Source organism: Manacus vitellinus, unplaced genomic scaffold (genome assembly GCF_001715985.3).
Source record: "Manacus vitellinus isolate BGI_N305 unplaced genomic scaffold, ASM171598v3 scaffold_7_pilon, whole genome shotgun sequence".
In the NCBI taxonomy this organism is placed as follows: domain Eukaryota; kingdom Metazoa; phylum Chordata; class Aves; order Passeriformes; family Pipridae; genus Manacus; species Manacus vitellinus.
In genome coordinates, this window is record NW_021940813.1 from 25,185,427 (window position 1) to 25,257,515 (window position 72,089).

Sequence of the window (72,089 nt, forward strand, 5' to 3'; positions counted from 1 at the left end):
TGCAACACTTGCCTCTTGGGAAACACTAGGGGATTTGATGTATTTCACTGAACCTGAGGGGGATTTTTGGTAGGTTCCTTTACACACAAATAAATAGGTGCACACACCGTTTTACCTGTGTGCTTCTGAATAGATTATGGTATGAATGTTACTATCTCAAATCTAGAGCTGTCATCATTATAATTGTAGTGAACCCTATGGAATCCTTTTGTAAATGTTAACCTACTCAATGATTAAGCGCTGCTAAGTTGCTTTTGCAACCTTATCTTTGCATCCATATCCTTTGCACCCTTACCCCTTTTGCATTCCTGGCTTCCATGTAAATCATTCCAAATTTCTTCCAGCTTTGATCTTCCTTTGGATGCTTTAAGTTGTGTAGTAAGTAATAGATTAAACCATGCCATCAAACTCTTCTAAGTCATATTTTCACAAAATCATATTAAACCCTGCTTTTGCCAATACCTCTGACTTTAATACCTTAAGTGGCCAAATCACTCATTTGTGACAAACATTTACCACAGTAAACTCAAACAGGCCCAGAGGAGGATTTCAAGCGAGGTTTTCCACAGCTTTTCAATGAGTTTGTTGCTGATTTCTGAGCTGCTCAGAGATCATAACCAGCACCAGCTGCCCCCAAGAGGGACCTGTCTCCCGTCCCTGCACCAACACTTCCAAGGAACCTGGCCAGGACCAGACCCTGGCCGCTGGCCAGCTCCATGGCCATGGGGTTTGTTGGGTGACTTCCACAATGGTCTGCTGGAGGAAAGGAAGCCTGTCTGTGTACATAACTACATATACCTGCACAGGACATTTGAAAAGAATTTTGCACCTGGCTTGGGACATTCCTGCCAGTCCTCAAATCAAAAAAGTTGCTCTTAAAAAAGGTGGGTTTCAACTTTTGCACTTAAATGTCCACTATATATTTTATCAAAATATGTTCATATATAATATAATATATAATATATATTGGCATGTTCAACACATATGTATGATTTTGTATTCTCTTTTATATGTATATATACACATATGCACCTATATGTAACTATATAATGATCAATATGTAACTATATAATTATAATTCTTAATGACTGATTCCTACAGGGCAGCAAAATAGGCATTATGTGTTGTCTCATATCATTGTAACAAAGTTCTTCCAGATTTGGGGAGGGGAGAGAGTGGTGAGAGGAGAGGGAAGAAGAGAGAAACTGCGTGTGAACATTTTTGTTCGAGGGGATTGAAGGCATTTAAGGGACCTTTACAAAAATCACATTTAAGAGACCTCTCGTTCATCTTGCAAATAGTAGAAGAGCTTGCAGGAAATGATAATTATCTCCTACTACCACTTGCTGGTACACTATAAAATATTCTTTTAAAATATCTAATGCGTTGAGGTGTGTCAAGTAGCTTTTTCACCACATGATGTGTGATAAACAGGATATCTCTCGTAATCAGAAATCTAAAGCATGCGGGATGTAAAGATTAAAAGAGCAGTGTTTTTCCTTAAATGAATGTAATCAATGTGCTTATTAGTTTGCTGCAGCAGAAGGAGGGAGTGGGTGGGTGTTTCAGAGTTGGCACATGTCTATTTGGCAACAGTGAATAGCCTGAGTGTTTATAGAGAGAGCTCTGTGGAATCCCTAGATTCTGCAGATTTTCTTACCAATTTTGTCTCAGATAATTAAGGATTTTAAATAATAAAAGAAAAAGTTAAAGAGGAAGTATGAGCTCCAGCTGGATCAAATAAAAAATAATAAAAAAGAAAGAAGGGTTTTTAAATACTCAGTATTGCCTTAAAACTAAAAATCAGCACTAAGGCACAATTTGGCTCTTAAAAGTAACTATGGAAAACTGGCACCTGCTTCCTCAACAGATCTACTCTGTGGATGTATCCAGAGATATATCTTCTTAAACTAGTGATTAAAAAAAGTTTCTACAGCTGTTTGACCTGCAAGATACAACCCATAAATGGGACAGGACTGAGCTGGAGACTTTCTGGTCCAGATGTGGCCAAACTGCATCACTGTATTGATACTGCAAGCAACAACCCCAACATCTAGAAATCCCATGCTCTTCTGCAAGTAAGGATAAAATGTTACAGCAAGCCTAAAATGAAAAACATATGCAAGCTTTCACAAATGCAGATGAGTTGCCCTTTGGTTATGCCTGGGAATAAATGTGGCAGATGTCTAGTTGGGACAAAGCTTCCTTTACCCGCCTGGTGAGCAGGTCAACTGAGGCTTAGGCACAGCAAGTGCATCATCTATGGAAGGAAACTTCTTGCTGCAACAAACTGGCAACAGCAGTATTATTGCCTCTTTCACACACATACACAAGAGCCAGCTCAGCCACTGCTGCTGCCATCACAGAGGAGGTGAAGACACAGAGAAAGGATATAATTCAGTTTTGAGGAGTGATACGCTGCCACCTCAAAGCAATGGTCATTCATGGTACCTCTCCAGCACTGCTAGTGGCAGCAGAAACAAAAGGTCTGATGCACCCTCCTGCCTCTCCTTTCCTCCTTTCTGTACCCAGCTTCACATCCTAGAAACACAATTCTGCTTCATCTACAGCTCCAAAAAGCCATAGGCCAGTTTTGAACACCAGATAAAAATTGTGCAGCCATATTAGGTTCAAAAAGTCCCAATAGCCTGTTGAACTGAGCCCTTGGGGGTCTGGTGGCCAACCTGGAGCATGTAAAGAGGTAGCACTGTTCTTCTCTGAGAGCAGCATCTCTGGTGCCATCAGACACAACTTGACTCAGGACACAGCACAGGGGCTGCAGCATGAGCTGCAAGCTGCTGAGGACGGACAGACAGGATCAGGGCAACTGGCATTAGCATGCTCTTATTTGGATTCTCTGCTCAAAGCTTGGACTCCTTCATGAGCCAAACAGATCTCCAGTGCCATTCCCAGTGTTCAAGTATTACCAAATTCCTGCAGCCCATGGTCAGGTAGTAAGAAATTTCTCTGTAGTCCCATACAAACTCTGTAAAGGAGCAGGAGCTGAACTATGTGCTAGCCCAGCACCATAACAGCTCCTTAACTGCAATTTTATTCTGAATTGTTCTAGTCTTTATAGCTATATGGCTTCCCTAGGCCATAACTATAGCATAGTTATCAAATTAGCTCATGGAATACTTTTTTTTTCTTTGATCAGAAGGAATAAACTCTCTTCCCTAGTTCTAATACATATAATATATGTGTATAATACCTAGATGTATATGAGAGTGTGTGTGTATGTACATGCATATAATACGCTGATCAAATACTATTTTATAATGAAGTGTTAATGTCTGGTTGACCACAATCTGTGTCCTACTTGTACGATCACTAAAAGAGACTGAAACTCTAGGGCAATGTATTATTTTGCCAGTTTTATGAAATTAAAAGCTAAGTAACACTAGCAGCTATTTAGAATAGGGAAAAATCTGTATATTGTAGAGATATATCTTGTTTTGCCCAGTCAGTGACTAAATGAATTAGATGATATTCAATTATAAAAACCTAAAATGCACCTACTAGGTGCACTTTACCCTTTTTTCTTTTTAAATTTAATATTCAAAAGTTACACTGAGCCACTAAACCATATAACACCATGCATTATGTGCAGTCATAATTCCCACATCACAGCTCTATCAGACCCCCATTGAGGAGGCTCCTTCTCTCCTGTGAGGCCAGCTCCTCCTCAGACACTGGCAGCCTCCTCCTTTCCCCCCCAAAATAAAGATGATGTGCTTTTATACTCTCTCCAGGAGCCACTTCCGTGCACTGATATCACACCCAACACCACTTTTAAGTAATCTTTGCTTTAAGGCCATTGCACTGAGGCACCTCCCCACTTGGAGGCATCCTCCCATTTGGGGAAACACCAGCAGGGATCCAACAAGGAACACCTAAAAGGCCTGGCAAAGCTTACAGCTCTTTCACAGTGTTCAGCATTTAGTGCTGCATTGAAATGGGTATTTACAACTCTAGAGACTTTGCCAGCTTTTGGCCTCACCAGACCTGTCTGGTTAACAGCTGCAGAGAGTGGAGGAGCTTCTTGGCTTAGGACAATTCTATTCGGTAGGAGAGGGAGAAAGGACAAACCTCCACCCCATTTGCTCTCCAGTGAACTGGGAAATCTGAAGAAGCTATGGCAGGAGTGCAACCCATAAACTGCATTGTGCCATGTGCATTGATGGGAGGATAAAGATTGGATCTTAAATCCTTAAAAACATAAGGGCCTGATGTAAGGGGCCATGAAGTCCATAAGGTTTCCACTGACTTTGGATCAGGTCCTGAGTGTAGCACACAGCAGGATAGTATCCTTAGGCAAGACCAGAACAAATGCCATCTGGAAGAGTCAGGCTGAGGAAAGAGGTGTTTGCTCATCCTGAGCTGTGAGGTACATCCTGGATCCTTCCTCCATACATATAGGGTCTGGATAGAACATTTAAAATTGAATCCTTCAAAGCACTTTCCCAACTGTTCAGCTTTGGCAGTGACCATTTTCCATGACATGTTGATTACACCTACCATTTCCATGACCATCTATTATAAATAATGGCCATGTACAGAACTGTGTAGGTGAAGCACATTAATGTTGACACTGTTCTGTGATGGGGGCATGTGAAGCTGCTTCTATGGGAAGGTCCCTCCTCCTCTGCTACTTTGATTTTTCTGCTCCTATACTTGATGACTAGCAATAAAAATGGATAAACAGAGATCCAAGGGAAATGAAAATACATCTGCAGAACACTCAGAGCCAAAATACACAAGGTGGATAATTTGCATGCTGCATGTAAAAAGTAGTTACGCAGCTTTCTTCCTACTCTTTACATCTCCATAAAACATAATAATGGATTTCTAATTATACATCCAAATAATAGGCAAGCTGCAAGATGCTGGGAGAAAATTGGAAAGGGGGAAAGAAACTAACCAAAGGTACAGATGTAACGAGGGTAGTGACATTTCTATAGAGACGCTTTAATGGTTGTTAAGTAGTAATTTTGAAACAGACATTTTTTAAGTGTCCTAATAGGAGTTTTCATTTTCAGACAATTTGCTACACAGTTAAGTGATGTCAGACTACAAGCTGCAATCTACTACAATGACCAAAGAGGAGCTGTTTTCACACCCATCACAATATATAATTGATTCCTAAAGTGGCTTTCTACAAAAGAAACCAATCAGATTTATGCCAAATTCAGGCAGTGGATGAAGTCTCGACTTTTGATGCTAAATATCTGATAAACTTTATGCTAATGTAAAGTGCTCTATTTGTAAATTTTAAGTTCCTTAAGGTAAAAACAAACTCACGGTGGATGATGAAACACAGCCAGGGTCCCCCTTTTATTGGTAAATAAAATCAACTGCATTGCTGTAGGAAAGGTCACATCTTCTGCCCATGCACAATGAGAGTTCTGGCCAGTGGTTCCTCCTTCCCACAGTGAAGCCCTTCCCAAACTTTGTCCTACCAACCTGAGGGTAGCCCAGCTGCCTGCCTCCTACTCACCTGCTGCCAGGTGTGTTGGTGGGGGAGATTTGGAACCCCATCCCTCATGAATGAAGGGTGACATCCCAAATGGTTGAAACACTAGACACAATCACTGCACCCCTTGCTGCCACAGTTTCCACACTGAACAGCAATTCACCACCTGAGCTGGCTCCTCTCCCAGGGCTTTCCCCAGCCTTCAGCAGACAGCAGGGTTGGCTTGGTGCTCTTGGAAGTTCAGTTGCCCTTGACTCTCTGCTGCTGCTCTGAGCTCTTCTACCTCCTGTCTGGTTTTTGTTTTGTACCTTGGGATATCTTCAGGGGGCAGACGCTCTCCGCATTCCTGGTCTGAGGCGTGAGTATTCCAAAGGGTAATGTGTATGCTTTGCATACTCAGCCTGTCAATATCAGATCCATCAGCATACCTGATGCAAACAGCTATCCCTGATGAGTTAAGGCAGAGATTACCCAGAAATCTGGTTGTTAAAGAAACAAAGAAGAAATGCTTTTCTAATGAAATTTTCTAAATATTGTTTTCCTTTCTCATTTTGCTTTAGTCAAATAAAATCGTTAAGGATTTTTTGCAACTTAGGTACAAATAAGTCCTTCAGCCTTGGAAGCATGGACTTAGAGAAGAAAATAATCTGCCTGTTTGCTTAACCTCTGAAATTAAATGGAGTTCAGAGGTAATTTTGGGGGGATTTAGAATAGATCTCAAAAGTGACTTTCTCACAGGGAAAGAAACTGTGAGGGAAGCTGACTGTTAAACCTGTATGTCTCATCAGCTCTCCTAGCAGAAGCAATAGTCACCAGAGAGCTGTCTCAGGTGAAAGAGGTGGGAGGGACCCCAATGTCCTTGGCTCAAAAACATCCAAGAGGTGTCAGCACTCATGTCAAGGTCTCACTAAACATGTTTTTAATTCCTAAGAATTTAACTGCAGCTGAGAGAGCAGGAAACCAAATCCCTCTCTACCTTGCAGGTGACACAATCCAGGGGTGAACTTTTGCTAAATAACAGATCCTAGATGTCTATTACGAGCAGGGGCAGCCCTTGCTTCAGCAGTGCTGGGGTCCCTCCCCATCAGAAGGCAACAGCCTCAATGAAATCTTTCTGAGTCTCACTTCCCTCTCGCAGCAAACACTCCAGCACCAAGCCTGGTACTACAATGCACCACAGCAGCAGTTGCCTGGGAGGTTTCCTTAGTTGCGCCCAAGTTGCTTAGTGAGATGGGAATGTCTAACCCGGGTTGAGCATCAAAGGTGACACCCAGAGAAAGGCAGAAGATCCCAACAGCCCAGCTGCCCTATGATTTTGTCGGTGAGCTGAGTCAGGAGGATGCTGTGCAACTCTCTGCTTCCATTCTCCTTTTGCAATGAGGTTGAAGGAAGCAGAAGTTTTGTCTCATGGTACTGTCACTATTCACATCACAGCCTTCTCAGGCATTGCTGTTCCTGCCCAAGAGCCCTCAGTGGGGATTTTGCTGGCTAACCTCACACCTGCAGAGATGGGCATGTGGTGCTCAGACCAAGTGTAAAAAGGGGTTTGTAAGACAGGGACACAAGGTGCTTTACAAATCACTGTCGTCTTCTTTCTCTGTTATGCAGTCTGTAACAATATTCTTACAATTTCATTATTAACAATTGATGATATATAATCACTCTTGCTTTGTAAAGTATTTTCTTCTAAAGCTTCTATCACATTATATGAACACAGCAAACAAAAAAATCCTGTTGATATCTCCACCAGCTCAAAAGCATTATAGCTGCTACTCCCCCTATATGATCCAACTCTCAAGGAATAAGGTATATACAGTCAAAGTTTTAGAGGCAGCACCATCCCAAATCCTAGAGGGCTGCTCTGGGACTTGAAATAAGGACTGTCCCAAACATGTTGGAATTTTTTTTTAATAATCTCTGCCCTGGTATCACTAGTGCAATCACTTTAATCTTAACACTCCTGTGTCTTAGGAGACAGAGCAGTTACTAAGGTAAAAGGTAAGCAGGCAAGCAGGAAGGTATTGGGACCACTCCTGGAACCAAGGAGAATTTGCTTTTGTTGATTTCAGAGAGAAACCAGCACTTTCAGAAGAAAGTGTCAGTGCTACTATCCTGCTAATCATCTGTCAGTCTGAAATTGCTTCTGTGATGTACTAGTCTGCTCAGGACTTGTGGCAAGCACACACCACTCTGCTTACATTATTTATTATGTCAGTATGATCAGCATCTGAATATGACATTTATTGACATGATGAAGAAATAGTCAGGACACATCTTGAATGCTTTAAAGATTCAGGGTGTTGAAATACAGACCTCCCCTGTGGAGCACTCAAGGCTTTTTTCCTTCAAAATGCACAAGTTCCAACAGAGCAGAGGAGTATCCATTACTGCTAATGTGGTTGGTAACTAGAAGAGAAATGGCAAGTGGACTGGAGTTGCCCACCAGCAAGACTACAACATTCAGTTATTTAATACTGAAAACTAAAAGTGAAGGTGATTTCTGACACAGTGGTTGACAGTGGGTGCTAAGCACTATGAAATCTAAAGCCATTACTGCCCATTTGTTCGCGCATTTTGTTCTGCTCCCACACTGCTTTGTTTATGTGGGCAGGTACACGGGCAGTAATTTATATTTACATGCTTGTCTGGAATGTAGTAACCTACTGAAACGTCTATCCACTGGGCACTAGCACAGCATAAAAATACATTTGCTTCCAATTCTGGCCCACAAATTTTTATCTGTACAAAGTAGCACAAAATACTGGAAAAATTAATTTCAATATTTACAAGGATTTTATGAACCTGTCCAGATAAAATGCAGTTTTAATAACAAATCACCCTCCCCATAGCCAAAACTGATTTCTGGCATTTTATCTAAATAATTATATTTATTATGTATGTATATATTTAGTATGAGATTGGTAAGGGTGGGTTTAGGTTGGACATAAGGCAGAAATTCTTTATAGTGCAGGTGGTGAGACACTGGAGCAAGTTGCCCCAAAAAGCTGTGGCTGCCTCATACCTAGAAGCGTTCAAGGCCAGGCTGGAGAGGGCTTTCAGCAATCTGGTCTAGCGGAAGGTGTCCCTGTCCATTGCAGGGGGAGTGGAACTAGATGATCTTTGAAGGTCCCTTCCAACACAAACCATTCTGTGATTCTGCAATTTTTGATGACTGGCACTATGCTACAGTAGCATTTCCAAGTTTCAAACATCAGCTGACATTTCTTAGCATCACATTGTAATATTAATTTGAAAGTATTACTTATACACTGAAATTAGATAGCTGAAAACTATTATTAACTGACATTTATTATTTCTCACAAAAACTTCTTTCCCTTATCAGGAGAAAAAAAAATCCTGGAAAGACAATCTGATTCTACCTTTTTGAAACCAATTACATTTATTTTCAGGTGAATCTGTTGTTATCAAATCACTATTTATACGGAAGATTCGTCATAGTCTCTTTTCCAAGCATCCACATCCCACTTCTGGCAACGGCTCCCTGCATTCGGTTGCGAACTGCGCCATCTTGTGGCAACTTTAACACACACCAGGGACACGCTTGAGCTTCACCTCCTCACTCACTGGGCTCCACACCAAAGAAATGGGACCAAAAGCACCAGAAATAGATGGCATAGATACACTCCATTTATCTTAGAGGGATTGTTGTATCTTAACTCAAAGAAGAAACATCAAAGTGGTGGAAGAAAAAAAAAGAAAAACAAAGAAGAGCCTGGATGAATCACAACATACGTTGCCAAGAAAGCATGGAAGACTTAGTTCTTTTTGACTGCATTCAGAAAACATTTTCATGTTTAGGGTGTAAGCACCTGTCACATTCAGGACACTAAATTCTGAAATCTTTCTGGCAAGGTAAGTTGGTCCACACTGTTCAAGTGTTCAAAACTGAGACCTGAGAAGCCTGGCTCCAACACAGAAGGCAGGTGTTCAGGACTGCTTCTCTCAATAACCTTGAGAATGCAAAGGAGTGAGAGCAATAGGAAGTTAAAACACATTATTCAAACTGATGAACGGATTCTATTACTGTGTTGTTGTCACAAACAACTAACAACCCCACTACATTTCCTTATTTGGCTCTCCCATACAATTCTTTTCTGATGAATCTGTAAAAACCAGTGAAAAAAATGGTAGTCTCACCTTTTTATCAGCTTTAACACTACAGAAATAGTCCTTCTTAAAAAAACTATTTCATTTCCTATCTCCTAAATGTTGACATATATTGCAGATGATTGAGAGGAATTTCATACAAATGAAAATTAAAAAAAAAAACCAAACCCAACATACAATTCTGTTTTGGTGTTTTGTTTTTTGTTTTGTTTTGTTTTTTTTTTCCTTTTAAAATGTTTTTCTCTTTTGACTCAGTTTCAGAATTAGTTGGAAGTCTGACTAAGTGACCTGGCTGCATAGCATTAACTAGTATTTCTGGGGAATTTCCTAAAATGTTGTGATAAATTCTGAAATTTTGTCTCAATTTTTTTGCTGAGTCCAAACATCAAAGACTATGCCCATTCTTTTTTGGAAGGTAAAACATTAATAATTCCTTTAAAACGTGATAAAAGACTTGGCATGTTGTAAGTGCAGATCTGCTGTTGCACTTGTAGCTTTTTGTCTAATAATGAGGTAGGAAAATTAATTGATCAATTCTCATTTGAGAAGATATTAAGATAAAAATTCTACTATTTAATCTCTGCCAGAACCTTCTTTAGCTAGCATCTCCAAGTCCGTGTTCTTATGTATATTTTATTACTGAGCATGTCAAAAGAATCCTTAGGTACCTGCCCCAGAATGGATAAGTGTTTTTATTACAAGTCACAACTTCTACTAATACAGAATTATTTTGCTACACATAAGCAAATCATATTTAAATTAACAGAAATGCTAATTAAGCCATTCTGTATTTGCTTTAGTGTAAAAAAATGTCTCATGCAACACTCATTTGTTTTTCAAAGGGACAGGTGAAATGCCTCAGCTGTTGAATTCAATTTAACAAGTCAGAGAATCTTTTGGGTTGGAAGATTCTAAAATCGGAGTCCAGCCATTAACCCAGCACTGCCAAGTCCGGCACTAAACCATGTCCCCAAATGCCACATCGACATGTCTTATAAATACCTCCAGAGATGGAGACCCCACCCTTCTCTGGGCAGCCTGTTCCACTGCTTGACAATCCTTTCGGTGAAGAAATTTTTCCTAATATCCAATTTAAACCTTGCCTGGCACAACCCTTTGGCCATTTCCTCTCATCCTATCACTTGCTACTTTGGAAAAGAGACCGACACCCACCTTGCTACAGCATTCTTTCAGGTAATTTGAGAGTCATGTATTTTGATTGAGATGAACTACCTTAGCAATGAGAAATCTTGTCCAAGTTTACAGAGTATTCTCATGAAACAGGAGTTAAAAAGAAGCACAGAGTGGCTTTGGAGAGTAAGGAATCACAAACACATCAGTCAAGGATGCATACTCAGTTTCTGACCTTCTCTGTCTTAGCTCATGAGGTCTATTTACTTGCTGCACCCTCCTGAATGCTGTTTGGGAAAATAACAACCCATACAGATCACTCAGAGTTGCTTATCAGCTGCAGTGATGTGCTGGCACCTTTTGTGACCTCTGAGGTTTTAAGTTTTTGGTATGATCTACAGCAAATAAGCAGCAGAAGTAGTACTCTAGCACTTAAAAAAATCTGGCTGGGGAGGAAGAATTCAAAGCACTGAAGTCTTCTAAATTAAAAGTAAGTTTGAAGGTGTCGTGTTGTTAAAACTACCGAATTCAATTTTTTTTTTCTGCTTCCTCCTGATGAGATGAATTTTATCCTTTTTTTTCTGTAGCCCAGTTCCTACAGGACAGATGAAGGATGTGCTCTTTCTTGAAAGTATTTGACTGCTGTCCCAGGAAGGAACTTGGCAATAAACCAAAACCTTAAGCTTTTGGATGAGTGCTGTAACCACTAATCTATTTTGGAAGGCTACAATTATAGACAGGAGGTGGGCAGCACTGTCATCACCTCCTGCTTCTGATTTTAAAAAAGAAAAGTTATGACTGTATTTGGCAAAGAGTCCAATGCTATCTTTGTGCACTAGCCATATTCGGAACACGCATCCTTGATCAGGCCCCTTGAGATTTAAGGGGTGGAGAAGAGTATTCTAAAAGATTAACTTCAGCCTAATCCCTCCAGCTCTTTCTGCATTTGGGGGAAGAACCGAAAAAATTACTCCTCCAGAGGGTGATTCAGAGCAACTAAATTTAGGCACTTGCTCTGAATCACTCCCTACTTAACCTAGTGAAGCATCCTAGAGACAACTGATTCCACAGGCAAAGGTTATCCTCTGTGACTGTTCCTCTCTCAACGTCCCCTCAATTGTCAGTACCATTCTCACTAGCTTCTCAACTCCAGCATAATTTAGGTGGGAAGTTGTCACTTATCCTCAGATACCTGTGAGGCAGAGAGAGAGGCACGTCAAAGATGTCCAAATACCTGGTTAGGAACTGCCTAATGTCAGAATTTAGATTGGTAAGTCATTAAACAAATACACTGATTTTTAGAAGTTGTAATTCACCAACAGTTCCATAAATTGTTACCGACTTCAGTGAAGCTAAGATGCAAAGTTGGCACTCAAGCTGCTATTTTAGATTTAGCATTCTGGCAAATCACACCATGATTTTCCACAATTTTAAATAAATTTAAAGAAAGCTGTTTGTTGCTTTTCAAACAGAAAAAACATAGTGATTATAATGGGGGAAAAAAAAGTCTTTATTACTAAATATATTTATACAACAGTTTTAAATGATAAATCAGTATGTTTTGAAGTTTTGGTAGCACTTGTCATTCTTTAAATAGCCAGACTTATCGCTTTTTCCAGGTGAATTTCCGTCTGGCTCCCTCTTGACCAGGCTTTTTTCGTTCCTTCACACGTGGGTCAACTGTTAATAATCCAGCTACAAAGCACAGAAAAGCACTCGTTTATTTACTGTTACTAGTTAATATTACAGGTATACTTCATGTGATGCAGTAGATTCAAGGCAGCCCATAACTGACTTTCACTAACAATATGAATTGTAACATCTAGAAGGATAAAGGTACAGTATAAAAACACACTGAAAACACTGTCATCATATCTTCTAACATTTTAACTTTTCTTTAGTAACCAAGCTTTCTTCACATTTTTCTTTACAAACCATTAAAAGAAATAAATCTATAAAACACTGTTTTATATCTATTCATATTGCTAGATCCTTTAGAGCAGTGGTCTCCAAACTTTTTGATCATTTAGTCCTATCAGTAAAATATTTTTGAACATGTACTTCCAATACATGTATATTTATTAATTTGTAAATTATATCCCTTACAAAGTCTAAAATTTTTTTACTGAATCCCCATGGATCACGTAGGGTGCACATACTCCATTTCAGAGATCACTGCTTTGGTGCTTCCAAAAGCATATTTGGCAATGTCCAAAACATGTTCAGAATCATGCTGATCTCAGTGCAGATACCAAACTCATTACGATGTCTTTGGTTCCATGGATGACAACAGAGTTAAAAAATATCACAGCTGTTTTGCCAGTAACACAGGCAGGTATTCCTGCTACTAGTCCAGAAAAAGCGTAGTTAAAAGCTCACTGTTAATAACTCCATATTTGCTGAAACAGCATGGCATCTTATCACAGAGAAGCATCAAATACTGCAGGTTATCTAAATAAATTCTATGTTATTCTACATAACTTGTAAACACTAAATAATGCAAGAGTGGAAAGAAGCTCCCTCAGTCTGGCTAGTTGCATGCAATGTGTTTATGCTCATTACTCTCTCTTCAAAACTAACCCTCCAGCATTTACATTCAACAAGAAAACTTTTTAAACATGAACAAGATGCAACTAGCCAAGTAAAACAAAACACAGTCTTAGTACCTTACAGCTCACTAATGCCTGATCCAGATTTATTTACTACTGAATACACATTTGTGTTTTGTGATTCTATGTTGAGGCAATATGAGCTGGTTAATAGACCTAAAAGAGGTCATGAACAGATGGAAAGACTTGAGAAGTCATCCAAAATGTACACAAAGGGTGCTAGGAAACAAGTGAAAACAATCTAAAAATAAATGCAGATCCCTTTTATACAATATACAAGGTTTCATTGGGATTATTTACTCAAATCTGATCCTTAATGATCCTTGTATTAATTCTGTTAATTACCAGAAACGCATTAAGAAACACTGAAATAATTTCAATTCCTACCTTGCCTCATGAATTCCACCTCCTTTTCTGTCACAAAACTCCTTAAGGCTTTTGCACAGGCTAAACGTATTGCTCCAGCCTGTGCAGATCTTCCTCCACCAGAGACTGTGCAAACTGCATCATGTTTTCCAATTCTGCCAAGAAACTGGAAAGGGAACAACAACTGTTCCCTAAAAAAAAAAAAAGGAAGAACAAAAATAAATAAATGCAATATATTCACATGCATAAAGTTACATGCTAGGCACATATCTTATCATAGGATATACAAAAAAAGTTAACTTTCAGGCAGAGATCCAAAAAGACATTCATATCTCATTCAAATCAATAAGAAATCAGCAGTTAGGAGCATATTCTTACTGCCAATGGCAAGTATTTTAGTTCCACTACTTATCTATAGATGCCAAGATCTGTCCACTCTGGATATTGAAACTGAACTACCTCTCCCCTCTATCCTTGAGCTTAAAAACTACAATATAAAATAAAAATCAAAATCACATAAAGGATAGAAACCTTACGTCAGCCTTATGACAAGTCTTTTCTATATCAGACTGTGCACATCCTCCAAAATCTGAAGCTTTACATGAAGTGTCTCCCCTTGTCTGCTTCCACTATGTTACTGTATGCCAGAGCAATTACACATGCATACAATTTGCAAATCTCTACATTTAAAGGTATTATTTATTATTTATTTTTAAAATAAACTGCAAGCTCTTTCTAGAGGGACTAAAATTTGAACTATTCAAACAGCCTGTGCTCTTGGTTTTTGCATCTCTTCAGAAAGTGAGAGACAACAAACACAGAGCAAGGCTTACCTATCAGTTCTTAAACTCCTGAAAATTAGAAGAAAAATGCAAGACACCTTTTCATAAAACAGATAGTTACACAGAAACAAGAACAGAGAATCAACTTCATGGAACACAACACCAGCATGGCATTACTTTTGCTGGAATTAAGTACAGTAAGAATACAGCATTTCATAGTGTTCTCACCTGTCCTGCAGCACTGGGAAGTAATGCAAAATGTCTTTTCCATTCACTGTCATTTTTCCGGTCCCATTGTCATAAACTACTGCAGTAGCTCTTGCAGTTTTTCTTCTACCTTAAAGGAATTAAATCCAGACTATTATGAGGCTTCAATATTCTACAGAACTTCAACTGATTAAGCAGTTAGCAAACCACAACACTTTCATACAGTGTCAGCTGTTTGTTTTTGTAGGCTGAGGTAAGAAAAAAAAGCAAACAAAGAACAACTGTCTTTCAATATATTTTAACCAATGTTTGTTAAGTGGGGGAGAAGTGTGTGTTGGGAGGAAGTAGAGGTAATGCTCTACCTCCCGTAACTTCAGTGGTTCAGGACACTTTCTTGACCTGGTGATGCCACGGTAGATGAAAATACAGAGTTTGTTGAACTACTACATTTACCATTAAGTGCAATTTCTAGTAATATTAAAATACTTTATAAAATCATAAAAATGTACAGAAGTTCAAGAATATTCACTTGGTAAAGATTAACACTAATTACACTGGTATAAGCAATAATATGCAGCATTAATACAGCTCCTCAGAAATTGCTACTTACTGTTACTTCTCTTTAAGTGCAATAGTTTCAAGCTAAAACATGACAAACTCTCTGTGTTGAAGTCTGAGACCAAATTCCTTTAGCTCGCAGGAAGCAATCATTCTGATAAACGAATTATGAAACAAACGACATTTTTCTTCATGTTGGGGCTTATGGGATACAAACGACTGGTTTTGAACTTATTACACCTGGTGGCTTTTCTTAAATAACATGGATCGCATGCTTATCAAATTTCAGTTACTGTTCTGAAGATACTACTGAACACCAGTGTGAGTTAAACCACAGTTTGGTGATCTCATCTCTTTGTTGTCATGTAATCTTGAAGACAAGCCAGCTAGAGCAAAGCTCTCTTGCCATTTTGCTCCTCAATTCTCTGTGACCTTTGTTCTTAGTATCATCTGCTGCCTGTTGCTTAAGAATACGTGTCATCTCTAAGATTCCTCTTAAATGTACAGCATAAAGTGTGTGTGCACACATGCTTTGCCCAGAAAGTCATCAGTCTTTCCTATACATGCTGTTGCTATATAATTTTTCTGTGCAATCACTCATATATCACATCCTTCTTCAACTATATGTCCCTCCACTGAAAGCATAAGCAGACTGTGTTTAGAAGACATGGAGGTCTTCATGGCTTTTCTCTAACATCCCCTCCATCTCAGTACCAATGACCAACATCCATCTCTGTCCCACAATGTTTAGGAATTCCCTCTTTGCCTTTTCCTATGCTGTTTGTAAATATTCAAATGACTTGTAATTCATTCTTTGCATCTTCAAAATTCTCCGTTCAGTGGTCCAAGCACGCCATTTTTACACTAAGCAACAACACTGCTATATCCATGGAATTTTTCGTATGTGTTTGTGCTCCCTCAGTCCTCCGCCCTCTATGTTCAACAGTCAACTCCTGCCAAAAATGTAAGTCTTTTTGTATCCTACAGCACGTATCACAACAGAGTCCTCTCTACACAGCTACCACTGTACAGAAATAGTGGTAAAACCAGTTGATAGAATCTGGGTTAAAAAGTTCTACTTTGTTACTAGACCATGTCATAACATGGTGTGCCATAACATCATTAACAACTATACATGCAGTATACACATAACCATATAAAATGAAGTAGTGACTCTCTCAGCAATATTGTACATACTAGAAAAAAAGTAACATGAAGAGGAAAAGAATTCTGCATTGTTACCAGTAAACTTGAAATTATTACCTTCACCGGTGCTGAAGGCCACGCCTTGCTCATCATACTGCAAGGGCTCAATAACTACCTTTTGCATCTGCACAGGAAGTTCTTTGGAAAACTTCTGTATATACTTCTCCTCGATGTCACTACACGGCAAATCCGTCAATTTTTGTAAGAGTTGAATAAATCTCGAATACTGTAGGACAACAAGACTTCATTAAAGGATGCAAATGTAATTGCATTTGCTAAAACTTTCTATTTTTATATAATGGATCTTTCCTACTTCACTTTTATTGATGATTTCTGACAAGATGACACTTTTGCACCTACATACTGATTTAAGAACAGCATGCAGTTGCATCATTTTCTGTGTAACTAAAGACACCTAGCTCTTTCTTCAGGTAAAAGTGAAACTTTAATTGAAAGTATAACCAACACCTCTGTAATAAAGGATTTTGTATTAGAATGAAGTTCATCTGACTTTTAAAAAGAAAACATTGGGGGAGTCAATTATTTTATTATTGTTTTATTAAAATGGTAAAATGAAAAGATCTTCACCTGATTTTCAGTAAGTCAGCATATTCACTGACTTGGAAATAATTTTATTTCACTAAACTGAACCTCATAAATGATTATATTTCATAACATATATAGAAAATGCCTATCTATCTATCTATCTTTGGCTGCTCAAGTTGAGTTACTGTAATGTTTATGATTTCCTTTAAAACTGAACAATCAAGCTATTTAAAAATTCAAGAGATACTTGACTTAAAGGGCAACCTCTTGAAATAAATTATCTTTTGCTACTGTGTGGTTCTTCTTCCCCCTTACACCTCCCTCCAAAGTTCTTCAACATGTGATTAAAAGAGTACACACCTCTGTGTTAACCCATTTGTGCTAAAAGCTGGGATGTCCTGTTATGAAGTGTTACTGGCAGGAGCACCAGACAGCTGTCAGTGGATATAAAGGTATGATACCATCTAAAATGGATTTTTCATATAGATATCATAACCTGATTTTTGAACGTTTTTCTACTTACAAGTGATTATTAAAAGTATTTTTTCTTCCTCTGTTACCAGAGTCTCCTGCACAAAATTACTACTTTTCTTGTAACTTAACAATAGGTCTTGGAACTCTGACATCTCTTGAAAACTACTTCTGTCTAACTATATAATACAGATGTGGTAAAGTCTTTGGAGAGTGAAAAGGGAAAAAAAAATCAATAGCTCTGATTTTCATAATGCAAACACCACAGAAAATTTCAATGCAGTGGCAAAATATACGAATTTGAGCAGGTAAGACTGGCAACTTATACTGAGACCTTTCAAATACATTTAAGCAATCTTTGTTCCAATTGCCTGAGGCTTTGTGGTTTTACATATGAGAGGCCAGTATGTAAAAAGGTTTGATACTGGGTTTTGGTTGGTTGGTTGAGTTTTTTTTAAGTTAACTGCAATCTACTTTTACAGATGTAGAATGTACTAAAAGCAAGCAACAAAGAACACCAAACTGTTTAGTTGTACAACTAGACCTGGTACTCTGAGAGGAAAAACAGCCAGGAGCTATTGAAAACAATGAAGTCATAATGGCTTCTACTGTGAGCAAGATAGAGAAAGTCTCCTGGGTATTACCAGGATGGATAATTTACAACAGCTACTTCAAACTTATGCTTATGGACCACAATCTGCTTGAGACCTTTTCACATCCCCCAAAGGCAAGGAAGCCAACACATGCTACTGTTCCAGATGACAAGTGAGCAAAGGGCTCGTTTGCTGCTGTTATGCTATTTTTGCAATGAAGCTGTCCACAGGACAGAAGAGACTGAGGAACAGTACTTCTAGGTGAGAAGACACTTTGGATGTTCACACAAATAGAGTTATATTCTCTGGTACTGTCATATTCCAAAAGAAAACTAAGCTGGCCACACAGACTGAACCTGCTGTTACAAAATCTGACGCCCTTCAAGGGACTGTAGGGAAAAGCTCTGAATGAGAAAAAGGTGTATGACTATTAGGATGAATAGTCTTATTTACAGAGATAGATGTAAAAAAGGACTCCAAACTTAGAGAATGATAGAGTTTGCAGGGGAAGCTGCAAAACCCTCCTTTCTCCCACCATATTCACAACAATGAAGAGATATCTATATCAAACCACAGATCTATTCGTATCTTGTTCCTGATTTGATTCTGTAGCCAATCACTAAGAAAAAGGACTTCCCATCTTGAATAATTACCCCTTCTCTACAATAAGTGACAGAAGCTCTAGCCCTGTCCATTTTTCATCTGTAACTACAATAAATGACTAATTATTTCTACTAAAGTGTCACTATACCCCATTCCTGACTAAATAATTAGATGACAAGGAACAGGTGCTTTAGGCCTCACAGTGTTACCACCAGGAGAAAAACTAAATTATGTTAGTAACAATGGAAAGCTCTTAATAGTTCTGTACTGTGCTGGATAAAAAAACAACCAACACAGGTCACTTTAGGCCAACCTGAATGTGACAGTGCTATGAACACATGCAGAGTTTATCAGAATTCAGCAAAGTCTTTTGAAGCGCACCTGCTTCTACATGGTACCTTTTCAGTATCCAAAAATGCACCCAGAGTCCGTATTTTTAAGACACAAGCCTCCTTAAGATTAGAAAGATTAATTACTTACATCATCATCTGACAGTTTTTCTAACAACATTTCTTCCAATTCAATCTTAGTCAGCCATCTGCTGCCAGCCAGGTTTCTGTTTAAAATACCACATATATATGCTCCCTTTAATTAACCATGCAATTAGAGTTACATCACAAAAGACCACACATACAGTCAGTCTTCGTTCAGAAATACATTTTCCATTACAAATGATTATGGCTCACATTCCTATAGTAAACATGAGAAGGCCTACGTTGATTTTAAAAGATCTGCCTTTTGAAAGGGATGGTAACTTCATCTATTGAATTAACGACATGAACATTATGAGTATCAGTTATGCATTATTCATATGATTGAAGTCTGAGAATGAGCTAGAGTAATATTGTAACAGTAAGTGATCTTCCCCACAACTCAGTACTTACTTTTAAAAGCCTGCTGCCAGGAAAAATTTGGTTTACCAGCAGCAAAGAACAAAATCAAAGGTAGAATGTTAAAATCAAATTCTTTTGCCTCTGGTCTTTACTTTTCTGATCAATACAAAGAACTGCACTAGCAGTAAGCACAGTCAAAGTACTAATGCAGCAATGACACTCTTTATTCTATCTACTGTGCAATCTTGAGCTGCTCAGCACAGAAACTGCACTGATGATAACAAAAGCAGAAACTACTCAGAAAACAGCCTCATACAGAAATGCTAACAAAACAAAACAATACTTGAAATAAATCTTTGAAATATATATGATATGAAGTGACCAGCTACACAGAATGCCACCTCAAATATACACACCAACATTATCAGAGAGATTTAAGGCAAAGATGTAACCAGTTTCTTACCTCTTCACATAAGAAACATTTTTAGAAACAATGTTTTCAGTAGCATTAAGGAAGCTATGATTCAGTAAAACACTCCTTCTGAGGGGATTTTAAGTAGTACTACTTCTTAAGCATGTATTTTAATGCTTTTCTGAGTCAGGACATGAGAGATGTTTATTTAGAAACAATGTTGATTTTAACAGTAATTTTAAAAACTTTCCAATCCTGACCGACTCAAGTATATACTTACATTTATATATTGCTACTTGCTACTTCCAATGAAGTCAATGAAATACTCATGTGAAAAACTATAAACCTGAAATAGTTCAAGATTAGGTCCTAACCCTACAGTTAATATTACAAAATACATCTAAAACAGATTATTTTCTGAGGAAAAACCAAAGCAAAACCAACAACAATAAAAAAAAAATAAAAATAAAAAAACCAGCCCTTCCCACTGACCCTCTACCTACACTTACTAATCTCAGAGGAAAAACCATATCCAATGTGTAAGATAAGTCTCAAAAATCCTTTAAATTCTCTGAGGTTTTAAAAACCTAACACGGAAAAAACCTTTCATCTCTGACTAGCTTTAGGTCATTTTTCACATCAGTAAATCCACTGGCTGAGCTCTGTAAGGAGTCAGGTTATTTTTCAGCAGCACACACCAAGAAACTACATTCATTTGTTCTCTTGTCTGCTCAGAAGCTAACATGAATCTCTGATTTTGTGGGTCACAGGACACTATTTACATCATGAAGAAACATGAACTTCTGTTATTTAAGAAATTGAAATTATCTCAGCAAATTAATCCTTTCTCTTCCTAACATAAATAACAAATGGCTGAAATTAAGAAGTGACAAACCAACATGATGTGCAACTGGAGCTGTGCATAAATCTAGTTAGAAAAACCATAGCAAGAACAGATAAAAACAACTTGGGACAGTGAAAAAAGTAACTATACAGAAAAGCAGTAAATGCCAAAATCAAAACTTACTTGCTGTATTTATGTCTTTTAAAGACTTGTTTAATTTACCATTCTAGTATAAAATCCTTGCAAGAAATCTCAAAATAGAAAATCAAGAATACAGTCTAAGAGGAAAAACAGTTCTTAAAGCATATACTCATTTCAAAGACAATCCTGACTGTATGTACTAAGAAACTAACACCTCTAGACCTCCCCTAGCTTGCTCTGGTTGAGTTGGATCTTTTCTGTCCAGTGGCTAACTAGCTGAAGAGCTTGTTGTGCATACCAGAGAAGTTACACAGACAAAAAGAAACAAAACTAAATTCAATTACTAATACTGGTGATAATTAAATAAATCCAACAAAATAAGCTTTTCTGAAATTACTAGTTTTTGATGACTTATCTTTTCAAAGCCATTAGAAGAAAAACTGTGACATTAAGTATTTTGATACTCTTCAACTTAAATATTGCTAAGTTGAAATATTCAAGAAATGTAATTAAAGACTATTGAAGAGCTCAGTTTTAGGCCTTAGGATTTTTTCATCAGAAAAAACTTATTTGGCATTTTAAAAGCCCTTGTTTTCTCATAAAAACTTTAGCTCCTTTTTCAAAATCCTTAGAAATAATTTGAAAAAAAATTGCATACAGAAGCAGAATTCTGGATATTTTCAAATCACATTTCAGAAACTTTATAAAGGGAAGAATACTGAAAAGAGCAGGGAGAGATTAAAGAATAAGAGAAATAGGTTGGGTTTCCCTACTCTAGCAATGAGAAGTGAGTGCTCCACACATACCTGGTAAGACTTTTCAAGCCGAAATTACCACACAAAATATTACACAGAGCTAAAGTCCGAAAATGGGTTTGTGGAATAAAAGGCAGGTAAGTTGGGGAAACTACAAGAAATGCTAATACAACATATTAAAGCACATTAAGATAACTACTATCAATATTCATTCTAACTGGAGGATTACCTTTTTTCCTTCTGAAGAGGAAGGTCTTGAGCTATCAGCTGGTCTTGGTGTTTCTCAACATTCAGCAATTTTTCATATGTTTCCTTAAGTGTATATGGAAAAAGTATTTAAATGTAATTTTTCCACTTAATACTAAAATTTTGTTATTTAAAACACATGTTTATGTGGTTTTACTCTCCAAACACTTCAAATACAGAGGTCAGAAAACAAGCAGAGCTCTGACCAAAACAGAAAAAAGGAAAATATGCAGTTCAAAGTAATTAATTTTGAATTTTGCAAGAGTGTTTTTTGCCTTCTTACATATGCTTGCAAGAAAAGAAATAAAAAAAGGTTCTCAACTGTATACAGAAAGGCAACTACATTTGTATAACAGATGCAACTCCAAAACATACTGCACAATAATTTCATCAGTGCATCCACATTTTAGTATGACTTACTCAAAATACTGACAAGGTTTAAGACCTTAATTAATTTAAGATTTTTGTACATTTAGAGTGTCCGCTTTACTGGTGGTCCGTATTAGTCAAAGCTCCTGGCATCCCTGGCATGTCCATAGGGACACAAAGTTGTACATTTATCACAGAATTTATCATAGAATTTCTGTTCTTTCAAATGTTCAGATATACTTATCCTGAATTTTCAGTATTTTTAAGCAGTTTGCGCAAGATTCTTAGCTATGTTATTATTTTCAAACAATACTGTGACAGTAATTTATAACTTCAGGGGAAAAAAAAAAAAACAAAACCAAAACAAAACAAAGAAAATATCCCAAAAAGTCACAGTAAAAGGATTACAGAAGAAACATGTTTTACATAAAGTATTTTCAGGGTTTTTTTTTTCAGTATAACATCTAAAACTCTGAATTACAACAATGATTCAAATCCCAAGTTAAATAGAAGTACTTGGAGAAATAATTATAAATTATACTGAAGCAATAAGGTGGTTGTACTACAATTGAGTACTTATATACCAAATAATTTACTTCATTTTATAAGTGAAAATAGAAAGCTTATAGTTGCTTTCCTATACTGCATTAATATGAGTCTTAGCAAATACCAGAGAGAAACTAGTGTAAGAATTGGTGGGGACAAGGAACAATGGTTGGGTTTTTTTTTCTTTGTATTATTTAGAACAAAACAGTAAAAGAAGAAATGTGAGACAGCTCTGTATTGTCAGGAATTAACTAGCAAGATACTAATTCTTAACATAATACTGGGATTTGCAACAGGATGCAGTGAAATTTCTGCAGCAGCTTAAAAAAAAACCCACTCAAAATAGAAGCCCCTTGCTTAGCTATAAATTTCTATTGTTCAAGCTGATTTGTTACTATAAAATACACCTGCACATACACTAAAAATATTTGTACTTAAAGTGTATGAACAAATAACAGATTGTTATCTGAGCTGCACTGAAAGCACTTAAATAGAGACAATTCACTGAAGTTTTTGATGCAGGTCACTGGTGACATTTTTAATGACAAGTATTTTTTAAATAATTCCACGGTCAGAAATCTTGAAGTACAAAATCCACTTTTGAAACAGCATGAGAACTCATATAGTAGTATGTCTTTCAGAAACCTTTTATTTTCCATGAGATAATATCAGATAGGAAAAATTTTCAACTTTAAAAAAGTCTTCTTATCCTCAAATGCAGGAAACACCACATAAAAGAGTACAAATCATATTTTCAATACTTCCAAACCTCACAAATATAACTAGTTCTCGAAGATAACAAGATATGGTATCACTACTGTGGGCAAGATTTATGTCACTAACAACCAGAGCTGACTATTAGGTTGCAAAAATTATTGCCTACACATGGCACAGACATGGTTTGTGTTAGAGGGCATGAGGTGTGTCTGCATCAAGCAATTTTTAGGCATCTGTAGTTGAGATATGGAAAAGAATGAGTATGGAACTTCTGCTTGGGACTGTAAAGGGAGGGAAGAAAAGGGGAAGGACAGCTGTGTCTGCCCCTCAGCTATCTGGGGAGAGCTCAGCTGGAACAGTCTTAGAGATTCATTCCTGTGAGCTCCATGCATTTCCACATTTGGAAGAAGTCAAACCAGGCATGAAGATGACATTTTGGTGTCAGAAGAGGTACTGGGGTACTAGGTCTTACAAATGTGTAAGGAGGTTCTTCACTTTACTGTTAGCCTCTTGGCTTACCTCTTACCCTCTATAAGGCAAAGGGTGTCACCATCCTACCTGGCACAAGCAGTTTCCTGTCTGCCTCCTCACAAACACTCATCTCCAACACATTCTGGCATATAGATTGATGTACTGGAATTATCAGCAAAAAACTAAAACGCGATTACATCACAGTCCTTTAAAAGAGGACACAGGGAGGTAATCACAGTTACCATCTTAGGACAGACTAACTACAGTCAGAATTGCTTCCAAACAGCAAGTGAAGTACTTTCAGGTAACATGACTCAAGTTAAAGAAGACTTAAAGATTTTGTCATATTTGGAAACTACTGATAAACACAGGCAAATAAAACGAGATATGGGTTGCCAGCAACTACTTTTTAGCCACAGAAATTCATAGTTACAATGACAAATAAACCTTTACAACAGCTGGAACAGTAAGATTTTCCTGAAGACCCTCCCTAGGTTCCCAAAGAACACTGACACTCCATAGCGCATTTAAGTTCTTAAGAATGTGCAATTTTAAGAATTAAAATGATCTCTTTAAACTGTTCTGGTTAAATTACAGCAATCATGTCTATTCAGACAAAGAACCCTTTACACAGGAGATGAAGTCAAACAACATTAAAAAGCAGCATTTTAAAATAATTCCAAGTGTAAGAGAAACACTAAATATAATTTCCTACATATTTCTGGCAATGAAAGTGGACTTGCATCTCTTATGAAATAAAATTTTGGTCTGAAGTACTAAAAAAAAAAAAAATTAATGCATGTATCTAATCTCTGTATAGAGATGAAGCCAATAGACTGAAAGAACCACTCACGTGTGAAGTAAAGTATGTGGATGAGCCTTTGCAAAATCAGGAATCACATGTAATGCCCAATAATTTATCTGACAAATCTTCACTCCCCAACATCTAAAGAAAGCTTCTGAAGACACACTTGCTTTTTCAAAGCTGGCAGGTGAAGATTTTACTAATCACTTGAGGATTCAATAGTCCAATTCATGACTGTACACATCTGTGTGTCTTGTAAACTCAGCTATTACACAATCAAAATAGCTGATTTTACAAGATTGGCTATGTTCTGAAATGCTTCCCTTTCTAATAGAGAGATCAAATTTCAGATCTCTTCAAGGACACTCTCTTGTTAAATAATAAACAATTATTTTATTCTGCATAAAAAATTAGGGAAGAAATTAGCAAATGAAACCTTGGAGGGAGAGATTTTTATGGGGAAAAGGATTATATTAATATTTGGATTAAAATATGCTGCAAAGCCCATGTTTTACCTCAGTTTGCACTTTTGTTTCTTCTGTTTTTAAGTTCATCACATACTTTAACAGCTTTTAGGTTTTGGTTTACTTAAGAGTTAAAATGCTCAATTTTTAAGCATTTATTTCAATCTACAACCACTGATGTCTCAAAAAGTACAAAAAGCATGATTACATGGAATTACTATTTTGCTATACACAATTGTATGAAAAGACCATTTTGTCTTTTTCTGCACATTACAAAAACATATTACTCTAAAAAACTTTTAAGTTAAATGATGATCAAGTATACTATCAAATGTTTGTGAAATGGTGTTTCATCCAACAAACATTCTTCTGTGTATTAGAAGAAAAATAAATTGTTCTTTTCCCCACAGTTTAATTTTGTTCAACAAGTGGAACAAAGACAATAATGCATATAACAAATATCCCGTATGAAAGTTCATTTCCTATTGAAGGCATAACAACATGTATATTGGCACTTATAATACAAACAAATACATAGTTTATTTTCAGTAAAGTGGATAGTATTTTTATTAGCATTAACTAAACAATAATACTATGACTAATAATTAATAAAATTCAAGTTTCAAGGGGGTGTATGTAGTAATTAATGGCATACAAGTTTAAGCTAAGTATTACATTCATCTGGTTTATTAGATTTAATATAACAATTTAAAGGACATCCTCCAATGGGACTGATTACTTACACTAGGCTGTATTAACATACAACTCTTTTTCCTAGCCAAATTAATTAGCTCTGAGACTTAAAAATACATTTTGTTAAATACACATTATTCTAATAATGTTGGGAATTTCATGCAGATTTTGGCTTTTGTTTGGCCAACTAAAAAAACCCTGTTAAACCTCACTTAATGGATTTAGGTTTATAGAAGTCTATTTAATGAAAATATTCTGAAACAGTTGAAGAACATTCAAGTATCGTATACTAATGAAAAATGCATTTGTCAAGCTCATTTGTTTGAAGGTGGTTGCCACACTCTTAGAAACGAAATGCAAACTATACTTCCAGAGACTTCCAAGGCAAGCTTACATACTCTTTCTAACTGCTAGGAAGAGCTAAAAATAAACTTGTGCTCCTTGTAAAATTTGTAATTTCTTCATTATGATGGAATGCAACAAACATCTTGCCCTTGGGTTGCTCTGTTTCAGCCAAAACAAATGCAAATGGCTTGTCAGATGACAGCTGTTTGATAAGGCTCCTCTACAAGACCTGCATGCTTTACTTTTTTCCGTGAAACTTGGGATGAAAGGCAGAAGGCAGGAAGAGAATTAATGTAGCATACAGTCTAAAGGCAATGCTACAACCGTGATTAAGTAGAAAAGTTAAAAGGCACAGATTTTCCACAGCCTTGCTGCGTGCAACCCATCCGTGTAACAAGTTGACAGGCCTAGCGCGTCAGCTCCATCATCCTCTCCGACAGCTAAAACGCAGCATTGCATCCCTTTTCAGAGAAAATTTGCGTCTGCACCATGAAGCGTTGTACATTATTTCTTAGCACTGCAGGGGGCTCAAGTCCATATGGAACCTTCACAAATATTACCACAGATCAAACCAGCGGCGTTTCGAGGCAGATTTGACATACCTATTTAAATGAACAGCAGGGGTCCTCGGGCTGCCTCGGGCTGTGCAGGAGAAAACCTCTGTGGAAAGCCTATGCTGCAGCTCCATTACTCAGCAAAGACACACTCTACATTTATCATTCATTTCATTTCTGCCAGGGCAAGAAGCTCATTTGCCCAAGGTCAACAACAAAAAAAAAAAAAAGGAAAAAAAAAAAAAGAGGGGGAAGTGTTTTTTATTTTTTATTCTCCCAAAGAAACAAATGTACCTGACAAGTGGGGATTTTGTCCTTCGAGTACACAGAACGCAAATAAGTATCAGATAATTCTAATAAAAGCACTACACTCAGTAAAGCTGTGCACCTAATATGAGAACAGGAAGTTTGTTTTTTTGACAACTGACTAACCACAGAACTAACTTTTTAAGACTATCTAACAAGGAAACAGAATCTGACATGAATTTCCAATTAAATATATCTGCATACATTATTAATGCTTTTGTCTTCCGTAAGTATGTGTAAGAAACATGAATGTCTTTCTATAAACTCTCCTAAAGACGCAGATAATGCTTGTGCCACTGATGGTCACAGATATGAAACAATTGTTCATAACCCATGTTAAGACTCAGGGTCTAGTGATGTTCTATTAGATACAGTTTTTTTCATAAAGGTAAAAGATGCAGATCCTTTACTCCTGGAACCATGCTAATCAGAAAAAGCCTTAAGTTTGCATGAATGAAACCACCTTAGAAAAATCAATTAAGCAGTTTAAATGCAAATTTTCTTCACACTAAATGTCAGCACAAATAACATTTCCTATAGTTTTGCCCTTCAAGGAAAGAAAATCCTATTTTTTATTCTACAATGAACTTTGCTAGAACTAGCCATTTTTATTGTGTATACATTCTTCACTACTAAGCTTATGCTACCAACCAGATAGAGCCTACAAGAAAGTGTTCAGACTATTCAAACCCAGTCCATCGCCAAAACTGTAAAATAAACCAAAAATTAAAGCAAGAACTATTATGCAGTGTGTTCTCTTAAATGTGACATAAAAATGCTCATAATAATGGATATTGTGACACAAAAATATACATTGCATTTAACTTCAGTGGTGATATTATGACCTACTGTGAAAACATAACTAAACTCAGGAGCTCCTGACAGGCATCTCTAGAATAACATATACTTGACTGGGAACTGACATTATTTATTACAGATAACATACTTACATGCATTAATGAATAATATGACTGCTTGCCAGTATAAAAGAGAAAGTGAAATGGTCGGCCATCTTCTCCCCACTGTATTTCTAATGGAAAGCAAGATTAGACAAGGAAGCAATACACAACCACTTAAAAAAAATCCCTTATATTTAACTGCAGTTATAAACCTCTCTCATAATACTGATTACCTTTTTAAATATCAGAGAACAAAGACATTTTACGGGTTTTCAATCTGTCTGAAAATCTAATGATTTAGTCAAGCTAATCTCCATCTGTAATTATAACCAAATATTTAACGTAACATTTCTAAATATCGTTTTACACAAGGGAATATCTCATGTACAGCTTAAACTTTCAAAGACTGTATAGGTGGTATTACAGATGGAAGTATACATTTTAGAGTAGAAAGAAGTACACAGGAGAGATAACTGAAATCTACATAATAATTGTGAAAGATGAAAGATTAGCAGCTCTGAAAAAGAGCAAGTTTTTTATTAGCATAATATGTCTAAGCTAAACTAAGTATAATCGTCTTTTGTGGGCAACCACCATATGCAGAACTCGGGTGATTTTAGAACTTGCTCATGTTATTTGGGATATTTATATTTGGGATATTTAAATACAAACACCTATCCTATAGTTTACCTAATTAGTTCAGCAAGAAAACAAGCATTCCATATAATTCAGCACATCCACTTGCATTCATTACAAACTGTTATTTAAGGACAAATAAATTTCAACTTTGGAGGAAAAAAAAAAATCAGACTTACATTACATGACAAAGATCTCTTCCAAATAAAGAAAAACGACAAAAATAAAACCTTTTTACAAATTGAACTGTAGAGAAACTCCCAGTCATTTTATCCAGTGAAGTTCAAATGAAGCCAGCTATAAGCTACAGGCAAAGGTAAGACTCTAAGAACCTGTCTGATAAGCCCGATATGTATTGGATTGGAACGTTAAGATATAATACAGCAGAAGTTGAATGTAAAGATGCTAAACTTACTAGAACAGAAGGAATACAGGGAACTTTTACCCACATATACTGCTAGTGAACTGTGTGAATTTCCATGTATGCAACTGTGAAAGCATATTTTGTTGAAATTATTGTTCAGGGAACATTTTGAAGTATAAATTTCAGTTTATAGCTCGGTGAATATAGAATTTCCTACCTGTGCTACTAGTTATTACTAAATGCTAAAAGTGGACAACAGGTTTTGACATTATCTTTTAAATGTTTTATGTAAAAATAATTTGTCAATTTTAGTGAACTGACCAACATACTGGCATATCACTGACAACTGGTACTTCATACAGTGTCTCAGGAGCAAGACCAAAGACTGTATGGACAGAAATGCAGAGTTAGGACTTTCAGGTCAAGGGCCTGATTGGGAGTTTCCACTCTCCCTGTTCTCTCAACTAGCAATTTCAAAGCTGCATTTCTAATCTTTTAGAGCAACAAAGTTACTAGGAAAACTTTTAGTTTAAAATAGTATTAATGAATATTTTATGGATGTGATAGACAGCTCTGACAAAAAGCTACTGAATCCAAGAAAAGGTTTTCCCATGACTTCAGCATCATCCTAGTTATTGTTTATTTTTAAACAATGAAACCCATTTATCTTAGTCAGTTAACACGATTTCTGAGAAGACCACTGGTATTCCAGAATCCAGCAATAATTTTTATCCTAAAACACAGAATATTAGATTAGACTTTTACTGCTCTTGTCTTGGCAGTCATCAGAAAACAGGGAAAAGAATAAATCCATAAAAATAAGAAATTATATATATAGAACAATTCTAATACTTAGAAATAATAAAAAAAATATCTAGGAACACTTACTTCTCTGCTCTGGAAAAATTTCCCTAGGATGCTGTCAATAAATAAATAAATAAACAAATATCAGCAAAAGTAAAACATTACTCAAAATATCATGCTACTGTTATTCAGAAAAGCAACAAAGAAATCCTACCTTCATCATGGGTCTGGCATGTCCATCGAATAAGCCAGAAGGAAAGAGATAGGCAATAGCTCTCTGAAAATAAGAAGAGAGATCTTCTATGTGATTTTTTTTCTCCACAAAATCATCATCAAAACATTTCTTAGGTACTTTCTTATGAAGAAAAAATAGCGTTAACTTTGTACAGTTAAAGCTAAAGGTAACCCAATCAGTAAGAAATAATGCCACATATGTGCTGTGCTGAATAGAAAAGCAGATAATTTCCTCTGGAACCCTCATAAATGTAAAACCTCGTTCTAAAGGCTGTACTCGACTGCATCAGAATGAGTAAACTTTCTTCTGCATTTATCATAACTTATCAGCACTACTCAAATGCAAAGACCACCTTTATACACAGTTATTTTCCTCTAAAATATCAAATGTTGTGACTCCTAGAGGAAGTTGCAACATTTATCTATTTATCTTTCTGAAAATATCAGTGCTTGTTAACAGTGCCTACTGACAGACCAAGCATAGAAGTTTTATTTAAAGCAAGAGGAAAAAGCCAAATTTTACACATTTAAAATCCCAGTTTCTACAGTTTCCAGACATGCTTTCCTTAAGTCTAAAAAGCTGCGTTTGCTGTGGCAGTAGAAGATATTTCACATAGCCTAAATAAGCATTTCATTGATCACTGCATTTGGAAACAACTGTGAATCACTTTCTTTTCCTTAGATACCTAAAGGTTTGCTAAAATAATTTAGAAAAATGTATGACATTCATTACATGCTCATTGTTTACCATTGTTTTTGCTATGTACAAGGTATATACTTTGCCTTTACTAAACCAACATTTACCACTATTTATGTGATGTATAAAATGAACGTTATTTGCCTCCAGCAAATAAAGTTAGCATACCAATAATACAAATCATTCTTGCAAAATGTAGGGTGAAGCACCTTACAAGGTTAAGCCCAATGACACACATTTCTGTTCAACATAATCTTACTCTCCCTCTTCAATATAACTAAACCAGAATTTAATAACGCAAAAATATGCACTTCTGAGAGCTGTTTATTTTCATTTGTTTTTAAAAACTAGAAAAAACTAGCCATCAAAAAACCCCAGATGTAGGGGTATGGCAAGTGTAGCCAACTTCAGACAGTGGGTAGTAGAGCCTCAGATAGAAATCTTGTGCTTGTTCAGTAAAATGGACTAACCAAATAAACCCCTCTGGCAGTGGTCTCATTTATATTTCCATTAAACAGTACAGAAAAGTAGAATTACAATAAAATCTGAGTTTAAAATCTTCTCTCAAGAAGAATGGCTCTTTGTTAGTTAGGCTACCTTAGGGCTATTACTTCCTGACAATTTTTTCCATTGACTTGGAGTGGTTTGCCAGTGCTTCAACTGATTTAATATGCATGGAGTGTAAAAAGACCTAACCTATTACTTTCATTAATCCCCTACTGGCATTCTGAACAGAAATTTTGAGAATTCTGAAGCAAACAAAAGGCTTAACTTGATTTTATAAAATGGTGATTTTGTTTCTCTTCGTGACTACTGTATTCCCATTTGTTAGTCAATGGGCATTTTATGTATACACACCGTAGGTGAACACCTATTTACGAACAAATGGGGATTAATTATGATGACAATAGAGAAATCTGCTGTGAGCCAAATGATGTTAAACAAACACCTTATATAATATATTAAAAGAAATTATTACAGGATACTGAGACTGACTGTGTGTGTGTACTTAAGACACAATCTTTATATAAGCATTTCCAGAATCTCAGTCAAAACAGTTACTGTAAGTATGACACCTCAATAAATGCCAAATATAACGATTTGACATCTATAATGAAGAAAGTGGCTGCCATCTGAGACCTTCTACTTCTAGAAAGTTTATTTTATATTTGTTTTATTTTATCTACTTTGTATTATCTACTTTATATATATATATATATATATATATAATATTTATTTTATTTTATCTAATTCTGGAAAGTTTATTTTATTATTTTATTTTATTATTTTAGATGTATATACTCATGTCTTTCACACTAGAGGCATAAGCACACCCTGCATTAAGAAATCCTAACATCTACTTTCAGCTCTACACAAAATAATTAACCAAAGAATAATAGTTCATTTTATAAATTTGCTTTTTGTTTTTCCAAAATGGAAAGAAATAGAGTCTTCCTGCCTTTTCCCTTTTATGGAAATGTAATCAAGGATCCTGGGATGCAACAGACTCCAATTCCACTTTAATCAGAAGTTTCTTCTCAATTTTACATAGCTGGCTCCTCAGACTGTATTTTTAGCACCTACATAGCAAGTCAGGCTGCCTCTTGGGAACTTTATCTACAGAAGCTGATTTTATCTATGTAAATGTTTCAGTTTTGTAGAAAAGTATTAAAAAACCCCCCTGTAATTCTTAACACCCATGTGTACTAGCAATAAAAAAAGATGGTGGATCAGTCTTAGGAATTACATTAGAATTAGTCTCTCCAAACTGCAGCTGAAGCATATAACCATGAAATTATTTCCCTGAAATCTTTTGACAGTGTCTTCAGATTTGGAACTCAGGTTTCCTTCCAAGGAATCTTCATGTCACAAACCAAAATTCCGCAGAGAATTAGCCATACATTCTGCATTTTCCTAAAACAAAAAGCAGGTGAATGTCCCTCTTAAAACTTTATAATCAAAGAGTAAATATTAGCAGTAAAGGTCCCAAGAAACCTTTTAGATTTAACTGCAGTTTTCCATTCCAGAAGTGGTTTTCAGCTTAAGGGTCCTGGCCCATATCCTTCTTTCTAGGGTTTATATAGACTTGAACTCTAGATTAAAGAAACTCTTGTGCTGAATATGATGACCAAGAACCACTTTCTTCAGGGCATCATGTCAGCTATATAAGACACATTCACCCCATGGGTTCTGGGCTGTTATTTCACAGCTAAATAAACCAGAGTTTTCTAAAAATGAAACATCCATAATTATTTTCAGCAGAATCACAATTCAAAATCCTGGTACCTAGTGACATAATGTTGTTTCCAAAAATAATTACATAAATTACTTGAAAAAGGTGGAATGGGTACAGTCTGCTGCTGCTATGAGTTACTAAAAAATGTTAGCCATCTCCTTTTAGGATTTGAAAGCCTTTGTTTTTAAACTTTACTGTTAATTCACACAAAGAAAAAGAAAATGTCCAGCAGTCACACCTTTAAAAAAGCAGATCATAATGAATATATGTTAGTAACAAGATAGTTTACATCAGACATTTCTTAAACTGCATTGGTAAACTTAACATTCCTGTAGCAAATTAAAAGGAATTCTGTTGTATTATCAGTGGTTGAGGGACCAGATGAGCCAATATACTGCCCACAGCATCAAAATGTCTTTCACTTGCAATAATGAGAACAATCTTCCATTCCCATTAAAAAAGAAAAACAAAACAAAAAGCATATCTGGCAGTCCTTCAAACATGCAAACCATTTTATTAAGTAATCTGTCTAGCACTGCATGTGGCATGTTGTGCAAATTCAGTGTAACTGCCACACCTTCACCTTCCCTCTTCCCTGTGCTTGTTGCACATGCTGATGCCTGATCCTCCTTCTCCTCCTACCAATCTACAAGCCAAGAAATTTTGTTCACTCACTTTCTCAAATGTCAGAGACTAACTCTGAATCAAACAAGTTCAGCTAGGTAAGAGTTACTGTTCCCTTTTTTGATAATGTCTTGAGAAATTAAAAATTCAACAGAGTTGACTGAGTCAAAGAGAATTGACTGTGTCATACTGGGTTAGAGAAAACAGACTGCAGTTCAGTTCTTAAATTGATCTTGCCCAGGGGTCTTTCCACACTTTTGTTGAAGCTACAACACAAATCATCCCCCAATTCTCACTGCTCAAGTCATGTGCAAAGATAGTCATCTAAATAACACCCATTGAGGAAAAGTATTTTATAGAAAACAAAGAAAGAATAAGGGGGGGGAAATTTTTTTTAAAAAAACGAAAAAAATAAAAACCTCCCCCTGGGGCTCCTTTGCAGCAGCATCCTTTTTGGCAGAGGGCTCAAGAATTCAGCTCATTCCTTTTTAAATACATACAAAACTTTAATCATCAAAACACTGAAGAGAGAAGTGACACTTTATGCCGTAACATTTTAATGAAACACCTGAGCAAAAGCTGTTTCAGCTTCTTCTACTCCTCAACTTGATCATGAGAGCCACTTCCCTTCTTAAACCGTGCCTCTTGAATCACATCATTTAGTCACTGTACTTCATCATTTCTCAGACCAAGATATTTTCTGGAACAGCTGTTTTCCTTCAAACCACGCTAGCAGTATTCTTCAACAGTTTTCAGCATCCAAAATTCAGAATATTTGGGGTAAACCCAAATGAAACAATAATGGGACACAAAATGCTACCTCTGATATAGGGAGTGTTTTATTTAACAAGACAGCAAAGGTTAACAACAACAACAACAAAAGAATCTATTAAAATTTATTGAAACCAACCTAATCATTGTCACTTTATCTAAAGCTGAATTTTAGCTTGGACAGAAAGAAGTTTCAAGTTCAAAGTGATATACCATTTTAGCTGCATCTTTTGGGGGAAAAAAAAAAAGAAACAAACAAAGCAATCCACTAGCCTTATATGAAAAACCCACCTTCTTTTAATATTACATTATTTTTATATGATCTAATAATTTTCAAAACAAAATTGTCTTGTCTAGTTTGCAGAGCAAAAAAAAAAAAAAAAGCCAAAAGCCTGCTGAAAGAAACAGACATTATTTCCATCTTCATTTCAACTTTTCAAAACACAGAACATTATTACAAAGAATTTTAAAAAAAAAGTACAGCAGTCATCATCTCAGATTGATGCAGAAGTAAGAAAATACTGATGCAGAGTTTGGTTCCACTGGGGGAAAAAATCAAAAAAGAGTTGAAAAAAGCATGCTATCTTCAACTATTTAAAAAACAATACAAAATAAATTATTTCTTGTAAGGACAATAATGCTGGACAAGATACTCTTCTTGCAGACAACAGGAAGTTCAGAAATGCATTTTGTTCTGAATAACATTTCTGACATTTCACATATGCCAATATTGACTCATTTCTAGCATTCTGCATTACTAAAATTTGAACATTATTTAGAAATGAGATGTGCTGAGCCACTTGTAAAAGCAATTGAACTTATTTTTCATTAAAGAAGTCTTAATGTTTTGAAAGAAACTACACCTTATGAGGAATTAAGTCTTTCCATATTTAACATTGTCATAGTTAACAATCTTACTGGTACTTTTCCAACAGTATATATGCTAGTGGAGAAAACCTTTATTTTATATTCAAATTATTCCATCTGCTTGACAACAATCTATTAGGTCATAAGACAACAAGAGAAAATGAACATAGATCTTTAGCTTTTGAGTTTTACTAACTCTTATGGGGAAAGAGTATTGCTTTATGATGAGCTCATATCTGGGAGAGTATTTAGTGACTGCATAAAAATGAATAATAAAAATACTGGCATATAAATAGGTCATGAAGCTTAAGATGCTCTTCTTGTATTAATCTTACTTAGATTTCTGGGCTTTAAAGTGGAATATCACAGAACTGACAGCAGAAAATGACTGTGGGCTGTTTACTACAACTGTAAGTTAAAGTTAAATCACAAAATAAAAGGATTACAGACTCAAACAGGGAAAAGCACTAGGTCAGGACTGCAATCTCTATTAATTAGGTATCCCAGCTGGACAGTGGGTATGCAGCTGTTAACTTGATCAATGACTTACCTAAATGTCATCTCTACTGATTCGCTTATAAATTACCAGCAAGTGAGACTAATGTACAGGTGCTAATTTATTTAAACTGTTCTCTGCAGTTCTACATAGCTTTATAAACTGCATCTGGCACCTAATGTTAGCTGTCAGTTGTACTTAGACATGCCTGTCCTAACGACTCTGTTCATTAGAAATGAGCACAAATTATGAAATATTGTGAAAAATGATACATCAAATGGAATGGGCAAAGCAAATCAATTAGAAAAACTTCATAGCACATATTCACACATAGGAGAATAAAACATCCTAGCTTCAGAGTGAGGTCTATAATACCAATTAAAAAGCAATTGGTAGACTTGTGCAGAGTTATATATCAATTTGCTGGATTTTTTTTTTCTCCTCCAGAAATACTGTTGTAATACACAGCTTAACTTTTCATTCCTAAATAAAAGCATCAGTAAGAGGCAATTCTGCTTCCACAACATCCAGAGGATTAGCGAGTAAGTCAACTTATTTTCCCATTTAAAACTTTCACAATACCTAAAACTCCAGTGAAGGACAGAATCCTATGATGTCTACTTTTGAAATACACTGCAAAGACTGATTAACAGAAGACATGGAGGTATATAAGCACTCATCAGAAAGAATTATGGCTGCTCAAAATGTAAAGCTTGATAATTCTCCTGCCAGTGCTTAAGGAGCTTTTATATTTTTATAACAGAAATTTAATTATGCATAGCAGACACTATTACACACTAATTATTTCCCAACACCTGACAGAATATGGAGAAATCAAACATGTAGGGCAGACACTTGGTATCACCAAACAAAACAATACTCTTTTGGCTCCACTTCTCCATCTTTTCATTAACAGAGTCTGCAAAGCAGTCCTATATTTGTCACCTTCACTGCATTTGTAAAATCTAATTTCCAGAGTGAGTCTGCTTTTATTAATGGTGGAGTTCAGTTACTTTTGTGCAAATGATCATATTGCTATGGACTCACAAAGAAGAAACCACTATTTAGACATGGTCATTTGGCATTTTTTGCAGTCTTGCTTTCTACAAGCCTTCTCCCTAGACCCTATCAAGGAAGGATGCCAGACTACAGACTAATGCATTCTCCTACCATTAACCTTTCAGACAAACTGAATTATCAGCATCATCACTGTACTGTATTAACATGGGAGGTATTCTGGTGATAGGTCTGGGCATGCTTACTTTATAAGAAAGTAACTCAAAAAGACAAAGGTCGTTAAAGGTAAGAAAAAACTTCTGAAAAATACATGAGAAGAAAATTCTATAGTTTGTACAGAAATAAAAAACCCAGTGAAGGAAACATCCTGCTATTACTGCTGACCTCGATGAATATTTTGACTGTTGACCTTATCCACTCTGCACTGAGACTGGCAGGGTCTCTGCCCTGCACTTGTTTGTAGAAGAGCAGAACAATACCTACAACTCTGAACGAAAGTAGACACAGTATCAGTGCATAGCTTTGTACTCCTTAAGCTTAATTTCCTAGGGATTTGTGACTTGAAATCAAGCTTCCCTTATGGATTTTCAGACACCTGATAAAACTCAAGTCTCTTTTCAGTCTTTTTCTCAACAAGCCACTAACTCTGTGTCTCTCTGCCTTGCTGCCTATTTTCAGAGTAGTTTTCAGAACTTAGTGTTGAAGCCACTCAAACATGTTTGAAATCAGCCTGTCTCACCATGTACAGATGTAGTTCTTTCTTGGAGTAAGTACACTGTCAAGACCTTTTACATGGACACAGCTGTGGAGATAGATTTTTGCCACTGAGAGAGATAACAAACGGCCTCCTCACCCTAAAAAAAACTAAACCATGGACACCTCTCTCTTTGCACTTGCCACAATACTACACCTGTCCTAAGGGCCCTGCTGATACACTGAGCTGCCATGGCTAATAGTAGTAGTATTGTTGCTGTGCAAAGAAAACTTCAGCCACAAGACTTCATGCAGCTTCACCGAAGAGTGAATGTCACCAAATTACATTTCTCTTCCCTACCTCTGATGTGTGATAAGACAGAAATGACAGAAGTGAAGACCAGGTAGGACATAAAAGAAAAAGATCTATGCCACAAAACATTTTTCTGAGTGATAGGGAGCATATCTTTACATGCAGCTAAATGACAGAGAGAAAGAGGAGGCCACCCATCTGCCAGTCATGAGAGGGAATGACAATAAAATAGTATGTTTGTAGATACCGATATGAGCTTAAATTCATGTCTATATTCAAAACCTTAAGCTTAAACAGTGTGTTGGTTGTGAAATACCCTATAAAACTTAATTTACATTACCAGCACCCACCATATCACACAAGAAAACTCTAAATATACACAGCAGGTCAAATTGTGGGTAAATGTTTTGAAATGCTACATAAACCTCTACAGTGCCTCTTATAACCTCAGATCAAAGGGATTATCCATTAGTACTTTTAAAAAGAACCTCATGTGCTTTAGCAAGATATAGCATACAGTTCTATACTGTGATGTCTGACCTCACATGGTAGTAGCGGTAGAATTTCTATTCACAGTCACAGTTGCAATGTATAGCAGCATTCTTCCTTATTCTGACAGTTTGATTAAAATTCACGGAGAGCTGAGGGGCTCATGCTGGAGTGAAGTGCTTTCAATATCTGAAACTCTACAGTAAATTACTTCTCCAACAGAGCATCTGTACTTACATCAATATCCTCTTGGGTAAAAGTTTCTGGATCTTCTCCCATCATGTTGGCTAAATGTCTCTTTCCTAGGTTGAACTCTTCAATCTGTTTTTTAATAAATGCCTCCGTGTACTTTTCAGGTCCTGAGGCTCCTACATTTTTTCTCTGCACTGCTGTAGTGGTATAGATCAGTCTTAACATCTGAAAAAATAAATAAAACAACAGTGAGACTTATTTTACATTTCTGGCATAGTGAGCTCTAAATAAAATGAATAAATGAATATAACAAGCTATTCATACCTATAACAAGATTGAACACATTACAGTAATAAGTGAGGAAAAGCAGCGTTACTCATTAAACCATTTTCTTCCAACAGTTTAATGTCCATAAACAGATAAAAATATTCTAAAAATTGCACATTTTCACACATTACAATTAGTTCAGATTTTTCTGATGGAAACAAATGTAGTATCCAATGTCAGGAACATTCGCAAAAGCAAAGCACAGCACTGATCAACAGATCCAGTCTTAAAAGAAAACAAAAATCCATCAGCAAATATGCAGGTTTTGCTTTCACCTAAAGGCCTCCCACAACAAAGTATGAAAAGAATATGTGGGGCAGCTCCCTAGTGGTATTTCAGAAGCCACTGACCAAATACTGCTAAAGGCTCTGGAAAGGCCATGGAGTGTTCCTTTCCTACTGGCAATGCCAGAATGGTTCTTAAACTACTTCACTGTCTCAAGTAGAATAATTAGAAAAACTAGTAGGGCAGTTCTTTCCAGCACATACTACCGAGCACTCTACCAGCTCAGAAGCCAAAACTCAGGGGACAGTTATCTTCAGATCTTCGCAGGATGCAGGTTTGGTCTTACTTCTTCCAAGACAATCAGTAGTTAAGATGACTAATTTCAATCGAGCTCTCTGTCAGAAAACAGGAGCTTCACTGACAGAGCTGTAATGTCCCAATTCTGGCCAAGTGCCAATATTATGCACTATTTTGGCTCGCCAACATTAGTATTAAAGTCCTCTACAGCTTAATTATTTCACAAACTGAATGAGAACTGATTATTTGTGTGGTCTTCTGTGGGCGGGGGAGGGAGGGAATCACAAGAAAGAAGGCAGTGTGGGACAGAAAAGCAGAGACAGAAAAAGAATCACTTCTGATTCAGAAAAATGCCCAGTTCTGTTCATCAGATAGTACCCTGAAATGCTTCACTCCCGCCCTTTCAAAATCTGCTTTGTGAGCAGACAGTACAGTTTCACAAGGCAGAGAGAGCCCATCTTACAGTCCACCCCTGCCAGCATTCTTTCCTCCACTCTCTTCACTTGCCCTGTGCGAGCTCTGGCACTTGGACTCCTCTGCAAGCCAGTTCAGCTCCCTACATGTGGCAGAACACTAACTTCTGCTTCATCCCAAGAAGTGGGCAGCTCTCAGCTGAGCTGGTAAGTCTGAGCAGTTCAGAGAGGGCTCTGAGAACTGACAAAGCTGGCACAAGAAGGTGGCTGAAACACACAACTGAGAGCAAGAAAGTAGAGGGGAGCCCTCTCTTTACCTTAATTTCTTTGAGTAAATTATTCAACTGCCCCTGCTGCTCCTGGAGCTGCCACCTCAGTCTACTTGCCAAGTGCCTTGAGAGGAAGCCGTATGAGGAGCGGCTGAGGACACTTGGTCTGTTCAGTCTGGAGAAAAGGAGACTGAGGGGAGACCTCATTGCAGTCTACAACTTCCTTGTGAGGTGAAGAAGAGGGGCAGGCACTGATCTCTCTTCTGTGGTGACCAGTGACAGGACCTGAGGGAATGGCCTGAAGCTGTGTCAGGGGAGGTTTAGGTTGGATATTAGAAAGAAGTTTTTCCACCCAGAGGGTGGTTGGGTACTGGAACAGGTTCTCCAGGGAAGTGGTCACAGTACATAGGCTGAGAGAGTTCAAGGAGCATTTGGATGATACTCTCAGACACATGGTGTTACTCTTGAGGATGGTCCTGTGCGGGGCCAGGAGTTGGACTTGATAATCCTTGTGGGTCTCTTCCAATTTGGCATATTCTGTGATTCCATGATACCTTCAGCCAAACATTAAAACCCAAACACACACAGCAAAGTGAACTAGTTAGGGTTCTGATTACAGGGAATAAAATAAATGTAGTATTTGAAATTATTAAATGTCCTCCAAGTCATGAGAATTGTCTTCTCCAGATCACAATTTAGACATGCTGAGCATTTTGATGGATTTCACCATTCTGAGTTAAGCTAATAAGAATAGAATAAAATACTTGCTACCTTCCTGTAACTAACACAAATATGACAGTAATCTCAAAACCCACTTATAACCACAAGTCTCATCAAAACAAGATTACATGGATATATTTGCAAGACAAACACAAAAGCAGATCAAACTTCCACCTTCTGTTAGTAATGCAGTCAGGTTACAGGAACTTTTCCTGTGACAAGAAGCTTTTGGTGTTCTGCATTACATGGTCAAGTCCTACATGAACAGGAAATGAAACACAGCTCTTCTCTGTACTTTCACAGAGCCCAGTTGGTATTTTGAACATCTGGCAACCCAGGATGGACTGATCCAACTAATCCAATTTGCTGCACATATGTAAAGCTATTCATGATTAATTTACCCATCTATGACTGTCTCAGTCTTCAATAAACAAAATCTAACAACCCCACTTGAAATTTCAATTTGAAATTAAGACTACAATATCCTGCCTTAAACCTGTATATAACACATGCCTGGGCCGCAGGATGGGTCCTATAAATTCAATCAGGTTTGATACAGAAGGTAAACTAATCTTTGAATAAGGTCACATAAGTCAGAAAGAACTGACCCTCTATGCTTTTATAATCTGACAGAGATAAAGATTTGTCCCCCAAGGTATGCACCTCAGGAAACTAACCGAAACTTCTGCCACAAAAGATTTAAGAACAGGTCCAAGGCAGAATTTGATGCTGAAGAGCCTGCTGCTGCTTCATTATCTCCACAGTTTATATATATATATATATATATATATATATATATCATATGTAATGCTAATCCTAGTTTGTCCCTTTTTCTTTTCTTTTTAATATTCATGTTTTCTGTGAGGTTACACTGACATATTCAGAATTAAAAGAAAAATAATCAAAATTTTAAAAATACACATTTTCCACAGGCAAGGCTCTGATGATTTCCTTATAAAGCAATAAAAAAAAGCAGAGGTATCTACACATATTCCCTATTCTTCTCTCCTCGTCACTCCTCAGGAAAGAATTCAATTCATCTTCTGTCTTACTTGTCTAAATAGTAACTAATTATTTGTAATTCTTGTTAATGAACATATGATTCCTTATTACTTGGTCCAAAATAGCTTTCTTGGCATGCTTTAAACAGAATACTTTAAAAAAGATTGTGTTCATCTTATTCCTGTCAATTTCTATTGTAATTTTCTCATTTTTGTCCTCCTTCCCTCAAGCTATTCATATTCTTCACTAGTTTCAATTCGTCACTAATCGAAAATCCCTGGACACACAAACTGTTCATAATTAGAAAACAGCCTCTTTATGCAAATTAATATCTATTGTATTGGGTACCTCTTCTGGGATAAGAGCACTATTTCATGGGTGGCACAGGCAGGAACTGCAAAGCACAGCTAAATGCTTCTGGCATTTCAGTCATATAAGAAAGCGTGCTCCTCTACTTTGTAGAGGAAATCACAGAGGTTTGCATTCACTTCTTACACATTTCATAAAGCATTACTGCAGACAGCAGCCTCACCATTTTTAAAATAATAATAATGATAATGCTTATTAACAGTACTCCTGAAATAATACGCTCTTCCACCAAAAACAGGCTCTGTCTGTTTATTCATTCTGTTCATTTTGCTTCACCAGAGCTATATGGATATAAAACCCATACATATCACTAATAGAGGAAACAAGCTTCCCGTACTTTAAGAATGAGAAGTGAATCAAAGTCAGGAGATTTAAATTCAAGAGCCAAAGTTGTCTGTTTTACAACAAGACACAGTTACAGAGATAGAAGACAACGCTACGTGATGTGGCAGACACATGGTCACACCATTTTCATGATTCTTCCATGCTCTAAGCTGGCAGACTTCAACCACCTCCTTTTCCAAAACCACACAGTGCACAAACAAATTCACACTAAAAAGCTATCTCCAGGATAGGACTTCAGTAAGAGATGTGGAGCTGTATAACCACATCAGCACGCAGGACTAAAGTTGTTCCAATTGGTCTAAAGCTGTCCAATGTTCCAATTACTGGCACAGCCAGTGTTACTGAACTCAGTAGACATGCAAGACACCAACAACAGTCCTCTGATCACTTGTACAAGAAAAACGTATTATGTAGCAATCATACAGAATATAAATGCTCAGAGCCATCCATCCCAGTTTCTAAAAAATTGCTTTTTGCTCAATAGGCAAGTGTTGCATTTTTAGTGTGCTGTTTCACAAAAATGTGTTTTAATTGCTTTACTTAAAAAAACATTTATATAATCTCAGATTTCAGTTGGCCTACAAACTAATTATTTGGACCAGTATCAAGTTTATGTTTCAGAAGCATTTTGCAAAACACATTAGAAAGTATCACAAGTATGCACATATGCATAAGTGATTTTATATTCCTTTTTATATCAAATTTCACAAAGTGTTTCATCAGAAGAAACTTTTTTTTTCAAAATTAAGTCCTTTGACAGGCAACTATAAAACTGTATCTCACCCCTCCAGAAGACTTACTTTATGTGCGTGTTAGACCAAACCCACATATTAAGTTTTCTGGTACACTGGTGAAACAAAATAGCTCTAAATATATAGATATATGGCAAGTATCGGATGTGCATAATGGGGAAGAGAATTTATATCTGACTGTTTTGAGGCACAAGTTTTCAAGTAGTAATAGGCTTTTCAACTCTAGCTTGGTTAACAACTGCAAAAAAGGCTTCTCCATTTCAAGCATGCAGTTCTGAAAGACTGCCATCAAAGAAATATCTCTTTCTGATATCAGCATATATACCATCTACAGTGATTTAGATAAAGTACTCAACCTAATCAAATTCAACAGGATGTATGGCACTCTGAACCCTTCTGCTGACAACAAATATTAAATTACTTCAGAATCGACTGATAGTAACTAAGCTAGATACTTTTTTCTTTATAAATTGTACTAAATCTCTGCAGTTTGCTTATTGGAAGAGTAGAAAACTAAACCCCTTGCTCAGTCAAGGCTAAGGGAACTGGAATTATAAAGTTTCCCTTCCATTTCTTCTCTCAGTGCAAGACACTTTAAAATAAAAAAAAAAAAACCAAAACCAAGAAATTAAAATTTCCTCCCCCATTAAGAGAGACAAGAAGTAATGAACTAAAACTACTGTGAGGGATTTTCAGGGCAAGCACCCCAAAAAAGTTTCTGAACAGTAAGGACAGATAAGTTTTTGATGTAAGAAATTCTTACAGAAGGTCAGAACAGGGATACATCAACTTACTACCCTGTCCTCCACAGTAGTCTGTATCAGAGCACAAAGACAGGATAAACAGGCAGTGATAATTTTCCCAAGGCACTTGCCTAGTTTCCAGCAATCTGCAGTTCAGACATGCTGATATCTTGTTTTTAATGATCCTCAGTGGAATCTTCTTCTGAGTTTCTCAACTTGCTTTTTGTATTCACACAAATGCTTAGTATCCTGAATATCTTCACCAAACAGTTTCACAAGTTAACTACACCCACTGGAAAGAAGAGTGTCTAAGTTTTCTGGGCCCTGTCTCCCATTAGTTCCCTTCATATCCTTTGGTTCACAGACAGCTAGAAAATCTGTATATAGCTATAGGCTATCCTGTACTGATCCCATCTCTGGTGGCAAGAGGAGCAGACAAATGATCCCTCAAGGCCCCTTCCAGCCCTACCTTCTACAGTGACTCGTCCTTTGAGATCATTTCCTCATTTACAATACAAATCGTTTTCAGCTCAAACTCAGGCATGTGCCTGGCCAGAAAAACCAAGTTACTGTCATAATCATACCTTTGATATAGGATAACTAAAGCAACACAAACTATTCAAACTGAGAATGAAATTGAGCATTAGAGTATTTTCAGTCTTATTCTCTTTGTCCTTCCCTCCACACCTTAAGCACATGTACTCCTGACTGCTGCATAAAGAACTACCCACACGGGCACCAGGCCTTCACCCCTAATGGATAAAGTTAATCTAGAAGTAACCAATATAAACAGTTCAAATTGCTCCTTCCGGTATTACCTTTCATTTCCTTACTGCATCTATCTTCTGTTACTGCATAGTTTGGTTTAGTTCAGTCACGAACAGTTCTTCAGCCCTTATTATCCTAAATTACTTTGTAACTTGAAAGTGTTACCAGCAGGCCTTTTTATCTACTTGCTGGTCACCGATTAAATATATATACAGGTGTATCAAATACCCCTGCACAAACAATACCGACAGCAGCTAAGCTTTTTAATTAAATGGCAATCAGCTGAACACCGGTCCCTCTCAACACAAAGTGATCCTGTTTAATCAGGAGTTACTGCACTTGTGGAGCACATTTGTCTCTCCACTGCAGATATTCAGAGACGTGCCCTGAGCAACCTGGTCTAACGGGAGATGTCTCTGTCCATGCCAGGGGGGTTGGAACTAGATGGTCTTTAAGGTCCCTTCCAACCCAAACCTTTATGTGGTTCTATGATTCATTACCTACTCACATGCTGCCCGAACATCATTCACAGAATAGTTAGGATTGGAAGGGACCTATGGATATCATCTGGTCCAACTTCCCTGCCAAAGCAGGGTCACCTGAAGCAGGTGACACAGGAATGCATCCAGGTGGGTTTGGAATGTCTCCAGGGAGGGAGATTCCACGACCTCCTGGGCAGCCTATTCCAGTGCCACTCTGCCACTCTCAAGGCAAAAAAGCTCTTCCTCATGTTCAGGTGGAACTTCCTGTGGTTTAGTTTGTCATTCAAAATTATCGACCTAAAAATTGCCATCTTAAAAGTACTTCAGTGCTGCCTTCGCTCTATACACGCCTCTGTTAATTCTAGTGAGATACACATAATAAATCACGGCTTAACCACGCTGCTTCTGCTTCACATCAAGGAAAACAAGTTCGGCACTCGACACTGCCCGCCCCAGCGCTGCCGCAGCCCCGGGGCACAGGCAGCACCAGCGGGGCCCAACCGGGGCCTCCCACGCGATGTCACGGCGGCCGAGACAGCCCGGCAGGGACAGCCGGGCCGGGGACGCGAACCCGCGAACCGGACCCCCACGACCCCTCCCGCGTTGCGCCTGCTCTCACCTGCGCGCGCGGCCCCGCGCCCACCGCCGGCACAGCCGGAAACACGCGCCCCGCGGCCGCCGCCATGGCCGCGCAGCTCCGCCCTCCCATTGGCGGCGGGGCCAGAGCTGCGCCTGCGCGTTGCCCCCCCCCGCTCACCCAGCCGGACCGCGGCCGTGGCTGTAGCAAAGGGCAGAGTTACGAGTAGGTGTGTAAAATCGCTCGGAGTTACAGATTTCACCCCAGCACTGTTTATTTGGATGTTTCAGGTGTTTGGGTTTTTTCCCCATGGAAAAAAAAAAGAATCAGAGAATCAGTTAGGTTGTAAAACACCTCCGAGATCATCGAGTCCAACCAGTGACTGAACACCACCGTGTCAACCAAACCATGGCACTCAGTGCCACGTCCAGTCTTTCCTTAAACACCTCCTGGGACAGTGACTCCACCACCTCCCTGGGCAGCCCATTACAATGTCTCATCACCCTTTCTGTGAAGAAATTCCTCCTAATGTTCAACCTAAACCTCTGCTGGCGCTGTTGAAGACTTATGTCCTCTTGTCCTGTTGGTCGCTGCGTGGGAGAAGAGACCAACCCCCACGTGGCTACAACCTCCTGTCAGTACTTGTAGAGAGTGATAAGGCCACACCTGAGTCTCCTTTTCTCTAGGGGGAGAACAACCCCAGCTGCATCAGCTGCTTCTCACAGGACTTGTGCTCCAGACCTTTCACCAGCTCCATTGCCCTTCTCTGGATAACATTTAGAGATGCAGCAGTTGGTCTTGCTGAGGGGAGGTCAGTGTTATTACTGTCACCTCCCAGGGTGATGTTAATCTAGACACTGAACCTTGAGAGCCTGAGAGTGTTCCTCGTTTCCCCAAGTTACATAGGATACACCCTTACAGATGAACGGATTTTGTCAATTGTGTTTTCTACCACAGGAAAAGTGAAAATTAATTAAAAACTGAGTTTTAAAAAGTTCTACTTTAGACTTACTGGGATCTTCTTTTTAGAAGCAGTTACTATTTAGGAGGAAATTCTGGAAGCGAATCTCTACTTTTCCACGTTTATTTTTCCATTTAGTTTTTCACAGTGGCCCTTGCTTCCCCCCACACAGACAAAAGTATAATTTCCCCCTGGGATATAAAAGAGGTTATAAGAAAACTGACCATGGGCAAGGGAAGTCATCCATGCAGGGAGGTCAAGAAGAAGCTGCCTGGAAAGGTGCATTTATTCTTGCAATTGCCAACTGTGAAAATGAAAATGTCAGTGGTTTTACTGACAGGGATACACTCAAATGATAGCAATGAACATTGCACCAAAGGAGAGCAGTGACGTGTCTCCTGTGCACACCTGGCCAAGCACTGGGAACTGCAGCCGTGCTCTCGTTCACAGCATACATAGGGATGGCATTTGGTTACCAGCTGTTTCTCCAAAAGAGAAAAAGGGGGTTGGGTCACGGTCACAGTCCCACTGACCCATCTCCTGAAGCAACCAGCAGAGCTGAAGGGGTGGAGAATGCCAGCAATGGGTACAGCCTTTTCAAGGCCCGTGGTGAATCTCATCTGCCATCTGTCGCCCTGCAGCTTGGCTTTGTTCAGCAGCAGAGGAGCTCCTCGGTCCTCACTGCACTGCGCAGTTGTTAACTCTCACCTGTCGGCTCTACCAAAGCAAAGCGCCACTGGGTGAGGGTTTTTTATTTGCTACATGTAATTAATTGTAAATTAAATTTAAGGAGCAGGCCATCTATAAAGTATTGTCCACTTGTACTTGGAAGCTAATTGATGTAAATTCAACGCCCTTGACTTCCTACATGTGTCTACTCCCATGCCCACTGTGAAAAAATCCTGAATGCTTTTGCAGTCTGGAGCATGATTACAAAGATATTGGGGTTCATACAGTCCAACTGGAGGTTACAGAATTGTTCTTGCATATTGCTGAATGAAGACCTTGGTGTATGTGGAGCCCAGCAATTAAAGACAGGGGCCATGTTGTGTCTCTCTTTGATCCTTACAGCTGTCAGCCCTTATAAATTAATGGCTGCCCCTTCAAGGTGCAAGATTTTTGCAAAGATTTCAGGTGTATTTCCCAAGAATCCTGCTGCTGCCAAAAAGCTTACCTGGGCTTGCTTTCCCCTGGAAGACACTTGTACAGAGATGCCTGAGTGAGTAGTTTCTAGACTGATTGGGAGTGCATGTAGTTGGGATGCTTTGAAGGAAATGTATTTCTGTGGTGGCCACAACCACACAGAAAGATTCTTTCTTCACAGAATCTTTCTTGTTTCAGAAAGATTCCTTCTAATGGAAGGATTGCTACTTCTGCGCAAATGGCAGGAGTCTGGGTTCGCCAGTTCAAAATCAGTTTTTTGCACAAACCAAAGTAGGATAAAGATGAGCAGAGGTTATTTACATGCTCAGCCACCTACACCCCGTCCCTCTGTCAAAAGTTTGTTGAGACAGAGGTAGAGGGAAATGCAAGAAAGCCATGTTTAATCTACTTATTCCAGGATTAACTCCAAAGGGCTTCTCTTTCTATCTCTGCATTTAGTTGACAGACTGTAGGTGCTTACCTAATCCATGTAAACTACCCCAATACTTTGCTAAGCACTCTGAGGAACTTTAGTCACTTGTGTGGCAGGATGTCCTATTTGAGCCCAACTCTGGAGACCTGTTCCAGTTGTAGACCTGGTTGCCCATTTCCTCATGTAGATTGCTAATCATGGTCTATGCAATGACAGAACTGGGGACTGTTGCCTACATCACATTACCTGCTTTTGTTTTTAGACTTGGGTAATGAGGGTAAGCATATGATTTGGGATGATAAAAGCTTTGGAGTGCTGTCTTTGAGAGATGGCCTGACATTAATAAAATGGTGCCTTTGTGTGGGGCTTGAGGTTTCTGAAATGAAAAATCACTGAATGCAAAGTGAGGAAACCAGGCTGAGCCTGTCACATGCATGGGTCAGGGGAGAGCCTGAGGGACACATCTGTAGTATGTGCAAATTCCTGAGCACAAACCTAAGGCTGAGCTTCAGTCCAAGGTTGCCAATTGCTTACATTACCATCCTACATGCAGACAGTCCTGAAGTGACATTCAGGGTGTTCTTTTGCAGTAGATAGCATGAGTTCAGATTGCTGGTATAGGTAGCATGAAAACCAGTTGGTTGAGGAAGAGGTGTCCCTGTGACAGTGATGGAGATGTGTGGCTGTCCAGCTTACTGCCTCATGCAGTCGAAAAGAGGGCAAGAATGGCAGTACTGGGTCAGACCAAAGGTCCATTGAGCCTGATGGCTTCCCTTTGCCAGTGATAGATGCTTACAGAAGAGTATAAAGACAGGGCAGGTACACAGAGATACTTCCCTGATAAAGTCTTCTGACTGGTAATGAGCCGAAGACCATATCTTAGGCTTACATATAAAAGAAACTCATGCAGGAGAAGAGGTCAGAACATGATGGAGGATGTAGCAGGATCTTCTGCCTTGCAACAGAACAAGCTAACCTGCAGCAGAGGTGGTGGGACTTCATGCATCAGAAGACAAAGCAAATAGTTGTAGGAGAGTTAAAACTTCACAAGATTCCCTAATCCAAATCCATTTCTGAAGAGATGCCTAAATTTTTTAAGTTTTCTCTACAGATAAATAAAAGAATAGATTTGTTTAGGAATTCTGAACTAAAGTTATTCTTCTTATAAACTATTTTCTATTCTCTTTCCCATCTTAAGCTGTAAGTACTTTGGCTGAAGTTCCGGGGCACGTGTCAAAAGGGACATCAATCACCAGTGCTTGTCTAGGGGCTGAGTGGTTGGGTGGCAGAGTCTGAGGATGTTAAGAGTATCTGCATGCCGAGAACGTTTCTCAGGGCCTAACCAGGAGCACTTTCTGGATTTTCTTTAGACCCAAGGAAGTTTAGGAACGCCCAGGTCCAGTGTTGAACAAAAAATTGGAATTCTTGGCTAGGGAGAGCACTGGAGAAGGATGGCTTGACAGAAAGCTTTGCATTTCAGAAGCTGATCTGTATGTGTTAGAAAAAAAACAAAATGCATGTTAAAAATGCAGACAATTCAGCAGTATTTTAACTCTGTTCCAGTTAAGTAATTTCCGGATATTTTATGACATGTGTGTGCTTTTTGACACAGAAATTGTTTTGCATCGATCTTCTTCATCACTATTGAAAGGCTTGAGGCTGATATATCCAGAAGTCATGTTTTCTTTAATGCAAACACATAAATTCTACTTTAAAAGGCTAATAATAAGAACAACTATTTCATTGCACCTACTTTTCTTCAAATGTGGAACGAGCACACTTCGTTTCATAGACTGCATACACCAGCTACCTAAGGGTTGTCAATTATGTTACACTATAAAAGGCACAGCACTTAGGGGGCTGTCAATCAAGTCTGTTGTGAGAGAGATTTCAAGAATCATTATTCCAACACTATTTATCAAATATAAAAATAAAGAAAATTTACATAACAACAATACAGAGGCATCATGTTTTGTTTTATAGTGAAAGTGGTTTGGATTGAGCAAAAAATTAGTAAAGGTGAATTAAAAATAGCCAGAGATCTTTGCTTGTAAAGCAGTGCCTTCTGTTTTGTTCTTTACCACAGCTTTCCTTCTCCATGAAAGAAGGTGTTACACAGATTTTCACAGTATTATGGATCACATCTCTTTCATCTTTTCTTCACAGTCTGAGGGTTGCTAGTTTATTGGGTTTTTTCCCCCACCGCAGCTTATGGGTATCATTGAGCGCTGCAAGGCATTTTGGGGAACATTCTTTTCTGCGGTATTATGTTCCAGCTCTACCATAATTTATGTGCTTGAGTAGACCCCACTGAATTTCTAACCGGTTTTCAGAAAGAAAGAGAACTTGTATGGATGTAATTTGGAGGCATCTGAAGATAGTTTTATACCACATGAATGCAAGAGTCAGCCCAAAGAGATCCAAACGTAGTGTCTGGGCCTATTGTTAGTTGGCAAGTGCTTTTAGAGTATGTAATGTGTCTTTGTCATTTGTCTACCATACACTACCATACACTGTCTACCATATGTTTATCACTGTTGCTATTGCTGATTCAGTATTTCAATAATAGAATCACTTGGAGCTGTTCTTTAGACTAGGGTTTGCATCAGACTTTTTTGGTCTTTGTATAATTAAACTAATGTCATTACTGATCCTAGCAGCATCTTTGAGTCAGAGCTGGCATTATATCTAGAAATTGAGCCTATACTTCTAAATAAAAGAGGCCTAAGGACTGGCCTAGAGACAGTGACCTTGATCGAGTCACATCAGCACTGATTAGGGAACAGCCTCCCTTCCCTGGAAACAGCCCAAAATAGAACCAGAAATGCAAATAGACACAGAGAAGTTTAATCCCTTCATCATGCAGAAGGAAATTTATTGCTATTCCCATTTCTGAACCTGTTCGGATTTATAAACTTTTCATTATTGATTATTCTAAAGGCTGGATACATGCATATATTCAGTAAATAGGTGAAAACAATAATTTTTCAAATTGAATATGCTTCCCAAGGTTCGTTTATAGCAAGGGAATAGACACCAGATAACCAGAAAATACATCTCAGAGCATGCCCTCCTGGGACAACACGAAGGATTTGCCATTGTACAGTTTATGGATGCTGCTGGAGGTTGTGAACTCTGTCTGTATGTTTGTCAGACTGCAAGCTCCGTTTTGTTTTTAAGGCTGGCATGCACCTTCCTGTGGCCTCACACCTGTCCTGCTGGATTAAAATTCATGCAGGGTGCGTGATGGTCAATGACTAAGCACTGTCCCATTGAGCACTGTGGTTCCAGACACTCAGTTAATGCTGCTGAGAGGACCAGGTTGTTGAGGACATGGGCACCTTGGCCACAAACTAGTCTGAGAGGAGACTGCATTTACCTTCTGAGAGCTGGATGGGAGCTGAAAAGTTAGAGAATGAAAGTGATCCTCTCAATGTCTTTGGAGCTCAGGAAATGGCAGATCCAGCACCTTGCACTTTTCCATGCTCCTTTGGAGACACTCTAAAAAGGACAAGGTGGTTATTCAGAATTAAACTTCTTCTCCCCTCAAAATGAAAATAATGACCAAAATAACAGCCAATTCGGAGCTGAAAAGGAAGTTTTAACTTTAACAGGCTTTGAACCAGTCTCTGAAAGAATGAAGTACCAGAAATTATGACTTAAACGATTTCAGGTTTTAAAACATCCGCAGCAGCGGAAGCTTCTGAGTCATCAGGGCTTCTACAGAAGGTCTAAAGAAATACATGCAATGCATCTTTACCAGAAATAACAAGGAAAGAGAATGACAAATTGGGTCTGGATGAAGAGAAAAAAAAAAGCACGAAGCACTGCTTTTACTTTCTGGCCATTATATTCAATAACAAAGAAAATAATTTGCAGTTTTCTGCTGTAGAACACTTTACAGAATTCATGTGCCTGTATTGAATCTGTGTCAAGGCTATAAAGTGTCCAGCAAAACCACGTGTCTAATATACTACAGATGTCTTACCCAGATGTTCTGAGGAAAGAATTGATCGTTCTTTTTGTTTTCTCTCTTACTACAGCAACCAGGCAATACCTAAGGTTTACCCCGTGGGTGCCAGTACTGAAGACTCAGTCAGCATGACGCCTGGAAGTTGTTCTGCTGGACAAGTAGAAGAGCTTAGTCCACAATAATCTTGTGTGGGTGTGGTTGGAGAGGGAAGTAAGCGTGGGAAGCTTCTTTAGCATTCATGCATCAGTGCAAGAGCTAATCCAAATGCAGAAATAGTACTCTGCTCTTGGAGAACTAAGCTTGCACCTGGAATATAGTTTTGCTTACAAGTGTTTTATGTCTGCCTGGAGAACCTGTCAGCCACTGACCACTTTGGGCCAAGTTCCAACTGCAGGAAATAATCCTGAGGAGAAGAGTAGGAAGCATTTTTGAACACTTTTTCTTCTCAACTTGACCTGCAGGTAGAAAGGCAGTCTCTGCTTTGACATGTCTTGCTCTGCCATCTTCAACCACCAAAGAAAGCACTTAAGAGGGCAAATGATGCAGTCTGGAGCTAACTTGTGAAATAGCACATGTAATTAAGATTATTATAAGTGTCAGTAGAAACTGTCTGAATCATCACCTCCTTACATGTGAGAATCTAATACTGCACGTCAGCCTAAATCTAAACATCTGCAGCAAGCAACTGTATTTCTCAGATTATGATAATTCTGTTTCAAAATAGGAGGCGAAACAGAGGGGAGAAAGTTTGCAGATTTTCAGGTGAAAAAAAGAGAAGGAATCTCCAACTTCTGTGAGCACAGTCACAAACTGACTGATTTACTTACTTACTGATGACATAAGTCATGTGTCATTTATAATGTGCTGCCACAATCCAGCTGGACACGGTTGGCTGGCAGCAAATTATCCTGAACCTTGCAGAGGTAAGTAGGCTCCAGCATATTTTAAAGATGTCAGACATTTTGTCTCTCCGGCCAAGCCTTCTCAGTCATTCATAAAGTTACATGGAAAGGTCAATCTATACTTAAATATACAATATGATTTAACCAGATTACATTATTTCCATTTGCTTAAAAAAAAAAAAAAAAAGCAAAATGCATAAGCTTGTAAAATATCTTTTGGGAGAGGACTTCACTGTCTCCTGGGATGCGATTGCTAGTTTTACTTTCTTCTGGATACATTAAAAAAAGTTAATGAAACAGGATTTTCAGTTGAAATCTAGAGATTCTGAGCAAATATGAAAAAAAATACATTTTTTAATGCAATAAACCTTCAGGAAAAACATCTTTTTCAAAATGGAGTTGTCAGGGAAAATGTGATACTATTCAAAATAAAAACTACAGTTTCAAACACCAAAAGAAAAAGGGGAGAGGAGTCAACTATCTGTAACTCTTCTGTTACATAAAATTAAATGAGAAATTACTTGGTAAAGCATACTGAGGTTAGTGTCCACATTATAAATACTTTTTTTTTTTTGGAGGCTGCAAATAGTTGGCCTTGCAATGAGGAACAGGCTTTGGGAAACAAAATTTTTTTTTCTTTTTCTGTTTAAAATTTTCTGCAAATGATGTGTAGTTTAATTGTTACTTTAAATTGTTTATTTAGGTATATTGAAAGAGGTTTTAAGCACCTTCTAATTATTTTGAGAATGTTCACAAACACACAATGGTCTTCAGATTTTGTCTCAGATTAACGCAAATATTTGATGTACAAAATCGGAATTGCTTGACATTCTTAAGAAAAATCAAATTTTTGTCTTCTCGTGTTCATATTGGAAATTAGATGATAAATATTTTCCTTGTTCACTCCAGTAGTAGAACAAATGTAGCAAAATGAATTAACATATCTGAGTGAGTCTTCTCCTTTCAAATATTAGGGGACTTTTCCAAATTCTCAAATCTTCTTTGTAATATTCAGTAGATCTCTCAGTTAAGGTTTAGTTCTAGATGATACTGTGTTTTCGCTGATAGAATACACAGAACAGCTTATCACTCTCACTGAGTAATGGCACTGTTAGGGGGTATGGTATTCAGAAAAATGTAAAATTTAGGAATCTTCAGAAGCTAAGTTTAAGATCAGTGAAGAAAATTAATGGAAATGTAGAGTGGAAGATTATAAGAAAATTGAATGTAAATAGCACTGCATTTTTTGAACCTGGACATATTTGTGAAAATGGGAGGATTCCATTCTCCTGCGCCAAGGCCAGGATTGTGCTGCTGTATTTCTTTAAAGAACTTCTTATCTGGTGAACAAAATTGTTGCCATTAATGACACACTATTCAATACCATTCACCACAAGAAGGGATTTTAAAACCAGGTCCTAAGCATTTCCATGATCAATTAATGGATTTTTTTCAGGCCACAAACCTCCAGCTTGAGGTAGAAGATGGCAGCTCCACCACGATGAGGGACCATCCTCAGGAGCCCTGGAGATCGGCCTTTTCCCCCATGACTGATGCCTGCCTGGCCAGCAGAGATTCATCAGGTGCTTTGTCAGGATGGCAAGCACAGTAGTGATTGAATGTTAAATCCTAGCTACGTTTTGTGGGTGCTGCCAATAAATAGTGGATTTACAATATGAAGTTATGTATATACTGCTTGCAACCTTTTTGAACCCTGCTAAAGATGTCTGAACAAGCTGACCCAAAAGAGGAGCTGTAAAAGAGTGTGTGCAGGGAAGTATCTTCTTTTTACTTAAAAATATGCTCATTGCACCAGACTATATAGTGTTCGTTTATGCTAAAACAAATAAGATCATATCCATAAATCAATGAAAAGAATTGAAAGAATAATTAATATTCCCTCTTTTGTACCTATTCTGCGCTTCCTTTATAATTTGTAGCAGATGGAAGCCAAATGTTTTCAAAGAATCAGAACCAATTTTATAAAAAGATGGCTCATCTTTTCAAAATAACTTCTCCTTAGACTGCCAGTTGTACTTAGGATTTTAATCTATAAAAATGTTACTGTTGGAATATGATAGTATTTTTAGTAGCTCCAAGTGAATTCACATTCTTGAGCCTTCCTCCGTATTCCATATCTGAAGATTCTTCCTTTTCACACCACTATCTCATTGTTTTACATGCCTTTGGAAAAATCTAGAAACCTTTGTGCCACAGCAATATTCTCTTTCTCTGCTAACAAGCTGTTGTGGTTCTATTTGTGGTGGATTTTCTTGATTTAGAACAAAATCTGTTTTTTAAATTTATTTTATCGCATGGGCATATATAGTACATTATGAGTAATCCTACCACAAATCAGTAGAAATGTCTGTCTTTTTTCTTCCTTAAGAATTAAAGAATTTCTAAGTCAATATTTAAAGAAATGGAAGTGAAGATATGGAAAGAAAATAAACAGAGCCGAGTAAAGTAGAACAGAAAATGATGTTGACGAAATATGCTTTAAGTGACAATTCCAAATATGCATTTAAGAGTAAAAATAAACAGATGATGGTGGTAGGACAGAAGCCTGTAGCAGAAAGTAAGCTATAGTGTGTGTCCAAAACACATAAATAAACAAGACTGAGAATGAAAACTCTTATTCAGAAATGCACAGAAACAATTTCTTAGGTACATCCTTAGGTTACTTAACCAAGGATTTGAAGCATCTAATATCAAAAGTACAAAATACATATGAATTGTATTTAATTGAAAAATGCAATTCAACGTTTCAAGTGGCAAGATTATCTTAGAATTTCTAACTGTGATCTATCCTGATCTTTCCTCAAGTAAATATCTAGAAAAACTTCTGAAGAAAACAGAGAAGAATAAGTATATTCACAAAGTGAATTTCTGGGATAACTCATCTGGCAAGTAGGCTACCACTGCAGAGGAACCATTCTTTCTTGGAAAGCATCTACTACATTACTATTGCTGGGAGGAGACCTGGTATGTCAGTGCCATTGTAACAGAGACAGCTTCTGCTTCTTAAAGATAAGTGGAAAAAGTCACACAAGTTGATTGAATGTCCCTATAGACAGAAGACTTTAGTTTGAGAAGTTTTTATACATGTAAGCTCCAAAAGAAAAGTTCACAAACTAGCCTGTTATGATGATTTCATAATGGGAGTTTTTCTAATTGAGTACACAGTTTTTGAATGGTTGCCATAATGAAGGAATGGTTTATAGCAAGTGGTTTTGAAACAAACAAATGCTTTCTCTTTTTTTGGTAACAGGGAAGAATGGCTAGTGTTAATGCAATTCCATGTCAAAAGTACAAAAAAAGTGTGCAAAGTTAGGAAGTAGGTGATGCTACTGTTAAGTTGTGAAGGAGGGCACATCATGTGTACTTTGCACTTCACATTTTATGAAGGCAGAAGTTAAATGCATAATATAAAATTGCAGTAGCTGAACTGTATGATAATTATGATAATTGGGGACATTTCTCTCCAGGGAGTGAGCTCTAATAGTTAAGAAGTGACTTGATGTTAAAATAAAAATCTCACTATGCAATGATTAATTAAATAAAAGGTAACCAGGAGGTTTATTGCATAGTAGCAAGGGGCATGATTTGTACTTTCTATGGGCCACAGTATGTATTTATTAAAAACCGTCTCTCTGTTTATTGGAAGTTAAGACTGCAGTAGGACATACCCTTTCATCTGAAAATTACGACTGTGGAAATGAACAGCTAAGTGGGAAGATGTATAACCCTTTTCATTTTCATATTGCCTATAACAGCAGCAATCCTGTGCTCCATGGTGCTTCCATTTGCATTTCTGATAGCCATGGAAAGCAATAATTGCCTCACTTGCATCAACAAATGGAACTCAGGCTAACAGCAGCACCCATGGACAAGGTATTGCTCTCTGGAGGCATGTCAGAGAGTGCCCTGGAGTTCTGAGGGTGGATGAAGTGGTCTGATTCATCATCCGCTCTCTCAGTGTCTCCAGACCTTTGGAGAATGTCTCACATCTGATCCTGAATTTGTGGAGAGGCCAAGTATGTCTTCAGTTGGCAGGCACTTAGACTATGGTTGGTGATAAGCAAAGCATCCTGGAGCCCTGTTCTGGCACTGAGGCCAACTGTCACAGAGTGACTTTCAACTACACTAGTAAAGCTCTTACCCTTCAGCAAAGAGCATCCACATCCACACTGCCTGCTGGAAGTGCTGCCAGGGCTGTACTAATTCTTGAACTATGTTTGGCAAAGTCCTATATGGCACAGACCAAAGCTGTGCCTGGTACTATTCCAACTATTCTGAACTATTCTAATTGTAATTTTAAAGTATAACTGGTGGACTTCCCCTGCCCAGGAACTTTCCCTGACACTATTTAACTTATTAGTATATGACTCTAGAGACTGGCTCAGTAAGAGAGTACCAAGAATCGCATAGGCGTAGGCCAAGGAGTCTGATTTCTGTACCCCAGCTTCAGGATATATAGGAGAAAACCTCTACTGATTTTAAGATTCCCTTTCGTGATGACACTGAGGTCCCTGTGTACAGGTATGGCCTCTGCTGGGAGATTTTCTCCTCATGCTGCCGGCTGGGTAGCCTGGGCTTAGAAGGGGATGACTGTCTCACTCAAAGTGCTGACATGGTTAATGCTAAGGTTTTCCTGATCTCTGGGGAGCTCAGTGGGACCATACAATTCCTGAGCTCATCCTATTCAGATGAGATCCAAGTTAATTTCTCAGGATACATCTGTGAGACACTTTGGCTCTTGGGCTCAATCCTTTTATCAGTATATTGTAAGCAGAGTACTATAGACTTAAAATTAGATCAATTAAGCTGTTTCTCCTCAGGAACCTATGTTTTTTGATCTGTACTGAGCCACCTTAGGTAGCAGGTCAGAGTGTTTTCCTCATGACCTTTGGACTGAGAATACTGCTATAGTTTTTAGGTTCTGGATGTATTAGGTGATGTTTAGAGTTAAAATGTATCTTTTTCAGAGCCTTGTTGTCAGGCCTAGTAAAACAACTAGCTTGTGAAATCTCTAAGGACAGGTTCAAACAAAAATAGCCTGGATAAACCAATTGCTACAGGGAATGGTTTCCAAATTTTAGGTGACTCCTCTGAAATTCACCCCCTGCAAGACTCCTCCTCTTTAAAGCAGAGACATCTAGCACAAGTCCCTCTGCCTATTTTGGTTGATGCAGTGTGACACAAGGCAAGCAGTTTAAGAACTGAGGCAGTTGATCCGATGTGCACAGACTGACACTGAAAAAGAAGACCCAAGTGTTTTTATTCTGCAATCATGTTCTTAATTGACTCATCAAAGTTATTTTTGTTGTATTAAGTTAGAGGAATATGATGATGACATAGTGATGAAGCCCATTTCTCCTAAGCAACCTACCCGTGATATTTGTTTGTTGTCTTTGTAAGTACATTCTATTAATGGCATATATTTTTACTATGTCGATGATACAATGTTAGAAGCTGCTTTCCACACAGTTTATTCTGAGATTGTATACCATAACCTTGCTTACTTTGATATGAATACTACTTGATCTTACAGTGGCAGAGAGATATCTCAACAGGATAGTAAAAGAGTTGATTACTTCCTAAAGCACCTCTTTAAATCAGGAATCCTCACAATAAAATGCCTTTTATGAATCCTTTTAATATTAGAGCATTCAACAGTTAATCTTCAACAGTTACTCTTCAAAAAGAGTAGGTACTGTAGTAAACAGGGGAAATATCCTTCCTCTTTCCACTGGTACTTCATCCTTATTTGAGATTTAAATGCAGCTTTGGTTTAGTATTTTTAAATGCCTTCATTTAATAACTAATTCAAAAAGGGTTTTTTTAGCAAAGTTGAGTAGAAAATAAGAATGCTGAAAGCCTCCTCTCAGTCTAGACTGCTATTTTTTGTGTATGGAGGCAAAACATTTGATGTCATTCCTGAATAATGTTCAGCAATGTTTTATCCATCAGAGTTATCCAAATACAAGCAAAGGGCAACTCCATATTTCAGTGACCTGACTAGTCCCTTTGTTGGATGGCCAGTTCCACTTAGCTGCAGATGGCCATATGATATAAAAGTATAAGACATTGCAAAAAGAGGTGATGTAAGCTCTGGAATCTGTTTTTGCAGTCTGTGCTCATATTTGCTACTACACGCACGATCTTGTTCTCACTAGAAAAGTTCCAAAAGTTTACATCAGTTAATTTTATTTGATCTATGTAAACTAGAAAAAAATCTCTGAAGCTGACACTTTGAATCCAGTTCAAACTTGTTTAGCTTAACTTTTCTTAATTAGAGACCTAAGTGAAAACAAAGCAAGAGTAAAATCACTTCCTCTGCGCCACTGATGGATGTGTCTTACATGCATTATCCGTGCTTGAATTACTCTGTTTGTATAAGCTCTGCTTCCATGAAAGCAACCACATCGTGAAATAACACTAGAGTTTGTTTTGTCCACGCTATGTTTGTATGTAATGCTAACAGTTGTGGATGGGCATCCTATGGATTTCTTTACTGGAGCAAGCTGCAAAACAAAACAAAACAAAACATTCCCAGTTAATTGTTTATAAGAAAAGGCTGACCTCTTTAGATGAGCAGAAGGCACTGAAGGACTGTATACCCTTGAAATTTTCCCATGGAGCAAACATATGTCCCTGCTACAGGGAGATCAGTTATTAGACTGCATCCATTAGTGGGCCAGCTACTTAGCACCACAGGATTCACCACGATAGAGCTAGGATCCTATGTATGAGTTAAACTTGGACAACATTTAAGCTAAAGTTACCTTTGCAGAGATGCTCTTGCATTTGGGATTTGCACTGCTGCACAATAAGGCGCAGATCTAGTCTAGCAAGATCCCTTATATTGCTCAGATCTGCTTAGTGACAATAATATGTCAGATTCGGGATGAGCTCCTGGGTGGCTGTGTCTGTGTGTGCTTTTGAGGTCGGGTGCCTGCTCAGAGTGATAGTCTGCGTATTTTCCTGAGTCTTGTTCTGTGATATGTCCCATTCTACCTATGCTCTGACATACGTATAAAACTTAGTCATTACACTAAAGATGTATCTTCTTTGCTCCAAAGTTAAAAAATAAGAAAAAGGTAACAGTTTTCAGGACAGGTTAGTGAGACTGGCGGTTCACTGTTGAGGGAAATTGAAAATACTAACCAGCCTTTGCAAATAAGAAAAATCTATGTTTGGGAGTCTAAATACATATTTGCTCACTTAAATGAATGGCCTGAGTTTTGGAGGTGCTGAGTTGATCCAAACTCTAAATGTTTTTCATCCTCAAAAATCTGTCCAATTGCTTTCATGTCTCTCTGTGGAATGTAGTCACCCAAGTTTGACAGTTTTGGCTCTAAGGTTTAACTTGACTGAAAACAAACTGGCTTCAAAACTGTAGGGGAGGTTAGCAGCAGCTGCTCAAACCTATGTATCCAAGAAAGTAAATCTTAAAATGTCAAATGGATTTCTTCTCATGAATTCAACCGGCAATAAACAGGAACAGAGACATACTAGGAAAGGTAAAACGAGATCTCAGTCTTCTGTTTCTTGCTTAGATGATGCTTCTGAGCAACCCTGCCTAGGGTCAGGGGCCCAGGTGGACTGCTGTACAGGAACCTGAGGCTTGTAATTTTCATAACAACATCTATGGTTTAGAGACTGCTCTCTTCAGTTCTCAGTGGAGGAACTCTGAGCTGGCACAATGATAAACTCCGTATCATCCCTCTTCAAAATAAATGAAAAATCTTGTAGGAAACAAGAGCTGCCCAGGCTGTGGCAGACTTCTAGGAAACTACTGTAAGATGTTTGCAATGCATTGTGCATCTGAGGATAAAATGAAATTCAAGGTAGATAGATAAAGGTAGTAAGGAAGGTTTTCAGTTGAATTTAGTACTGCTGAAACTCAAAAACTGAGACCAGAATTAGTGAACCCTTTGGATTTAAGTATTTGAAATTCTAGCATAAAATTATCTTTCAGTAATGGAAAAAATAGAAATTAATATTGAAATGATTCTGCATTCAGGAAGTGCAAATCTGTCTTCAAGTTCATTTAGCAAAGTGACATTTAAATTACTATGAAGAATTGTGTGCGCTATATGTTATTTGTAATTTCATAAAATGTTGGGATGAGATTGTCCTGGGATCAGCATGTGATTAAACTGATTATATACCTTATATACATGGTATGCTTCTTATTCAGTCACAATCAAAATACAATCTACTTTTATTAATATAATAATTTAGATGTCATAACTGAAATCTCAGTTAAATATTTTTTAATTTCTATTCACAGCCTTTTATTCTCTGTTAACACACTCATTCCTCTCACCTAAAAAAAGATTCTACTTTTCCCATCACCACGATAGCTGACATCTGCTAGAATGACCCCTTGCCCCTAGCAGCAAAGCACTGCTATGTAGAAATGGACGACAGACAGATGCTCTTCTCCTCGTTCTAAAGAACTTTAAAAATATGGATGGGTGCAGAAGAGGGCACCAAATACTAACTGTCAAAGCAGACACTGTTTTTCTTTCCTTTACACCCATGCTGAGTATTTTTCTTTTGCTCACTCCCAACCCCCACATATGCATATGTGTCATAATACTCAAAATAAGTCTTACTATTTTATTTCGAGTCCAGGAACACGTGCATCCAGTTTTCTTCAGGCCTGTTGATCTTCCTTTTCTGCTGTGAAAACAAGGGTGTGAGTATCAGAAAACCAAAGAATATGCTACTGTAACCCACACTGGCACTCTGTGTCTCTCCTGACTGCCATCTTAAAGCTCAGGCAGCAGAGGTTAAAGTCACTAAGCTTAGAAGCCCACATTTCAGTTCCTGCTACACTTGCTGTGCCACCCTGGGTGTTATACAAGGAGGACTTTTAATGTAATGTGAAGACTGCATAGTTAAAATTACCTCAGGATATTCCAAAATTAAGATTTCTGGTGTGATATGTTAATGGGACTATATTGCACAGCTACCACTTTCTGCATTTTTATTGCTTTTATAGTTAAGGTTATTTTCTGTCATACATGCATTCTGACCCAGTTCTTCAAAGTCAATTGAAGTCAAAAAAGTCAAGGTTTCATCACTGCAGTCTAGGGATAATTGAAGAATTACACGCTGATGATAAGGTGCAGGGGCAGGGCAGAAGGCAGAAATGATGACTTTACCTAGCTAGGATCCCTGTTGTCCCAGGACCATGGAATCAAACTCCATCATCGTTCCCTTTTCCTGACCCTGTAGATGTAGTTTTTACCTTTTCTCCTATGTTGTGGCTGCATATCTGTACTGTGCTCCATACATAACTTCCATGGAAAACAGGAATCCCAACTTAGGATCCCTTCGGACTTGAGCAAGTGTAGTTTTCTTCAGGATTAGTAGAGCACTGAACTATGTGGGAACTGACTGCCCAATTTGTGATGTATGAGACCAAAGCTCTTGAGCATGTACAGAAGAATGCTTTGTTTTGATGTCTAGGAAACTTTGTGGCTGAAAGCAAAGGCAATGGTAGATGTCGGACATGTGAAAGGCAGTTATGCTGTGCTTGTTCAGAGACTTGAGAAACAAGCTGATGTTGGTGTCAACTGAAAAAATTATGAATCAGCGAATGAAAAAATAAATGTTACTATAGGAATATGGATAACTTTCCTGACAGTAGAATATTCTGGACATAAATGTGTTGAACAATTTAATTTTATCTATTTGTCTTTCAGTCTATCTGCTAATAATATATGAGCTGACAGAGACGTGGAAAAATTTATTCACACTTTTCCGTACATGGGGAAGAAATCTGTACAATACCCTTTCATCAGAGCTGCATGTAGTTATCACTATGCACACTCACAACTCAAGCTTTGCAAAAGCTTGGGAAACAACATGAGTGCTAGTAGCTCAAAGTCAGGGTGTCTAAAAATCTAGAAAAGTTACATAACATAAGACTTCTCTGTAGACTGACAGTGGTGCTCACACCACTGATGCTAAAAACCTCAATAAGGAGTAGCTGTCTGTGTGTGTTAATTCCAGGTACTCCTCTATCAAGTCACTGAGGGATTTCTTATGGTCTGTTGCAGATTTGAGAAAGAAAAGGAATCTTGGATAATAGCTGTATAACCATCACAGTCAAATCATGGAAAGCTGAGTGCCACTGAAATATATTTGACTTCTACTGAAAAAATAATTCTTTTAAACTGCAGCTTGACTTTATCTTTTTGCTTCTCGCTTCTGGTTTCCATCTTGGTTCCTGATATAAACTACTGGTTTCCAGTTTCCTGGATCTTCACTACCTATTCCTACTTGACCTATTAGCACTGCCATTATTTTGATTCTTGCATCCAATTGTCCCTTGAAACCACAGTTTCAACCCACTTACTATACTTCCAAATAAGCACTTTCACCCCTTCACTCAAGCTTTCTTTCAGGAAGAACTCCCAGCAGATATCTGTAAACTCGCCTCATTTTCTGCTTTGAAAGCGTCATGATGCCTGCAACACACATAGCAACAATCAGGCTGCTGGCCATGACGCTGAACAATGTCAGCTCACTCTTTCTTCGTGTTTCCATCTCAACGTCTGTGTTCCCACTGCTGTCTCTAGTTTCATGCTTAGACTGTCTTGTCCTTCAAGCAAGAGGACTTTTTGTGATTTGCTGGTGTGGTGCCTTTTCTTGCAGAATAAAGTGGGCTCCAGGTAAGAGTGTAAGGCAACACACTGGAGCTGATTGTCTTAGCAATCACTGTACTCCCCTGTGCAGGAAGATTGTCTGCCAATTCCTATGCTGGATCTCCAGGATGCTGGTGGAGGAGAAGAGGGACGGTTCAGGTGGCCCTTCTGACCCAAAATGCCGTACAAAGAATTCTCAGGAGCAGATGGAAGTCAGGTCAGGTCCAATTTTCTCACTGTTATAATGGCCCTTTGGTCTGGAAGAAGAGTTAAAGCTGCCTTCCACAGCTTTTCTTTGGAAGCCGCTGCCTGGCGATCTGCCCCATCTGCTTCATCCAGGCAGTGAATCAAGCCTGTTGTACTTAAACCATTGACCCCTACTATGAGAAATACCAGAGAAGAATAGACTTTAACTAAATCTTTCAGTAGCACCCTCTCCCCTTATTTTTCTCCCTCCCTCCCATTGTTTTGAAGCCAAGTCACTTTTTGTTTGCTGGAGGAAGATTAAACAAAGGAAGCCACCAGCAGCGCTGGGTTTTTTTGACACACGTGTTGTCTGTATCCCTCGGGCAGCCTTCCAGCAGGTATACCCGTACAGCTGCAGAGCCATTCACAGCCGAGCCATAAAACTGCTGGCAGGTCTCACCATCTGTGAGAAAGACTGTGTGAGAACTTCCCTCTATTACTGTGTGGCTTTCAAGACAAATGTCACTGCTGACCCCATTAAGATAGCCAACATTCGAGAAACAGCATAATGTATTGCAAGGCTGTTCTCTTTTCTGTCCTGGTAGGGTGAGTCATGAAGTTTTGTAGATGTTCTCACATGGAAAAATACTTGAATGCTTATGACATTTTAACATCGCAAAATACTGAATAATTGTGAGACTCTTCCCATTGAGTGTCTGACAATATAGCAAAGATTAGGATGGGAAACTGCAGAATTTTTAAGCTATGCTGCTACCATTACAGGAAGGGAGAGGGAAGAAAAGCAAAGCTGACCCAAGAATCTTCTTTGGTAGCCTGGCACAGTCTCTGGAGAAAAAGAACAGTGTCCTCTGTATGTAGTCCATCACCCACAGATTTTGATCTTGCTGTTCACAAAATAAAAATACTTTCTTCCTCAAAACCTTTACCAACAACTCTCCTGTCCAACAGTGTATGAATTTCATTTCTAGCTGATTCTGAAAGATATTGAAATAAAAGTCATTTGAAATGATACCTGATTGTTAGAAGCAAGTACCTGTAGCTAAGCCTAGGGCCTCCCTACAAATTATTGTTTCAGGTACCTCAATCATATAGAGCAAAGAGGTATATTTCTTCTCTGGCTGATCAGTATTCAGGTTACACAGCTAGCCAAATATTGTTGCCCAAATATCTTTACTTTCATGGCAAAAAGTACATTTAAGTATGAAAACCCAAATCATTTTATACAATGAGACAAGTTGGAGAGGAAAAGAATCTTAACCAGTATAAGTTTCATCTGTGGCCATAATCAATGTGGACAAAGGGGGAATAACTACAAGGCTCCTAGTTCAAAGGCCACAAAAATCAGCGAGACACCTTCTATTGCCTTCGGTGGATCTTGGATCATATTCCAAAAGATGACCTCTGACTTGACAAGGATAGTTACTAGCCTTTTGTTCAGTTTAGTGATGCTTAATGAACATGACTAAGGCATGTTTGAGCAGTCCTAGGATGGTGTGACCAGTAGCATGATTTAAAGAGGTAAAAGTTATCTGGCATTTTTTAAACAATAGCTCACACCCTTCAAACTTTTTAATCCAGATGCAGCTAGCTATTACGGTTGTGTTAGCCATCTGGTACTATAGTCTTTGGCTGAAAACAGAAGCAATACGTATCACCACTGTTTTGTTTCCAGGAAAAAGGAACGCTGTTTTTATGATCATCCATTCATTTGGTATCAAGCACATTTCACACATGAGTTAACTGGAGACCTGCAGTTGATGTATTCTGTGGTAAGAAGGGCTTTGTATGGCTGATGGTAGAAGCAGAGGGAAAGGTTGCACTTTCAGAGTAACTGAATATAATATCATTGGGTTTCTTAGCTTTCCCTTTATAAAAAGATTCTTTTTATAGTGGCACATTGTCTCAAATAACAAAAGGGTTTGCACTTTCTGGTTCTGCAGTTCAAAGCAGATAACATCTTCAGCTGTATTTTGCTAAGCATAAATTGTAATTGCTTTCCACTAACCTTCCCAGCAAACTACAAGTAACATGATTTTATATACTTACTCACTTGAAAGCGTTTTATTTTGTTCAAATAACAGATGCCTGCAAAAAAATTACCAGCAATAGAAAGCAGAAAGGAAACTGTGAAGGCAAGGGATATGGTGGCTGCTTAAAAACATTATTCTTGAGGCACAGCAGCACCAAATTACATCACCCAAGGGAACTTCCTGGCTTCTCATTGCAGGGGGGTGGGATTAGATGACCTTTAAAGGTCCTTTGCAACCCAAACCATTCTATTATTCTGTGATTCTGTGTAAGGAGACACAAAATCTTTTTGAGAATAAAAGGAATAATGCTGCCACCATGTAATAGGGGACACCAAGGTCTCCTGTATCTTCTATATCCTGGCAATAGAGGTAGGGTTGGATCAGGTCTGTTAACTCAGGTTTCTCTATGTCTCCTGGAAAAAAAGTGAGTACCCAAAAGAATGAAAGAAGATAACAAATCCTGGGTTCACAGTTTGTGTATTTGTTTAACCACTGCACAGAGTTAGGAAGAAATACAGCCCAACAAACATGCTCAGCTATTGCCTGCCTGGCAGCAGTTGCAATCAGCTTTTTGAAGGATACAGTCCAACCTCCTGACAGGTTGCCATTAAAAATGCCCCCACTCTCTACTTCAATGAACAAACCTGTATTTCTGCCAGGTTGGTGTATGGATCCCTTCTCTGCTCTCAGTTACACCCAAGCAGACCTGCACTGCTCTCAACAGAGGCTCACTGTACTCCCAATAAGCTGACTAGCATGGAGTTTTTCTCTGTGCCATGCTTCTTTATCTGCATAAGAAATTATCTGCACACTCAAGGGTGTGACAAGATACCTGTCAGCACTTACTGCCTGACAATCCAGGGCTATTGATGACCAGGAGATGCCTAGGAGGGCCATGTGGCCTTTTCCTGAGCTGTCACTCATAAGGATGATCCTGCATCCCACAGTGTTCAAACACCCATCTTTACCTTATGCGCGTTATCCTGCTATTGCATATCTTAGGTACCTGTCATCTCAGTGTCTAAATCCCAAAAGAACAACTTAAGCAACTGAGGGGAAGCTGGAACTGGGGGCAGATTTCAGTGAAAGCTACTCATCTAACCTGCTGAGGTGTCTGACACACTTCCACTGAGGTATATATATCTAAGTACTTGAATAGCTTAAAGGATCCAGGCTTAAGTGCTGATGTGACTATTGAAAATGGCTCCTACGTCATTTGTGCTGTATTGAAAAAAATTAAGTTTTAAATACAGGGAAGCTTCAGAAAGACTGCAAATATGTATATATAGCTGTGCAGTCTTCTCTGAGCAACAGCAAGTTATACCAATTAGTATAGCCACTCACATGTCTGCAAGAATGAACAGATCAATAGACCAAATAATCTAGATTCCTAAAAACCCACTGGAAAAATATTTTAAGGGATATGAGCTAATATTATAACAATGGGAGTTTACTCTTGGGGTTAGAAGAATCCATCACATTGCAGGCAGATTAGCAGGCAGCTGGATTGACCCTGTCCGTTAAGATCTAATAGGACATTCTGTTTCTTAATAGGTCAAGCTTTATAAATCTGGTCTTCAAAATGATCTTGGAAAGTGTTTTGCATGGGCAAGCTCTGCTAGGGCTGAAACGCAGGGCTCTGCCTGTCTTTGGAAACAGCGAGCTGCAGCATGGAGGAGGGTAAGCTCTGCTGTTTGCCATTTGCCTACTGCCCCCTCACAGTCCAGCTGACTGTCACTCAGGCAAGCCCTGCAGCCTGTCTGAACATCCCCAGGAATATGGCTTTCCATATGATCTGAAGTGCCATGCGGCAGCCATGCCTGCAATCCTGCAGTTGGCACAGCAGGCAAGGCTGATCTTGAGGGCAGACCTTGGCAGGCAGGAGAGACATCCCCTCGAGGGAACCTCCATGTGTTTCATTGAGAAGGGAACTGGCAAGTAAGCCTTTTACACAGTCTTGCTATTGCCATCTACAGTTGGTGAGCAGTGAGGGTCAGGCTGCCTGCCTGTGGTGTACCTGAATTGAAAAACATCAGATCTTCTTTGTTATTTTTCTGTCTGTGTCTATATTTGTGCTGCATGAATCCACTGTTCCTGCTTGAAGAAGAACCCTTGCTAGCAACATCAGGATTGAAAGGAGTCCCCAGCTCTGCCCTCCAGCAGACAGAGCTGGAAACCTCCTCCTGCAGCTGCCTCTGTTTTGCACTTAAGTGAAGCAACAGCTAAATCTTGTGCCTCATCCTCTGAGTCTCTGGCAGTTTTTCTAGCTCTGGAAGCAGCATCACTGATAATCAAAACAAGAAAAAAAGGGGGAAGAAAAGAATAAGTGAGTGACATGAGCAATGTCCGAAGCAAATAAGGAAAGTAATGGCATAAGGGGAGGCAGCAGGTGAGCTCCTCTGCCCTGCTCTACTCAGGGGCTCATCCATTCTTCCACTGCCATAGATTGGCATGGCAATGTGATGGGGAGACAGCCACATCTTGAGGCTAATATACATCCTCCATCCTTCCCATAACAGCTGCATCTGGCCCTGCGGTGGGTTATCCTCTCTCTCCAAATGTTCAAGTCATTATCAGTTTGACAAATCCAATATATATAGAAAGATCTCCAGGCAAAATCTGTATTTCCAGAAAACGAGATTCCTATACCATCTGCAGCTAATTGTTTCATACCATATTCATCTCAGTCCTGCTGAGCCCACTCTAGGCCTGCTGAGCCCATCACTTACCCTGGTTTTACACTGGAGGAGCTCCACTGTCTTCAGTATATTAACGTGATTAACACTTTTGTGTGCAAGACCAAAATCCAGGGATGAAGGAGCATCCGCCACTGCCACAGATCAACCTCCTCATCACCTTAACACTGACAGGGATGTGCTTTGGTGGCAGGCAATGAGTCTGGTTTTCAGGGGAGAGAGACGAGAGGTAGCCGGCCAAAATTCAGGTTCTGGTGATGAGGAGAAAGAGGGGTCACGGCCTCTGAAATCAGATTCAAACCACGGGGCAGGGAGATGCCCACTGCAAGGGGTTGCAGCCATGGCCCTGTGCTCCTCTCTCATCTACAGTGATTGGCAGCATTTCCCCTCATTCAAAATTAGAGAAAATAACAGAGCTCAGCAGTAATCTTGATTCTAGAGCCTTGTTGAAACTCTAGACACACATATCTGACAGATACAACAGAGATTAATGAGCCATGACCAGAAGTTTGATTTTTCTGTCAAGTGCTCCCATCCGTTTTTAATAAACAGGGGAACAACATAAACTCCGGTGCCTGCTCTCTGCTGTTTAAACTGGGCAGGTTGCTTTTGGTACCATGTGTGTCTGTGCTGAGTTATGACTCAAAACCACTGAAAAATGCTGGGGTTTTATTGGGTATTTTTTTTCCCCTGTTGGCTCTTTTGTGGCTACTTTTGTGATGAGCTTTACTCCTTCCATATTGTTTCTTTTCTCCTCGGCAGGGACTGTCTGGTATTTTACCACTGGAAACTGTCAAATGTAATATCATGTTTACAACTAAATGAGTTCAATTTAGTGTCATTGGTGTATTATCTGAAGCACACAAGTGCCAAAAAAGCCCACTGCTTTGTTTTAAACAGTGCTCTGCTTTATTTTTTTATGGGGTTTTGGAACATGGTTTCCTCATCCTTTCCAAGTACAACAGGCTGAGCCAGCTAGAGTGGAGTCCGAGGAACATGTCATAGTCTCTTCATGCTTCTGGATACTTACATTATGATCAGGCATTGCTCTCATAAAATAGTAATCAGTACATAGACATCTGAATTTGCAGGAATCCCTGGTAAAGCAGTCCCTAAGGATTATATGCCACAGAAATGTGTTTGAGAATTCCTCTATTTTTATTTCTCACAAACCATGATAGAAGCCACAAACAAAACAAAAGGCTGTCAGAGGATGGTTTATACCCTGAGGTATTTATGGGAGGAGAAAAAGAGTGAGAGAACGCTGCCATAAATCTAACTCACCACAGAATGTCACTCTTGCTCCACGCAAATAAAACTGAAAGAAAATTTACCTGGTAATATAAAACCTGAGTCTTAAGGAAGGCAGCTCAGGGAGTAGACAGATAAAGTATGGCTATGCAGACATGAACGAATGGGTATGCACACCCACTCCCACAGGGAACTGAATGACATGCCTGAATAAAATACCTTTGCAAACTGCTGGATCTCTGATCTGGGTCTGCACTCAAAGTTGAATCCTGCAGATGACTCTTTTCCCAAAGGGTCTTCCCAACAGATCTGGGTTGGAGGCCTTAGAGAAAGAAAACCCCTGGATCTTAAAAACCCTCCCCAGACCAAGACAAATATGCGCAGAAGGCCCTAGCACTTCAGTCTTCCTGCTGAAAATACCTGATTTTCAGTAGGATTCTGGCTGTAAGTGAGGTCCTTTCTGAGATGTGGGATCAGGATCACAGAGAAACAACTAGGCTATATTATTTCAAACAAAAGGTGTTCTTGAATAGAAAGCACTCTCAGTTTCAAAACATGAAATAAAAGCTGCCCTGAAATTGAAATTGTCCTTGACTTGATGCTACTTTCAACTGAAATTGCCACTAAATTTAACAGACCAATGCTTAGCATTTAATTGCCCCTGAAAAGAAGGCACAGTATCAAAAAACAAATCTTTTGGTTTTCAGTGAGGGCTTGATTTTGGGTAGCAGGTACCTGCTCCTCCAAGATGTGACGTTGACCAGACTAGGACTCAGAAGTCACCCACCCCTCTGTGCAAGAAAGGACTCCACTGAGGTGCCACCTCTATGTAGGGGTAGAAGGCACCAGCTGCAAGGCCCCTCTGCATTTCTCCTTAGGGAAGAAAGCTTTCCTTGGGGTCCAGAATGAGATGGGAGAAGCAGAGTAGGGATTATTTCGTGGTCCCCCAGGGATGAAGGACTGAGATATCCCTCCTGCCTTCCAGTTTGGTGAAACTTCTCTAGAGGAGATACTAAAGCTTATGTGATCTGTCTGTGGTCTGCTGAAAATACATTTTTATAGATCTTCAGAGGTGAAAGAAAATGGTTTTCTGCACTTATCATTTTTTACATGACTACAAGAACTCAGATTGTCTCCAAAAGTGCAAATCTTGAAAAAAAAATTAATATAAGTAATAAAATGCAAAATTAGATCGGATCAAAAAGAATTTATTTCTGAAATATTGGTCTTTGATAAGCCTTAAAGTGTTTTGACTTAAGTACTTTTTCCTGTTGTTTTTCATGCAATCCTACTTATTTTTTAAATCAGAAGCTTACTTTCTGTCTAAGAATTACATCTTTTTTTTTTTTAAAGTGTAGAAACAGGGTATTCTGATAATTTTCAAAAACGTTTTCCAATTGTATTTTAATATGGTATTTTCATTTTTAAAAATCCCATCTCCTGCCTAAGGCTTTGATTTTGACAAATTCACATTTTCCAGTGAAAAACATTTCCCAGAACACTTCCCAGTTTTCTCTAATATTTACATCTGTTCTTCTCTTAGAACGTGTCACAGCTGTAGATCAGCAGGAATCACACAGAACACGGTTGATTTATGGTCAAAGTAATATTTTTAAATCAACTTGTATTTAAGAGTAGTGAATAGCACATGTCCATATACCAGCAATGTATCATAAGGACTTTGTTCTGCTTTTATATTTTTTACATTTCTTTTGCATAATTATACATGATTCATGTGTGATTGTAATTTTTACAATTATTTTACATAATTACATGTTATTAGAGCTGAAATTTGGGCAGAGTTAAAGACTGCAAGCCAGATCCTCAATTTTTCAGACACCCACCCTGATGGCATCATCTGTTTCCCGAGATAGGCGAATTGGACCGAAAGGGACTACTGCCCTCCAAAATTAGGACTACCCCATAGTGAAACATGGCTGCAAGATGGCAAGGAAAAGGAAATTGTTTGTCGCTGATGCTTTTATCCTTAGCTGCAGCTTTGGCCTTGTATCACGTGATCCCAGTTAGACA

The 72,089-nt window shown here is 38.3% G+C and overlaps 1 protein-coding gene and 1 long non-coding RNA gene across 3 annotated transcripts; one reads left to right on the forward strand and one right to left on the reverse strand.

Moving 5' to 3' along the window:
• Window positions 1-12,218: 12,218 nt before the first annotated feature.
• On the reverse strand, window positions 12,219-45,903 carry MRPS9 (mitochondrial ribosomal protein S9). 2 transcript variants are annotated; one of them, XM_018084246.2, is made up of 11 exons: window positions 45,838-45,903; window positions 38,552-38,731; window positions 30,092-30,154; window positions 29,962-29,992; window positions 28,125-28,204; window positions 21,888-21,970; window positions 19,154-19,229; window positions 16,518-16,686; window positions 14,718-14,826; window positions 13,729-13,898; window positions 12,219-12,427 (listed from the first exon to the last, which is right to left on the reverse strand). In XM_018084246.2, exons 1-11 carry the CDS (start codon window positions 45,901-45,903, stop codon window positions 12,336-12,338), a joined length of 1,119 nt encoding a protein of 372 aa, XP_017939735.2. In that variant the 3' UTR covers window positions 12,219-12,335. The 2 variants fall into 2 exon arrangements, with proteins under 2 accessions (XP_017939735.2, XP_029820610.1); XM_029964750.1 differs by lacking the exon at window positions 45,838-45,903 and adding an exon at window positions 44,100-44,121.
• Window positions 45,904-45,920: 17 nt separating this feature from the next.
• Window positions 45,921-54,868, forward strand: LOC115307986. Its single transcript, XR_003916337.1, has 3 exons — window positions 45,921-46,024; window positions 52,376-53,228; window positions 54,664-54,868. It is a non-coding gene; the product is annotated as an uncharacterized LOC115307986 (long non-coding RNA).
• The last annotated feature ends 17,221 nt before the right edge of the window (window positions 54,869-72,089 follow it).

Coding starts and splice junctions, on each gene's coding strand:
- MRPS9 (XM_018084246.2), bottom strand. CDS start 45,903: ATGGCGGCGGCCGCGGGGCGCGTGTTTCCGGCTGTGCCGGCGGTGGGC. Junction 29,993..30,091: donor ATGCCAGACCCATGATGAAG/GTAGGATTTCTT, acceptor ATTTATTGACAG/CATCCTAGGGAAATTTTTCC. Junction 21,971..28,124: donor CATATTATTCATTAATGCAT/GTAAGTATGTTA, acceptor TATACACTTAAG/GAAACATATGAAAAATTGCT.